Here is a 57979-nt window from a genome sequence, read left to right as displayed (position 1 = left end):
ACTAATACTTTGACCTAATCTGACATTTTCTTCCTTTCTAAACTTCCCACAAGTTGTAAATGTGCCTGCACAACACCTGTTGCGACTTCCTGCCATTGTGTCCCGAGTCATCTGACAAATTGAATACCCGACTTAATCTAATTCTTTACTCGGGGAGGGAAAGTGTTGGGATTTGCGGCTCAATCTGAACGAGTGGATTGGGATAATCCCCAATTGTTTGAGCGAGGGTTCAGCTCTTGGCCACCAAAATCTCACACCTGCTAAGACGTCAAAGGTGGTGAAAAAAACGGGTGAACGTATCTACAAGTGGATTGTAGAACTATATTGTATGATTCCGTGACAAGTCAGCCACTTGAATGAGTCAAACAGGACTTTTGGACAATTGTCGTTTCCAAACTCGTTCGGGGTCAGTTTTCGTACCCACCGATTCGGCCGGAACAATGTTAACCTGCTGCTCAACTGAAGAGAATCAAACTAATATCCTGCCTTTCCTAACCTTTTCTTGTCCCCGCAACCTGAGAGGGGAAGCTGTTAGCGGCTGACGAACAACAACTGGCCACCCAGAACTTGTTTATTCATGCCTTTCACAATGTCCCAGGTAGAAATGATGGCATTTCAAATAAGCTAAAATTTTGCTAAATTATGCTAAATGTTAGCAAAATGTTGATGAGACAAGACGAAACACTTTGAGAATAACACGAGAGGCCTAGTTTGATTTTGCTACCCTTCCTGCTTGTTCAGGGCCATTTATTTTTATTTATTTTTTATTTATTTTTTTACAGCCAACAGAGGGAGCTTCCACTTCTTCAATCAAAATGCTGTAACTCTTCTTCATGGTTAGCAGAAATTGCATCGTTCATTTGCTCCATTGCAGAGCAGTAAGCTATTAAAGTGGTACCTCGGAGTTTGAACATAATTCGTTCCTGCGAAGTGTTCAAAGTCCGAATTGTTCAACCTCAGAAACATTTTTTCCCATAGGAAATAATGTAAATGCAATTAATCCGGTCCCAAACTTCAAAAACAGAAAATTCTGATTTTAATGTCTGTTTGTAAATACTGTACAGTATTTAAACAATACAAAAAAAGAAACCTTATCATTTTTGTTGTGGTGTGATGACATCAGTGGATGATAAATGCTATTTTCAATTTTAGCTTTAGTTCAGTGCTGAGTTTGTGTATTTTACATTGGGCATATTGTTAGACTACTAAGCGGTCCTTGCGTGTGTTGTTTAAAGTCAGGCACGTTGTTGAACAGTTAAGGGTGGGGGGATGGGGGGGTTCCTCGTGCCAGTATTTACAGAAGTAGTCACGGTAGTTACAACGGCGCGATAATCTCCTTCCTAATTCCACTGTTTTTCTCAGTGAGTATTCACGATCTGACTGGAAAATGAGCAGTGCATCGTCTCAACTACCGCAACGTGAGCATTCGGCATTGCTCGGTTTCGCTCGGTTTCGCTCGGCTGCCCGTTTTCAAGGTACGTTCGGCTTAGCTTGCTTTGCTTGGGTGTTCGAACTCCGAAAAGGAGTTAAATCTCCGGGGCATTTTTTACTCCGATTTTTGGGGTTGAAGTCCCATTTGTACGAGTTCCGAGATGTTCAAACTCCGAGATTCCACTGTAATTTCAATACAGTAACATGAAATCGCTCCTCTGTTCAAAAGTTTATAATTACGTAATCTAATAGAATTATTATTTTTTTATATATATAAATCTGTCAAGAAAGAAACATTTCAACCAAATCATGTGATTTAGTGTGGTTACAAGGAATTTAAAGCAATTGTTTTCATGAGTTTAAATTGGTCAAAAGGGGCCACTATAGAGCCAAAAGGTTCAACAGTATATTATTCTAAGTATTTAAACCGCTGAAGTTGGAAATGACAAAATCATAATACTGTAATAATATGGTTTAAAAAAAAAAATAGGAACGAGGTGGACACTAAGGATGATTCGTGTTTCAGTTATCGGTAACATTGTTTACTGTTTTTGTACAAAGAAATCCTTCGCTCCCTCTGCAGTTGAGTAAATAAACATATCATCAACTACAGTAACTTAAATGACTGCAGTAACGTATGACATCACCCCTACGAATGTGCAACATTTAAAAACTTGGCAAGTGACCGTTCAGGAGGTTATCTGATCTCCATATTTCGAAGGGCTCATTATCAATTAAACAGGTCAGGTTGCTGTGGAAACAATCCACTAATTATTTATGTTAAGGAGGAGCAACTGCGACACATATCGTATATATATATTTTTATTTATTAAAAAAAAAAAGAAGCTGGATGACCCTAATATCGTTTGTACCGTCACCATATGTGAGGGTACGTCAAGCCCGTATGCGAGCAGCATAGCCTCACATACACACACACACACACACACACACACACACACACACACACACACACACACACACACACACACACACACACACACACACACACACACACACAAGACACACACAAGACACACACCTACCTTTCAGTTTTAATCCACTTAATTGAACCTGACTTTGAATGCCTAAACAAATGGGAGGAATTCACAGGGGGTATCTGATCCCTCCCAGGCTAATGGATTGCAGATTCCTTTCCCATAAGGGCAGTTGAGCGCAAACAAGTCCCAGTAATCTCCCAATTGATGAGCGGGCTCGCTCTCTGCGCCACATTTCCCCCCTGAAGGGGCGGTTAAAAGCACTCCATGCAGTGCCGGTTGTTAGGCTGGTACTCGATTGGTAAAACTGAAGCTAGTTTGGAAGAGTTCATCTCAAACACAATGTAAGGGAGGGGGGAAATATATCAACATCTAAATAAATATATATATATATTTATTTTTTATTTTTTTTATTTTATTTCATGAAAAAAAAAATATAAAAAATAATTAGTAAATGTTATATATATATATATATATATATATATATATATATATATATATATATATATATATATATATATAACATTTACTAATTATTTTATGTTAGTAATTAATTAAAAAATAATTATTAAATGTTATATATATATAACATTTACAAATAATTTTTTAATATATTTTTTTTCATAAAATAAAAAAATATATATATATAAGAAAAAAAAAATATATATATATATATTTAGATGTTGATATATTTCCCCCCTCCCTTACATTGTGTTTGAGATGAACTCTTCCAAACTAGCTGTACAACATGTGTGTATATATATATATATATATATATATGTGTGTGTATATATATATATATATATATATATATATATATATATATATATATATATATATATATATATATATATATATATATATTGTGACCTGTAATAAAATCATGCATTTTCAAAGTATGACATTTGAAATACTTGAGTAAAAAAATACTAGCAGTATTACATCATGTTGAGTTTTACGAGAAATAGGTGGAATTTGACAAGAATGAGGAAATTGAAAGACGTAGTTTTCGAATTGAGCATGCTGTAGATCAGTGTTAGGGAACCCCTGTTCCCCGAGAGCCGCTGTCCTGCCTGTTTTCCATGTCCCCCTCCATCAACACACCTGATTGATGTACACGATCGTTATCAGGCTTCTGCAGAGCTTGCTGATTAACCGATCAGTTGAGTCAGCTGTGTTTGAGGAGAGAGGCATGGAAAACAGGCAGGATCAGGGTTCCCTACCGCTGCTGTAGACGGTGCACATTTGTGGTCCTTATGTTTTATATCTATCTCACATGATGTACTAACTGCAAGAGAAATTCTGATCTTAAATCTGTCCAATCGCAGTACTTTGTTTTGTTTTTATCAACTACTAATATTTCTGATTCATATTGGATAAAAGACGATTATTCCTGTAAAAAGTTACCTTCAATCACAATAAATATTGAGAGGTATCATTGATGGTTCTTGGCGGGGTGAACACCCACCTCCCCCTCCCAATAATTTTAATTGTAATATATGATAAATATTAACCAAATATTTTACAGGGCCGATTTTTTTTTTTTTTTTTTTTTTTTGTAACTGCGATTCCTACTTTGTACAAATGTTAGCAAAACAAACAGATTCCAATAATAAAGTTGGCCCATGCCTCAAACAAAGCATCTAGGAATCCAATTGACCTCTCGTTATGGATATGAATCTGATCTTGCCAAAGACAGCCAAACATGTGACAAATGTATTCATTTATTAAAGTCCTGCATCATTCATCAGGAATCATCATTATAATCAACGTGTGGTCATAACCATTAAGGAATAAATTATACATAAAACATTTTTCCACATAAACAAACATATACATCACAGCCTCGGGTTGCTACAGCAAGCACCTCTTGGGGTTTTTTGTTTTGGAGTAGAACAAGACACACAAATGCATAGATGTAACCGGACCCCTAGGAAGCGTCGCTGCGACGACGTCCGGCCATATGGTTGAAGAATGTACAAAGTCCTCCCTCACTGGATTTTCCTTTTATGGTCCTCGTATAAAAATAAAGTCTCCACAATGATAAACCATTATGTATATATTTATATTTTATATATATATTGACATTTGGCAACAACCAGACATTTAAAGACTTCTGCACCTGAACACACCGTACGTGTAGACGACAAAAAAAAAAAACAGTAGGAGGAGTTGAGGGATGTTTCAATCTCAGTCTTCATATTGTCCCTAAGATGTCAATACCTCAAAATGAACATTACATACAATATTAGGCCAAGTGCTTTTTTATAAAGGCTTTTGTCCTCCGTCCAAACGCTACTAGTACCATTTCCAAGTTTCCACCAGTCTGCCATACAATCACCGTCTTATTTAGTCCATAGTCCAAACAGAAGACAACAAACAAGACTAAATCCTAACAATAAGTCCAGTTTCTGAGAATCAAGTAATCAGAACTGTCCGTGGTCCACTTCGTCCAACCAGGAGGCGGGACTTGCGGGGAAGTCCGGGTATCCGCCGCTGCTGCCGGTAGAGAGGTCCGAGCTTGGGCCGTTGGCAGCGCCGATGGAGACCCTCACAGCGGGGTTTAAACCCCCACCTTGGTTCATGATGGATAGACCCGATTCAGGGTAGACCAGACTGGTGATGAGCGGCTGGTGCCGAGGTAGCGCCGGGTGAGACCCCGGTGACTGGGGTAGGCCGTAGGGGCTGTTGGAGCGCATGTCGTGGAACTGGTCTTGCGAGGGCAAGGCGGCGTGCTCCAATGGGAAGGAGGCGTGGTTGTTACCCCCTTGGCGGGCCCCCATGGCCGGGGAGTTGCTGCTGTAGATGCCGTTGCTGTGGCCGAGCTCAGACATGGGAGGTTCATCTGTTTCAAGAAGCGAAAAGACAGATTAAGGTTTGGTTCTTGCGCCGTCTTCCTTGGCGTATACCTGAACACATGAGTCGTACCTGTAAAGGACACTTCGGCGTCGCTGTCCATGCCCTCCTCCTGGATGCTGTCTTTGTCTGACTTGGAGCTTCCACGGGACCTCTTCATGTTGCGGAAGTATTGGCCCCACCTCTGGCGCCCGGCGTCCTTTTTTAGCCTCTTTTCTTTGGCCCGTCGGTTCTGAAACCAAACCTGTAGAGGAAAAACATGACGCTTACGTTTCATTTCACGGGATGCATGGCCGTGGTCTAATCTTTGGGAGCACCTCTGAAATATGTGTCAGCCCTTGTTTACTGCGATGGCTTCGCTTTCAGGAAAGTTCCCAAAGTCAATCTAAAGTCTTCAAAAAATCTAACATGCATGTTTTTGGAATGTGGAGGAAGACGTAATACCAGAAGAAAATCCGCGCAAGCATGAGGAGAGCATGCAAACCCCACACGGGAATGCTGGAGTCTGCAGACCTCCGAATTGTGCTAAGCGCTCATCCAATGGACAACCTAAATCGAATTGAAGGATGATTGGACGTAATTACCAAAACGAGCACCGACGATGCAATTTTGCTGACCTATGAAGTTTTACATATGTGGTGCAAAGTTAAGTACTTCTTCTGTGCCTTTGTGACATCATTTTTGAGGACACTCTGACTGCAAAGTCCGCACACTCTAAGCTCCACATTTCCTGTTCCTGTTCTTAATTTTGTTGTTTATTCAAAATGACAAGTAAAGAAAAGTGCAAGGATATCACAATGTTATGTATTGCGTTTCTGTTACTGCTCCTGTTATCTTGAAATAGGATTCAGGATAGTCAGGACGTACACTTGAAAATAAAGGGAAGTCTGCCTCTGAAGGATTGACGGACCTTCCGTTATTGATGGAATGCCCACCTATGCCGTTACTGCTTATCCTCTCGTTACTGTTCCTGTTGTTACTATTGCTGCTGTTTTCATTACACAATCAAAAAGGCTCATTGCGATCTCAATTGGAAGTGCCTCTAAGAGTAAAAAAAAAACGAGGGTGAAATATCTCCATTTCTTAGCCATTTAATCTCCCACGCACACGTAAAACCCCTTTTTGAGTTTTACATGTGCCTTAATGAGATTCCGCCCCGCGTGAACCCTCCTCGACTCCTTTCCTTTCACATAATAATGAGGAGCATTTTAGTGGCTTCCGTCCCCCACGTTTGTCCTTGCAAATAAAACAATATATACGGCCGCCGGTGTGGGGGCTCGTCGGCCGGACGACAATACGAGAGTGGGGCCGGCTCCCGCCATTGTTAACGAGCTCCCACTTAAACCACGCTGACTTTGATGTGGACTTCATTTTGCTCCATCTTGCCGTAAATTCACCCTGCCGTTCGGGCGTATGGAGTGCTGCGGTGCCAGCTCGCCCGCCCATTGTCCCGCCGTAATGAACTCGGGACACTAATGGATCAGCTTCCTAATGGATCATAATAAACCTTACCTGCACGACCCGCATGTCCAGGCCCGTCTCGGAGGAGAGCTGCTCGCGGACGTGGCGGGCCGGCTTGGGAGAATTATTGTAGGCGTTCTTCAGGGTCTCCAGCTGCTTGGCCGTGATGGTCGTTCGAGGCCTTTTTGCAGTCGAGTCGGCTTCTGAAGGGCAGAGTAGGATACGGACAATGTGAGACAATGCAGGAGGAGGCCAGTAGTGACAAAGGTCATCAAACAGAGGATGTTCTGACAATGGAACAGGCATGAAAGACCCTAAAATTCTAACGCCTAACCTTAACCCTATCACATCCAAATCTCTGACCTAACCGCTAACACTATTCTTAAATTGGGTATAATTTTCTTTGCAAAAGAACTTTTGAATCGCTAATGCTAACATTGAATGTCATACATACCCCTAATGCCTAACCCCCTAACCCTTAAACACAAATTCATATCTCATATATCGAAACTCTAGTCCTAACCTCTATTCCTATTGTTAAAAAAAAAAAAACAAGGACAGTGTGATTTTCTGACAGTGTAACTGACATAAAAAAAAAAAATCCATATTTGACGCTGGTTGCTAAGGAACTGAACAGGTAGTAGCCTGATGTCTTTTTTTCTGCTTTTCTTATAATGACGAATAGGAGCCATTTCAGTCCCTAAAGGTCAACATCTACACCCACCTTTCCCAAACTACCATAGCCACGTACCCGCGACATTCAGACTGAATTGGCACCCCTCTGACCCCCGACCACCTATAATAATAATAATAATAATAAAAATCATAATTATATATATATATACATTAGGAGGTAATCGTGGTTAATTGCATGACTTCAATAATTAACTCAAGATTAATCACACATTTTACATCTCAATTTTAGGGTGGTCCTTCCAGTAGGGTAAATTTTCAAATTCATATTTTTGCTCCGGCCCCCTGAATTTGTTAAAAAAAATGGTTGGGAAAAACTCCTCTGGTAATATTTTTCCAAATTCCGACAAGATTTACCCCTGCCTCAATGACCTTAAAGTTTTGTCTCATCTTTTCGACATCATAATTATACATCTCTGCAGTTTTTTTTTTTTGGTTGTGTTAAATATTATTTGAAACTTCACAAATGATTCCCTGTGTTTTGTAAGTAGAACACTTTGGAACTCAACTCTCATCATGGATCGAATTGTGTTTCACGTTGGCGGTTTCTTTGTTCCTTTGAGGATATCACCCTGGCTGTAAGTTCTTGTACCCCTTAAACTATGCTGCTTCTACAAATGCAACCAATTAGATATAATTGATACAAAAACAAGTTGGCCCAAACTATGATGCTAAGATTAGGTTAACAGCTAAAATGACCCCAGAATGCTCATTAAGTAAAACCTGGCACCTTATTAATTGCATCACATCTGTTGGCAAAACATCCTCCAAATGGCCGACGCCCCCTTCTCCCCTAAGTAATTGCGCCCTTTCATCAGTAAAATAAACGTGTGTGTTTTTGGGGGCGAAAAGTTGAGTTGAGCACTTCGGTATATATTCAAACAAACAGATGAGGAGATAAAAAGGGGATTTGAAATTGAGTGCGCCACAAATTAATGTGGGCCTTAATTGTATTAAAAGGAGTAGTAAACACTGCGAAACACACACCTCTCTGTTTGGCGGTCTCGTAGTCGGCCTTGCACACCAGCCGGCTGTCCTCCATCAGGTAATACTCGTCGCCCGTGGCCAGCTGCCGCTTGCACACGATGCAGGCGAAGCAGTGCAGGTGGTAAACGAAGTCCTGGGCTCGCCTCACCACCTGCGTGGGCGGGATGCCCTGCTGACACGCCGCACATTTGGTGCCAAATCTCCTTTCGGGTCACAGGTGTGGACAAGGTGGAATCGTCAGTTCACGTCTTGTAGACACAATACTCAAACTTACAACGATTCGCTGCAACTGAATGAGAGCCGCTATGACAACTGTATCAAAAATGATCTATTATGAGCAGTTAAAGCGTCAATTGTTTTTAGAAACCGGCACTATTTGGTTCATGAGTCGGAGGTTGCCCGCCCTCTTAAGCAGGTTATGGCATATTCCATTCAGCAAATGATTTAATAGCAAAGCAAGTCTGCCTTGTACTCACTGTCTTGTGTAAGATTATATGGAAAAATACATAGAGCCCAGTAAAATAGGTTAATATTTGACCAATTTTTCTTACTACTCTACACTTTAAATTGTAAAATTTTAAAATTGTACTAAATTACTAAAAGTGAAAATATGTCTTATTTATTTTTTTTAATTTTCTTACCAAATTATAACAAGCAAGAACCCAAGAAAATTGTTGATCCACGGCTAAAAATCTTCATTTGTACAAAATCTTAATCTTTTAAATTCAGTCTCACCCAAAGTTATTACAATTAACAAAAATGGGAAAAAAATTGTAAACAAAAATCTACTAAAAAATTTGCATAAAAAAAAAGAACTGTCTGAAACTACATTTTACATTCACCAAATTAACTAAAACTATAATTATAGCAAATATCTACTTTTTCCCCCTCATCGTTAATTTCACACATCTGAACAATACAACCGTACGGAACAAAGATGGTCGTTTTGTAGTTCTTTGACTGTGTCGCTTTGAAATGACATCATTTGACAACAGCCAATAAAAAGGCGCTACCCGATGATGTCTTCTATAACTTACAAACTATTACCAAATTCTCTTAAGAACAAAACTTTTAGCCAATTTTCTATACAGTATATGACTATGTTGTATCACACTAAATAGTTTACATATAATCCAGTCAATTTAAGAATATGATCACCAAATTGTTAGTTTACGCTTTCATACAAAATCCTTCTAAATTCTCGTCACAGTTGTGATCATGACATTTTGCTTTCCTGTCATTTCAAAGTGATTACAACCCATCAAGAAGTTCAACTTTGTGCCAACAACAATGTGATGTTTTTTTTGTTCTCCAGCCTATTAAACTGTCACGACGACCGTGATCATGAAATTTGGCTGTCATTTTAAAGTCATTATTTTCCCGCATTCATTTTAGATCGAAACCAGCCCAACAAGAAATTCATCTTTCTGCCAACGAAAGTGTGATACTTTTGGTCCAAAATCACACACGGCTAATTTTAAATGATCAGCTCATCATCAAAACTTTAGACCACCACAAATATCAAATATCAAATATCGTTATAAGATGATCATGATAATATTTCGTTCCTTGAATTGAATTCCACATCGATTCAGAGAGAATGTTGTCATATTTATGAATGAAATATGCACCACACATGTCCATGGACCTCAGAAGCTATCTGCCTGCGCCTAGATCAAATCCACCAAAACCACGTTAAAAGCACCTGCGCCACAATTTAGACCTGCTTTAAGACGGTCTAAAATCTAGTCTACGGTACTTTTGGCCCCCCAAATTGATAGATGCCTGTACTGTGTGTGTGCGTGTGTGCACGCGTGTGCTCACTTGAAGAAGTCGTCCTTGCAGTAGACACTGTCGCCCCGGCTGAAACACTTGTCAGCCAGCTGAGTGTGGCAGTCGGCACATTTGAGGCACTTGCTGTGCCAGTGGCGCTCCAGCACTTTGAGGATGAAGCGGTCCACGATGTGCTGGTTGCAGCCTGCACACACCGGGATGTCTAGCCAGAGAGAAGGGAACAAAAACAAGTCAGTCAGGCACCCAGGTCACTTACAAAAGATACGCAACAACCTTCTTGATATACAGTCTCACAAGAAATTTTGTTTTTTTATATATATATATATTTAGCAAATTCTAATGTTTTATTTAATCAATTATGATCATTTAAATAATTATTTTGTATTTATTTTTTGTTTTTAAGTAGGACTATATTTTAGGGGGAAATATTTATTTATTTATTAAATTATTATTATATATATATATTTTTTTAAACATTACTACTGGCTGTTTTTTTCTTGCCGCTGTTGAGTGAGTGGCTCTATGACGATGATGGGAACATATACCATGACAATTAATATTTTTATTGTCATTATAATGTGTACAGTAAAAATGGAGTGCAGTTCACCATAGTGCAAAAAAAATAAAAAAATAAATAGGAAGTGGCTAAGGCTATGAAAGGCACAACCGTTGTCACCTTAGCATCTATTAAATCAAATGATTGATTGGGATACACCAAGGATTAGAAATGCAATACCAAAGACTATGTCTCAATAATTACCGTATTTTCATTTATAGTGTCTTTTCTTAGAATTGTCCTCCCTGATTGTATGAAAAATATGACAAAAATACGTGACACCACAAAAGTCATCGGTACAAAATGTGCTTAAAATGTATGGAACTTTGTTAGTTAAGTGTAGACTTGAATGGATCTGGCTTTAGAACAGTATATCATCACCTACAATTAAAAAAACAAAAAAATTCTCACATCATGCATGAATGTGACAAACTGAATTATTTATATATTTATAAATGTGTATAATATTTTTACGACGATTCCACTCCATGCACATTAGGCTGACAAAACTACTGTCATTAAAAAGCACACCGTATTTTTACAGTTCAAGAGATGTTTTTATCCCAACATAAACATAACAAATCTGGTAGTTGCCGTCTAATTAGCCTGAAAGTACTCATTTCTGAGCAATTGCAGACAGCAGAAAGGTCACTTTATGCAACCAAGCTCATTACTTATTAAAACAAACGCTGCAATGAATCTGATTATGGCCATTGTGAATGGTGCCCGAGGCCATGCAACATGCATGAAGCCTTTATGTAGTTTGAGAGCGCATGCGGGTGACGTCATCAGACAGGTGCTCGAACCGGCCATTCAAGCAATCAGACCTCCCAACAAGTCATTTGCTCGCTTTTGGAGCTCCGCTTTAAATATTAAAACAACAAGAGAGGCACTACTCGACCCTTTTACGTTGAAAGAAATCATTGTTGCACCAAGCCTATATATTAAACACAAAATTATTAAAAAAAAATAAATAAATGTAAACGTCAAATACTGTATGTGTTTTTGTGGCTATAGTCGATAAGTAAACAATATGTATAAATGAAAGTGTTTTTGTTGTTGTTGTCTATACTGTATATAAATGGGGGGGGGGGGGAAATGACACATATCTGTGTGAATTAAACCGTAAAATAAGAATTAAAAACAAAAGGGTAATAGTAGAAGAATCATGAGGAAGTATAACAGTCAAGAATGTGGAAATAAAAATTGTTAGCGATAACATACCCATAATTAACAATTTTGTCAACATGCAACCGAGTTTGGGGACTTTGCACTTTGCACCTGTTAAATCGTGATGAACAAATACCGGAACATCAAAAAATGTTGCCTTAAAATTCGCTTTCGCTGGTTCTTTGCGGTTTAAAAGCAACACATCCATATATCATCAACTCACAGGCACGCTTGAAAGTGTGAACTGTTAATATTTGGTTTACTTTTCACTTTTAAAATAATAATAATAATATAGGCTAATTGTAGTGGCCAATCTGCACTATGATGTTTCAGGATGTATTCTTATCATACCAATACATTTACAAATTACAATTACAATTAACTGCAAATAAAATGTTACAGCTCTGTGCATGTGTACCTTATATTTGGCCGTTTCTACCCGTTATAACAAATGTAAAATGTGTTCAAATTTATTTTTCTAAATAGGCCTAATGCTTTACAACTACCTTTTTTTTAATTGTGCTAAATAAATAAAAATGCTTGCTTGAAATTTTAACAAAATAAACCAGGCTTAACAGCTTTCATTGTATTTTTTTCTTTAAATAAGATAATGTATATTATATGAACATTGGATAATGAGCAGGCAATTTTTTTTTCCCTACAAACGGGAAGCATCAAGCCCTAAAGCGATAGTTGAAAATGTTGCAAAAATTATTTTCAGTCAATCAAAATAAACAAATAAGTAAATAAATCTGACGTCGTTTCAATACACTAGAGTTATGGGATTTCCCATCGGTTGTTGTGGAGTCTGGTGTTTATTTAGGGCCGATGCGTGCTGTTCAATAGCAAAGTTGATCGGGCCAGCACCCCAATGAATTTTATTGACGCTGATCTTTGGCGCAAAATGGCGTCTGGGGAAATCAGGCCGAGTGCAAGCACGCTTAGGAATCGAAAATCAATTGCGCCATTTGTCCACATTTCAGCAAGTGTATATGTGAAGGTTGACAAATATGTTTCATTTGCAGCTTTGGTCCCTTTTTTTTTTTTTTTTTTTTTTTTAATCGCTTGTGGCTTGTTCATTTTATTGTTTCGCTATACCTGCTGCCTAAAATCAAATAAAACAACCTACATAAACTGTTATAAAAAGCCCCCAAAATCTAAATCTTAAATGCTCATATAACAACAATTTCATTAATTTATTGATGGACTCTTTATAAAAATACAAATGGCGCTTGAATGGCTTGGTAGGCGCTGCCCTATATGTGACAAGAACGATATGAAATATTAACAATAAGGAAATATTTTTTCTCTCATTTTGAAAGTCTTCTTCTTTTCCTTTTTTTCTTCCCCCTTCAGGAGTTGCAAGTAACGTTGATTTTTTTTTAAAGGGAAAAAAGAAAAAGAAACGTGAAATGAAATTAAATGAATTAGAAATATTAATCGTTGAAATGAATATGTTTTGTTATAGCTATATATCAGATTTCATACACGTTAATATATAATTCACAAAATATCAGTGGTTGTGTGATATTTTTGACGAATTTTATTATTTTAAATGAATGTTATCGGTTGTGTGTGTTCTCTTACTGCATTAATATTTCGGTGCTTAAAACATCAAATTTTATGAATATCTATGAAATATTTTGTTGAACTTGAAATGCATGCTATTTTTTCCATTTAGGCCTAGTAAATAAATATATACATATATATATATATATATATATATATATATATATAAATCTACTGTATTTCCCCCCTGACATGCATGCAAGCGTGCAAACATTTAGTTATGGATTATGTTAAGAGTAAACCAAACTTCTTTTTTTTGTTTTCAAATATTGTGGTAGTATCAATATTTGTGTTTAAATGTGCACCCACAACCCAAAAATCATGTGTTATTTAATTAATCCTTTTTAGAATTTGACAAAATTGTTGTAGGCCTCTTTTTTTTTCTATAGATCTGAGTATGTTTCACTCATTTGAACTTGATCGTATTTTTTTGGGGCGTAAACATTTGGAGGATGGTATTTTTTTTTTAAGCTAATGTGTTCATGTGCCGACTCGATGTCGTGTTTTATGCAATATTGTAAACTGTGTGCTTAACTTGTTCGTTTGTCTGTGTGTTTTATTATTTTTTAACTTACTAATTTTGTCTGTAAAATGTCGTGAGTGCTGTGTGCATTTTTCCTAATCCATGTCCCTTTCGATCCTTTCAGGTGTCCCACCTGTCGTGCACGGTCGTGGGAAGGTGACACCTGTTGCAGTCTCCTTTGTGTCCCCTATGGTGAGCAGAGCACCCTTTTCTTATACTTTTCTTTCTTTTTTTTTGTACGGTGCAGTTTTGTGTGTAGGGGGGGGGGGGGTGAGTTGGGTGGAGGGCTTGTCCATCCATGCACCATATCCGTTATCGCGAGGGCAATATGGCGGTGGCGGTGTGAAATGACAGAACGCGCACAACATCTGTTCGGGCCATTTGTGCAACAATGGGGCCTCATTACGCATTCATAACGTCTCCCGCACGCATGCAACGCACTCAAAAGTGACAAAAGTGCGCATGTGCAGCGTAGAATTGTACCAGTGCACATCTAAAGGAGGTTTGTGCGTGTTTGAATTGAAGAAGAAGAAGAAGAAGAAGAAAAGGTTTTCGTCCTCCTTGTGATGCATTTAGGAGCTCCGGTGAAACGGAGTCTTGCAAATGTCAATAAAGGCCCAACATGCAGTCGGATGTGCATGGAATTGAACACCTCCTGTATCAATTGACATTCAAGAAATATTCGTTTCACAAATAAAAGGGTAATAAGCTATTCACAATTTAGGCTAACGAACAAAACCCAACAAAACCGTATCTCCATTGAAAAGCAAGCAAGTTCTTCTCTGACATTTTCCAAAAGAGACGTGGAAATGCGGAGTGGTTTTAAGTGAAAAGTTCGTCGCTAACTACGGCAATGAAGATGAAATATAATAGGCTATTGCTCAATTATTTGACTGCACGCTCTTAGAAGCAGCTGTCATCAGTTTTCTAATCACAAAATTAAATCAAACCAATTAAAAGCGAGCGCTGCGAAGATGAAAAAAAAACACATTCGACAGTAATAATGATAATCATAATGATGCCTTACCTTGGCCTGCACTGTAGCGGGAGAAATTGGCGTTATTCTGACAACTTGAACCCGGGTGTTCCAGCAACATTTCGTAGTTCTGTTGCCGTATCCTCCTCCCCCCAAAAAATCTGACGCACTTGCCTTGCTTGACAAGAAGAAGAAGAAGAAGAAGAAGAAAAACGACCCCAAAAAAGAGAGCAAAAATAAATAGAAGTGTGGTTTCTCCTTCCTGTGTTGTCACCCAGAAGAGCGAAAAGTCAGCAAATGTGCATGTGTTGCATCAGCGTGGCTGTATAGATGATGCTCACCAGGAAGGAGGAGAGAGGGGCGGGGGCGGGGGTTGGGGGGGGGGGGGTACTCGTGCGCGGTCAGCTGATCCGACTAACCTACGCGGGGTGGGAGGTAACTGTCCACGGTCCTGAATGTACTCCCCCCCCCCCCCCACACACACACGCGCGCACACACACACACACGTTTGTTTTACTATCTTTGTGGGGCCATCTCATTGGCATAATACATTTCCTAGCCCCTTCCCCTAACCCCAAACATCAAAAAGGATTGCCTATACCCCTATTCCTTACCCTAACCTTCAACCATAACCCAATTCAAACCTAAACTCTAAAACCAAGTCTAAACTTGCATGGTCCAGCAAAATTGCCCCACATGGACGGGTGGGCCCCACAACTCTGTGAAATCCCGAAATGTTGGCCCCACTATGTAACCAAAAACAAGACCAGACACACACACACACACACACACACACACACTTTTTAGAGGACATTGCATTGTATACATAGATTTATGTGCCGCCGCCCCATCCCGTCCTTATAGATGTGTTGCACGTGTCTATGTTTTCAGGCCCAACAATATGGGCCAATTGGGTGTCCACGCATGCAGTGTTGATATGGTGCTTTTGTTGACTTTACCACGCACTTATATCATTTAGAGAGTAGAGAATCACCACGTTTGAATTTATTGTGTTTGTATGTATTTCACTATATATTTTTTTAAAGGGACAGTATGTAGAATGTTTCCATTTTCAATGTTCATTCATAAAAAATAATAATTTCAATAATATGCAAAAAATGTATATGTTCTATCACATCAATGTTATTTTTTTTTTTAAATATAGGTATAGTAATTTCTTATTATGTTCTGTAGGTCGTGTCATGCCTTACAGGAGGTCAAAATGTTTTCCGGAAGGAGGAGAACTTTGCGAACGTAGTAATTAGTGGTAACCTTGCCAAGTGTGGTCTCTCTGAGGCACCATAGTGCGCTGCTTCAAAATGCATGGCGAACATAGGTATTTGCATTCTATTAGTTGACCACTAGGTGGCAATTTCATTCTACACATTGTCACTTTAAACTTAACATTTCTTTTTTTTGTGTTCACATTTGTGTGTGTTACTAATAATGTTTTTTCATAAATCCCAAATTATTTTGTATATGTTAATGTGTGAGATACATTTAACTTGTTTTTATAATATATTGCATCAAATTGCGTGTTACAGGCTATCTATTTTTTTATGTTCTGTTTGACTGTTATTTAGTACTGTCGTTTTTTTTTTTCAGTTCTAAGGTTCTGGATCTGAATACTGGCTCAGACCTGTCTTATGTGGAGTATATGCGACTTCTTTCCACACCCATTTTAATATTACATACAATAGGAGCATGCACTAACAGAATGTATGACAACAAAAATAACTAATCATAAAATATTGATAATACATTCCTCAATGCTTGTAAGAAAAATCTATGCATGCAAGAAAGGTCCACTATCCTAACCTAACAACGAAGAGTTTGAAGCAAACAACAAAACATAATATTATTATTATTTGGTCTATTGCAAAAAAAGAAAAAGAAAAAGAAAAGACCAATCAAGCACGTCATAAAACTGCTGAACAATAAACCAACATTAAATGTAATAACTAATTTATTTTCTCTCACAAAAATCAAATCACTCAGAATTTTAATAGGTACTTTGTTTGTCCTGCATATCATTAAAAAAAAGCATTAGGCCTACTCTACTCACATTGTCATATACGGCAGTACTGTATAGTGTAAGCGCAATTTAGTCATGTCTGCCATCTAGTGGTGAATGGTGATATTACAACTAAAATTACAGTTAATACATAATAGCAGTTTGGCAACCGGGAATTTGCCGATTGAAAAAAAAAAGTTTTGTCCTCAATATTTTTAATACTCCATTTTTTTTCCCTGTCCCTCAATCGCCTCCCTTGATTTTCATGGAAAACATATATTGAATGTTAATCTGTGTTTTATTTCTTGATATATTTTCGGGGGTGGGGGTGGTTGTAAAAGAAAATAAACACATTGTTACTTCAGTAATTTTATTTTTAATTCATCAAAGGGCCACTTAGAGTGAGGTCACATGCAGCCCGTGAGTTTATGAATCGTATATCGGCTGTTGACCAGCCCAGGATGAACCCCAAAGGAGAAGACAATAGAAAATGATGGTTGGCTGGAACAGACTAATTCAGTTTCTCTGTTATATCCTAAGGGAACACTTGTTTTTATGGTTCCCTGTAACTTCCTTGCTTTACACCGCATTCTAAATTATTATGCAAATAATAAAGATAATTGTCTTTCTTTTTTTTTTTTTATACTAGCAGTGATATCATAGTAATCCTTTGGCTGCACAAAGCCAGTTGAGTCGTGCACATGCGCAACTCAGCATCCCTCCATTTTGGCTGGGTGCCATGATGCCGTCCCCATTGACAATGTGCCAATTATCAGCGCGCTGGTCTATACATACAGCTTTGATTCAATTTGACTCCAATTAGACCTACCGCCTTCAGGGCTAATTAGCCGCCATCAATACAAGAAGTCATAATTCCTGTGATTTGAATCAGTGCAGGTTTAAAAAAAAAAAAAAATCTTCTAGTGTGTTTTTATTTTTTTGCGGTATTGGCGCTAATCTCCCGTCAACAAGTCAGTGTGCATCTCTACGCAGATTAAGGTTTGTAAATCTGCAAGGAGGCGCACACAGTAACGGGGAAGCTAAAGCCTGCTGCAGTGTCAAAGGAGCTTAGAAGGCACAACACAGCAAAGCACAACAACAGGGGAGGACGGTGAGGAGGGGGGGGGGGGGGCATCATCTTCTAAGCTTGCACCATCATGCAGGTCAAAAAAATATCTGTACTGCATGTTGAAAATGATCAGTCATTAGCATTTTTATCTGCTTTACTGATGTCCTTTCACAGGTTAGAGCATTTGAAGTTATATATGAGTTTTATCCTATTTTTTTTGTGATGTTGAGAAAAAGTGTGCCGTGTCAGCTTTGTTGAATAGGAAGAGACGCTCCTCCCAAGCACGCAATTTCATCTGCTGCTAATTTCAATTACCCTTGTACGACAGATTACAACCTCTCTGCCCCTTATTTTCAGGCTGCTCCTGCAATCTCACAAGATGAGTGTAGGGGGTAACCTTTACTTATGAGTTGATTTTGCTCTGTAACTTAACTCATTCACTCGCAGCCATTTTCACTGAAGCAACCCCCTTCGCTCACGGCTTCTTTTTTTTTTTACTGGATTTTGACTGATCTTGCAAGGCCCACAGAATATTTTGTTAAATTGCTATAAAAACATGGAACCAAAAGAAAGGTTAGAGTCTCTTCTTTCATCAGGGAAAAAATAAAATAAAATTCTATCTGTTTCCGTTTTGCAGCAATTGGCATTAGAATATAGATACGTTTCATCATTATTCACAAATATAATTAGAAATGTGAGTAAAATAGCTTTTTTCAACATGGCCCTGGTTCATTCCTTTTGCTCTGCTGCCACCTGCTGGCTGTTTGTGTAATAACTACCATTGCTTTATGCGTTCTCTTCCATTCAGAGGCTGCATCAAAGCCTTCTGTATGCTCTAGCATAACACCCCCCCCCCATAAAAACGTATAAATATGTTTTTGGGACCATGGCAATATTTAAAATAGAACGTTTTTATACGTTTTGGGGAACAAATTACTTAATACTGACAATTAGCACTGTAAAACATACATATGAAATCAATTATAACTGGTTCCATAAAATCACACACACTGCAGTATGCGTGTTGACTTGTGACTTTAGGGGCGTGGCCTAGTGAGTGATGGGAGGATCTCTGGTTGGCTGGTTATCCCATGGTAAGCTCATCTGCAGCATTCTCCTTGCGAGTATTCGTCTCTGTGCACAAAATAGTTTCCCTTTCTGATCAGTTTATATATTGTGCTTGATCTTTGTAGAAAAAAAAAAACCAATCACGTATGTCACATGTTGTTGAAGAGCTAGCTCAAAACATTTTCCCAAGTTTTGCTAACGTCGTGAACTGAGTAACAAAAAAATGCTCATAACGACTTGTATGTGTTGTGAAGGAGAATTTGTCAATACCAGAAGCTAGCATAAGAAATTAGTGCCATGTTGGTGTAATATCTTGCACTTGTAAATAAGTTGCTTTTGTCGCTTATACTCACTGGTTCACGATCCTCCATGTTGCTGGCACCTGTTTTTGTATGCCTTACAAGACCCCAAGATCTCAATGAATCAATCATCATCTCAATGCAGTTGACTATACCTCTCGATCTTTTTAACGTAGTAGTCATTCATGCAGGGAGGTTTAAAAAAGGGGTATTTTAACAAAGTATTGAGTAAAATTCCTCTCTTAAATGTATTGACTAAAAGTAATAAATATGTCATCAGGAAAATTTCACTTAAAAGCTTCAACCTGTCCAAAAAATGAGGGAGGGAGTCGGTAATCACATAAAAGCGCCCCAACATCTTAGATAAGAAGGGAAGACATAAGGCAAGGGTGCTCAAGTTCGGTCCTCGTTTCTCTCCACTAACACACCTGATTCATGATCAGGATTGTTATCAGGCTTCTGCAAAGCTTGCTGATTATCTGATCATTAGATTCAGCTGTGCTGCAGGAGGGGAAACGTGGAAAACAGGCAGGATAGGGGCTCTCGAGGACCGAACTTGAGCACCCCTGACATAAAGTAGGGGGCATGTCGAATCGGTAAAATTACCGAATGAACAATACGGAGCTCTCAAAAAAAAAAAAAAGGTAGGGAGCATGGGTGGACAAGGCTGAAGCCATCCTCCAAAGGGGGGCACAGTATAAGCCTGGAAAAAATGCACATGTAGCACATAGAGATGTTACAAACAAATCTCAAGACTTAAAGTAGCACAGGCAGCTGAAAGCAAAGTATTTTTACTTCATTACTTCTCACTACTGTGCGTGACTATGAGGGATGGTGTAATGTTGTGTCTTCTTCAACGTATTGCTTGTACATGTAATTCATTCTGATGGCAACTACAATAATTTTTTTGGTGGGAAAATGTGGCAAAAGCTGTACCAAAAGCTCTATATGCTATATTATGATTCACGCAAGCACTGCAGCTGCCTTCTTGTTTATAAACAAGCTTTTTCATGAATATTAGGATGCCCCCACCCCCCCCCCCCCCCATCGCTGCCCAATCCTGAAGCATCATCGCGCCTAATTGCTAAAGATGCCCACACAGCTGAGGTCCCACTCAAGAAAGCAGCTGCAAGCATCCTCCAACGAGGCTCTCATCCTGCCGCACGCTCTCGCCGCTTGCTTTTTGACCATCCGCCTCTTTCCTCAAGAGCTGCTTCAAAAGAACAAACAAAAACGACACGATTGGAGCCCCTCTGAGGTGCAACACAAATCCTCGCTGTGGTTTTTCGGAATGATCATGCCTTGAAAAAATTATGTCAGGGAGGTATTTATTTATTCAAGCTTGCTGTTTTCAGTGGCGAACTGCACTAAACTAGGGAGCAGGAAAAAAAAAAAAGGGCCTTCATGCATTAGAAAAATTGCCATTGCCATTTTTCGGAGTCATAATGGAAGCTGTATTGCTGAATGTTTTGTTTGGGTTTAAATGACATGGGTTTATCCCCCAAAAATATAATCAAATTCAAATAAATGTAAGAAATACAATTATTTTAAATTTAATTAAAAAAAATAATACAAAAATATATATAATTTTAGAAAAATAAATACATTAAAACTTTAATTACATTAAGACTTAAAACCAGTAAGTTATATTAATTCAAATTAATCGCTGAGGTAAAAAGGAGCATTAAATGATATTTGAAAATGTATTACATTACATAAAAAATAAATAAACGAAATCCAGGTGGAAAATTAAAGAAAAAATGATTAAATAACTATTAAATAAAAACAATTAAATTGAACACCATTGTTGGTGCGTTAATGCTAAAGTAATGTAGCACATTTAAAACTTTAAAGAAAACTTAAAAAAAAAGAAAAAATAATTCAATTTAGCAACATTGTTGCATTTTAGATAAACAAGCAAGCAAAATTATATATATATATATATGAGCAAAAGTAAACAAATATCTATGGATTATTGTATTAAAACATCACTGTAGTCACTGTAAACAAGAGAAGAACAAAAATCATAATAAGTGTAACGATAAATACAAAATAAAGAAGCCGACATGTATAAATATAATGTATATTGAGTGAACTGCAGAATGTGCCTTATGGGTGCAACACGTCTACAAGTGGCTTAAGAATGTGTGTGCGTAAAAAAATAACTAAAAAAATACTGCCTAAGGCCAGCTGAGCAGAGGCGAGGCAAGAGAGAGAGGGGGGGTTTAACCGCGGGGGGTACCCATGCCACCCTCCTGACACCAGGCCACTATTGTGCTGCTGTCACAATCCATTATGTCCCCCACCCCCGCAAAAAAGACGGGCCTTGTCCGTGAGGGAGGGGACCAATCACACGCCTCATTAGCCAGGCTTGGTAACTCCCAAGCAAAGTGGTCCCAAGACACCTCGGCCTGTTGCGCAAAGAGCAGACAGCTACTGTGTGCAAAGCCGCCATATAAATGATACAATTGTCTCAAAGATGGCGGCCAGGGTTTATTCCTGGAAATCCTTTGCAGTTCTGATCCAAGCAAACAAGCAACTAACGGCACGCGGTCATCTCCTGTCGATGAAGTGCCTCCCCGCTCTCATTGTTTGCAAAGCGGCTCCATCTGGCGAGGTTTCACTGACCGGCCCGGGCGGCGCTGCTTGCGCTCCCCCGGCAGCTGGCTAAACTGCCCAACCGCTTTCCCGCTTGGCCCTCGCAGCAACCGACACTCCCGCAATAACAACGCACGCACTCACGCACGCATACATACACGGCGGTAACTGCCGCCTGGCCTGGCCTGACTCGGCCCGGCACGGCCCGGCTTGGATGGTCATCTGGCGTGAGTCGAGTAAAGGCGCTCTCGGCGGGGTGGTGTCGGCATCTCGGGCCCTTTGTTTTTCACCAGAGGAGATTAAATGGGTCAGAAGTACAGTAGTGGGCACACGCTTTGTTATTTTAATGAAGCCTTTGCAGCACTCATTTGGACACACTTAAAAGTAAATAGTACATTGAAAATGTGTTTTTCTTGACCTTTTGCATCTTCTGCGACCAGCACCGCGCCGACCCGTGTCATGTAGCGTCAGTGCTAGCTGCCCGACAAGACATGATAGAATCAGAATCAGAATAGCTTTATTGTCGTTGTACCCAAGGGGAATAGAATAGACACAACTCATTCAAGAGACCAACATGTGGGATACAGAATGGGAGTCCGCCAGGTCGCCTTTTTACGGCGCCCCATTTTTGCAGATGAAAAGAAAAACATAAGGCGGGGGGGGGGGGGGGGGCAATCTCAACTGTAGGGGGAGCACAGTACAGATTTGGGGGAAAATGCCATCTAAAGTTGCGTCATACGGAAGTTTTCTTTCGTACTAAATCAAGGGTGTCATATTACTAAGTGGGCCGAACCAGTAAAATCATGGTATATAACTTAAAAACAATTGGTGTCAGTTAAACACAGAATTTCGCTATTTGCAGGCCAACCCTAAATAGTGGGACTTCCCGTTCCATAAAATAACACAACGCTTTGGCCGTATGAGTTTCAGGCGTGTTATATCTACCTGTTTTGCATATATATGTTGTTCCCGGAATGCACTGTGTGGCGCAGTTAACGAAGTTATAGGATGTTAATCCATGGCATTAGTGTGTCATATTCAGCATGTTTATTTGTGATTTATGTTGGTCTATGTTTTTATTTTTTTCAACAAACCGTAACTTTAGGTTGTGTGTCAAATAATGACATCCAGGTCAATTCAATGTACAAGTCGGAGGATTGCTTGTGAAATTACAAATGCATATGTTTTTAATTTTCCCGTCTGATTAATTTGGCCGACATTACTCCTTTTACTTCGCGGGTCGGATTAAACCCCTTTTTTCGGGCTTAATCCGGCCCGTGGCCCGTATGTTTGACACCACTGTACTAAATCAATGGCGAGAGTTTTTTGGGGCAAGGTAAAGTGTCACGACTCATTGAGCCATTTTCAGCAGTAAAAAGTTCATATTTTGTCCAGAATTAATTTGATAACGTAATTATTTTTGATGGATGAATTTTTTTCCATGTACAATTAATACCTTTAAAAACAAATTTTGTCACTTGCTGTCGACTGAAGAAGATGACATCACCTGTGCTGAGGAAATGGGTAACAACCAATCATGGCTCACCTGTTTTCTGGGTTTGATCAGCAAACTGAGCCATGTTTGCTCGTTACCTATTTCCTCAGCACACATGATGTCATCTTCAGTCGACAGAAAGTGGCAAAATTAGTTTTTGAAGGTATTCATTGTTCATGAAAAATAAGGAAGTTTCCACATTAATTACAGACAAAATATGATCTACTTACTGTTGAAAATGGCTCAGTGAGTCAAGCATCCCTTTAAATCAAATGAGCCTAGCTTGCAGGGGGTCTTCCAAAGGTTCAGGCCAAGACGAGACCTTTCCATGATGTCCAAATCTTGATGTTATCGTTTTCCTGCTTTTCCTTTTCTCCATTGGAGGCCTTTAAACCAGAAGAGGGGGACCTCACACCGAACCATGCCTGCTCGGGAGCATGCTGACCTAACAAGGAGGTTGGTGGACCCCTCAGTTCCAGGACCTTTTCCTTCTTGGGACCTAGTGACACCTGCTGTGCATTCCAATGGGGAAAGTATGACAATGAGAGCTGACGAGGTCAATCGTATCTTTGAATGTGATCGGTTGTCTTTGAGTGATGAGTGCTCTATGATTTGACAGTTGAGAGTGTAGAAAATGTACTTAGCTAAGCTAACGCTATGCTACTTTTAAGTCCGTTACTGTATGTCAAGTCTTTACCGGCTGCCGTCTTGAGTCACCAGCTGGGGTGCACTCGAGGCTAAAAAGGCTGCCACCTCTGCCCGCCGTCATCCCCCTTTGAATATTGAGATGCTAATGGCGAACAACATGGGAGACAAAAGACAAAACTCCTGGGAAGCTATACAAAGGCTCTTCAGTGGGGTTCTGACACTTTTACTAGGCAACATGTGTCCCCGCTTTCACGCTCGCACAATGAAAGGCCCAACAACTGCGCCCGCCCATTTAGTGCCAGGATGGTCCGACGCTCCCGTCTGGGGACCCCGGCTGCTCGTGTTGTCTTTTCCTGGCTTTTGTCGGCGGGTGGGAAATATCAGCTTCAGACGGCAATGGTGAGACGCCCCCAGAGGCTCGGCATAAAGCCGCCGAGGTCAGAGTTCAAAGCTTTCAGGCAGCGCTGAGGCTTGACCTCGCTTGTCATTACAGATGTTGCTGGCCTGCTGTGGGGTCTACTTAAGCGTGTACGGGGAGACCTTAGTGGTGGTCTGAACTGACCTTTATGTCTACTGAAGGTCGTTCTTAGGTGTATTTAGATTTTGTACAAAAACTGGGGCATTTAAGTAAATAACATTTTCCCACAATTAAGTTTCTGAAAGTAGTTAGTAAACAATTGCTATTGGTGAGTCGAATTTTGTTATACAGTAGTCAGGAGATTTTAATAAAATTTTCTCAGACCAAAAATTGTAAGAGAGCATTTGTCTTTTTTTTTTCTTCTTTTTTTTTTGAGGAACAAAAGGGATCTGGGATTTTTTTATGTAATTTAGTTTGGTCTCAGGAATGTTTAGTAGGACTTCATACAAAAAACTGACAGCATCTAGTTAAAAAAAAACAAAAAACTTTTATAAACAGAAACTGGTGTGGCTCAGAGTAAATATGTTGTCTTACAACATTTTTTTGTGCAAAAAATATTGGACAGCATCCATCCATTTTATGAATCGCTTATCCTCACTAATTAGTGACGAAAGACCATTTAGCAAACTACAATATATGATGTTGCTATGTCATTGTCAGCAGAGTTTTTTTGGGTTTTGCACAAATAATGGACAGTGTTTGATACACAATAGCATTTTTGTACAAAAAGTAATGGGTGAGTTATATATATTATATATATATATATTTCCTTTTAGCAAAGTAAGATTCTGTGGTTTAGAGTCAACAGTTTTTTGTGTCAGCAGTTAATTTAGTAGGATTTTGGACAAAAAGTGACAATTTGATTTATTTAATGCTTAGGGATTTTTGCAGAAGAAAAATTAAAAACAAAACATTTTGATGTTTAAATTTCTTTCAGATGTCAACTCTGATACCTTAATTTTGACTCTCATGAGTATTTTAGTAGGAATATCCACTAGTCAAATAAGACTTAGCTAACTACATAACTAAATTTTTGTGATGTTATTCTCCTGGTAATTTAGTTAATTTTTTTACAAAAAAATGACAAGTCTCCATTAGAAGAAAAGAGCATTTATTTTAGTAGAATACAAATTGTGTCGCTCTGTCAAACAGTTTTTGTTATATTATTTTTAGGAAAATTGAGTAGCCTATGACTTTGTAAAAATATCAGACTCTGGTTAATAGAAAGTGGTTAATTTGTGTGGCTCAATCAATTTTTCTTTTGTCACCCCTAAGCGAATTTGTAAGTAGGAAACTTACAAGAAAAAAAAAGGAAATTATGTAACAGCATTTTATAATGATTAATATGTTTTATGACAATGTAATCTCAGCCTCCCCTCAAATAATTTTTTTGCAAAATACCGAACAACAAACAACATTTTTTACTAAATTCTTGCAAGAATGGTGAAATTGTTGTGTATGACTACACAATGCATAACAATAATAATTCAAGGCCAAGTAAAAGTGAGAAAATGTCTGACAAGATAAGGTTATTATCACTTTAAAAAAAACATGAATTAATGAGTCTATTTATTATTATTGTTAATTTATTTAAATGATTAGTCATTTTGAATGTCAGTGAATATCGCAAAAACACTTTTGAAGCTAAATGTTTTTTCATCGCTTTTTCGTTATTGGTATTAAAATCTCCTTGCAAGATGTACAGCAGATGACACACTTTGGTGACATGAGGAGTATTCACCCCCACCACCCATACCCGCTCTTTTCTTTAGCATGAAGGGGTGGATGCGTCGCAACAGTACGGCTAAGTATGAGGTGGCCTGGCACACGCCTGTCCTCCTAATCCTTCAGTCTCAGACTCATGACCCATTTTTCTTAGAGGAGCGGCACGGAGGAGCCGCGGCCTCTAACCCAGGAGGAGCCTCCAGACGCAGGGTGGTGGGGTGGAGGAAGACCCCCGCCCACCCGCCACCGCCACCATAAACTTACTCAAGCAAGACAAAGGGAAAGACAACTTAAAGGCAAACAAGAGGTCAGGTGGCACTTAATGCCTCCAGTTGATGCCGTCATAGGATTTCCTGACTTCATCTTTTTTAGTACAGTATTTATGTTGCTAACTAAAACAGCAGCACTGACAAACTTGTAAACAGTCCCTCAGATCAAATGAAGCGCGCAGTCTTAACCATGATGTTGATGATTTCACATTATGTGGCGACGTGGACATGTTTTTCTTTTAATATATCGCTTGTGTCGCAATTGCTGTATATTGTGATGCTATTGTTAAAAAAATAATAATTATGTATTGTCATGTATTATTTTTTTCCTTCTAATTTTGTATCATGCTGCAAAATATTAAAGTTTTCATACGTATGTATTGTAGTTTTTCCTTCCAAAATATTGCATTACATTTTTCTAATGTGTTGTAGATTTTTTTTTTACTCATATCACCGTGCTTTTGGGGTGTTGGGGGGGGGGGGTAATTGTCATTGTACATGTTGTAGTTTTTTATTCTTGCAACATATTGTGCAATTTTGATATTAAATATTGTGAGTTTTTCAGAGCTATTGGAAGGTCTCATCCACCCCGCCCCCATCCCAATATGCAGTATATATTTTTTTAAATATTCATAAACTGGCCCTGTGCGGAAAAGTACTTCTTTTCTCTAACTGCCTTTGAATGCATCTCTGCGGAGACAACCTGGTCCACTCCTCCTTGCAGAATTGCTTTCATTCAATAACACTGGATACTGCCGTTATTAATGGCAATACAGTAGATAATTGTTTTTTTTAACAGATCGTCTTGTAATATATGTATTAAAATCCAATCCAACATATCAGTTATCACGCAGTCACTGTAACGTGATGCTGTTTTCACCTTTGACCTTAGTGAGGATAAGTGGTACAGAACATGCATATCATTGTAGATACATTGTAGATATCATCACATACTATCTCGCATATAATCATGAATTGTGCATTGCAGATTCCGTCATGCATTGTTTTTTGTTTTTTTGTTTTTTTTAATTGAGCAATCGCCTTGAGGAGTGCAACATTCCCAGCAATTTTCTAAATTGGAAACTTTCCATGGGAATTAACGGGAATTCATGGAAATACAGTAAGTGGGAATAAAGCAGGATTTCACCAAATTGGAACTTTCCATCTTGATAGGGAATTTAAGTTGGTGAAAATATATTTTAGCATAACGCTGACAGAGACAACCAGATTTCACACCAATACAATTGTAACTGACTTGCGAGCGCTTCAATTTATGAGACGGTTGATGTTTTTTGGATACATTGCAAGGTGTTCTGCTTGTGACCAAACAAAATGTTAATATTTATGCTTGGATGTGATACATTTCATTAAATTACACTCAATTACATTGCATAAATTCCAATTCATTCTCATGGAAATTTTCCAATTTTTAATATTTTCAAATTTACCAAAAGATTTTAAAGAAATTTACAGCTTTTTTCCCACCCCCTTTAAACCCAAATTGTCCTACTAATGTGAGAGAAAAACAAAATTTTTACAGACATCTTCATGTATCATAGCTATCATCACATATATCGTAGATATCGCAGCTTTCTTTTGTAACGTGCGGTCACTGTCTGGTGATACAATTCTACTGGTTCCACGTGCCAGCGTCATTCATACAACGAGGCCATCTTTGTTTGCCAAATAAGGAAGCTGTGAGGACCTGAGCCATTTCCTAATTAAAGCAACAAATTAAGCTGAGATGAGCCACTAATACAAACAAAATCAAAAGAACAGCTTCTCCATTATTGTGTCTTATCCCTTGAAAACATAATGACCGACTTCATGGCACGAGCCGACTCCAAATAGGTCATATCATCATCTTGTTGCTATTTTTTATCATTATTATTATTGTTAACCAGCCACCCCCCCTCCTCCTTGTTGTCGAAAACCACACACACACACACACTCACACACATCAGTCACAATGCACGACGCTCTTACTTCTCTGCATGTCTTAATCCCTGGCAGACTTTAAGTGTCTGGCATCGGGGCAAAATCCCAAACTGGAGAGGAGCATGTTTGGAGACCTAATCCCCTTACTCATAGACTCCACTTGCCCCCAATTCACCTCTGCCAAAGTAGGCCAAGAACAAGGAGCCATAACACACACACAGACACGCATGGACAGATGATGTATAAGCTGATATACAGTCAACTATAGGCCCAGCCAGATGCTGACCAACAGGCTCCGATACTGTACATATAGTGTTCAAGTATCGTGTCCTTATTTGTTCATAACTTTGAGTCTGTTTTGCATGTGACGAGTGCTGAATGAAGATGTCGGCTACCATATTAGCGTCTTGTGTACCTAAGCTAGGTTGGTTTCATTTTCTACTTGGGGGACATGAGTTCGATGTCATTTATTAGACGTCCTCATTAGCTATTCAAGTTTTTTTTTTTTTTTTTAAGTTTATCAGAATTGTTAACATCTCCTTTCACTTAATCACTTGTTCCAATTTTCTTTAGGTTCACCTTTTTTTTTGGGGGGGGGGGGGTTCATTTTTTGCACCTGAAAAAAATGAACGTGTTTCTTGAAAAGTGCAGTTTTCTGAAAATATTTTTTTAAAATTTTTTAAATCAGTGAAATAATATATATATATATTTTTTTAATATTCGATTTTTTATTTAAAAATATTATTTTATCTTTTATTATGACACTTTTCTTAACTAAAAACATAAAAGTAACTTTAAAAAAAATTAAATAAAATTCCATATTGAACTGTCATTGACCAGTCTGAGGCCCCCGTCCACACGAAAGTCAGTTTCAATGTATCCTCACAAGTTTCTTACCGTTTAGGCCGTTCATCCACACGATGTTGCGGTTTCGGAGCTTGAAACCGATCACTTTTGAAACCGAGTGGAAAGATTTCAAAACGCGCCCCGTACGCGTCCGTCTGGACACCTTGTGCAGGATACTCCTCCAGCGAACCGTCAGTCTGTCAACAACAATGGCGGATAGCCGTGCCGTAGTCGTTTTGAGCAGCTTGCTTATGCCATTGTCATTCTCCTGTGTTCGTCTTTTTCATGTTGTTTTGATAAACGCAAAGAAGTTAGAAAAAAAAAAGGGATTCTTCTTCTACGCTTTCCGGTAACTCCCTTTGGCTGCTCTACAGCGCCACTCCAGACTTGGCATATACATTACAGCCGTTAAACGTCCTCAGTATCTTCTTTTTGGACTCACGCATGTCTTGAAACGCTTCTGTGTTAGAGATTTGTTTGAGGAACGAAGCCGGCTTTGCTTCCGTCTGCACGGGGCCTGAAAGCTGCCATACCAAATTTAACACACCTGCTCCCTATTCACTCCTAAAACCTTGTAACTCTAATGAATTTTTGACACTGGATAGGCAAAATGACAAACTGCGCTCAATTTGGACATTTTCACTTGGGGGTGTACTCACTTTTGTTGCAGGGGTTTAGATATTAATGGCTGTATTATGAGTTATTTTGAAGAAACACAGTCATTTTCATAGAGTAAATTTTACTCTAAAAAAGACTATATATATATATATATTTTTTTTTTTTTATCACTCAAGGGTTGCGGCACATTCGCAGAACGTACAGGTTGGGAGATGACCCACCTATCCCCTGAGCCATGCCGCTAAAGAGTGTCAGGTGGAATCCTCGAACCTCCGAGACCAGTTTTGGACACAACAGCAATATGTTAGCAAACAGTAGGCGTGGCATACCTCAAGTGGTAGAGTGACTGCCTTCCATGCTGAATGTTGTGGGATTGTTCCTCAACCCTTGAGTTATTTATTTATTTATTTATGTATTTATTTTACTCTCTTTCAAGTGTAAAGTTTACTCTCTTTAGACTGGGACCGAATACAGTCTTTTTCAGAGGAAATGAAATGTAACTGTGAACAATACATTTGCATCGTTATATAAGCTGTAGCACTTATTGCTTTTAATTGTGTGAAAGTGAGGGAGGGAACGAGAGACAGAGAGAGAAAATTATTGGAAAAATCAATAGAAATATAACTTTTTATAGAAAAAAAAACCCCTTCTACTTCTTTTAAACACAATTTCACATATTTTTCTTTTTCAGTGTAGCCCAGCCTGATACACTCTGCTGTTGAGTGACTAAAAGACCCAGGCCACTCACCCCCCCCCCCCCCCCACCTTCATCGCAGAAAAAAGGCTTGAGAGTTGCGCAAAAGATTACATTTGCCTTTGGCATTATGCAAATGATTTTGTCATTGCTGCGCCCCCATCACTCCCTTGTGGTCAATTAGTTTTATTGAGCATTAGCTTCAGCCTTTAAAGAACAAAAGCCCAAAAGCAAACAGTCTGCTTTTGATCATGCACTTCACACTAATAAACTGCCCTTGTGTCCTACTTGCACAGATCGCAATGACTAAACCCGGCTCACTTTATGTAGCAACGCGGTCGGTGACTTTTGATGCCGCCTGAGCGCCGCCTCGACGACGAGGGAAGATGCTCAACAGCGCAGATTAATATGCATATATTTTACATCCATCCATCCACTGTCGATAGCTATGCGTATATATTAGGGTTGCAGGTGAGCTGGATCCTATCCCAGTTAGCTGACAATGTCAATGGCTGCATGTGCACTATTTCAATTTCATATTTTTAGAATTCTAGTAACTATTTTCAACTAAAGCGTATAAACTGCACTTTAATGCGTTGCATTCATGATTTTGTTAATAGTGAAAAAGTCTTCTTTTTTTTTTTAACACACACACACAAGGAGGCAGATGGTTCTGTTTTTGTCAAACAGTGAGAGGCAAATTTAAGTTGCTCAGTTTAAATCTGAAATCAGCTTATACCTCCAATCTCATTTTGCTTTTGCTGCTCCTCGCTCCGCTCCGTAATAAGCTGGTGCCGCTGATACCCCCCTCCCTTCCTGAGGATTATTATTACTATTATGACAAAAATATGAAAATGGCAGGAGACTTGAAGAAGCGTATTACTCACAAGTGCAATTCATTAAATTAAGAGGCTTCTCTGAAAATAATGCACCATAACCTTAAAGTGATGTTTGTGAGGCAGGATTATTTAGTTGCTGTATCTTTACCAGGGTACTTTTGCTCGCTTAATATTATTTTAAAGCAGGAGTGGCACATGGGCCCTATCAAGCCTGATTATTATTATTTATTTATTTTAATTCCAGCGTTCTACCTCATTCCACAAACCTGCATGTTATGGTCATTAAATGAATAGTCTTAATTGTTTGTAGTTGTGAATGTGAGTGTGAACGGTACAATATGTGGTGACCAGTCCAAGGGTTTAAGTCCCCCTCTGGCCCACAGTTAGCTGGGATAGGCTCCTACTCACCAGTTACCTAAATGAGGATAAGCAGTTCTAAAATGGGGTGGATTTATCCCAAAAATGCTCACAATATACAGTAAAATCGTAAACACAGATAATACAATGTAGTGCAACATAAATGAGTGAGGTCAGTATGTGTGGCTCTTACAGTATATGCAGAATTCACTTATTTACACTATCAATAATATTAATTCAGGGGTGATTTTCTTCAGAAAAAGCAATTGTAGCACATCACGTATTTGACTTCATAAAGGATGGAAAATAGTTTTTGTACACGCTTGGCTGTGAAAATATTTTCAGCGTTTTCCCAGTACTCTGCTGACCTCTAGGGTTTTTTCTGAAGTATTGCACATCTGAGGGGGGGGGGGGGCTTCACGTGACACGTCACGAGATAAATTATGACTATTCTCTATTAAGATTTGTTTTCCCGGTAGGGGGGAAAAAAATATTCTTTTAACATTATGGGCGTATGTGATGCCTTTTGTGAGGCAATTTCAACACTTGCTCGTTAAAATTACGACTTTAAATAATTTTCTGACTTAATGTTCTCATGCTAGGCTTTGCCACCATGTTCATGCATAAAATACATGTAAATGGTATCCATCCGTTCGATGGTACATTTTCAAGAGTAAACATGAAGTTAGGGAGTGAAAAAAAATATTAGTCCTCGCGCTCGACTTCCTGTTATGGGACGTAACTTGTGGGTGGGGCTACGCGACGTTGTAAGCTTTCTTCGCTGCTGCCATACCGTGGTCAATATACGGGGAGGGGGAAAGGGGGTGAAAGAGGGGCAAGAAGAGCAAGAAGACGAGTAAGAAAACGAGTGGTTTTAGGGGAGGGGGGCCAATTCGCCGTGTAGGGGCCTCTTTTTAGGGGGGGGCGTGCGGAGCAGGTACGAGGCGGCTAGATGGATCAGTCGCTAGCTGACGGTGTGGAGCAGCAGCTGGCTAGCAAGCGGCTACATTCAAGGTAAGCCCTTTTCATTTAATAAATTGTCAAACCCTCAAAATGATCGAAAATGGCCGCTTGAGCGGTGGTTTGTGACTCCCGAGCAAGGTTGGCAACCAGATCCCGGTTCCGATTTTCTGGCTCGACTTGAATGTAGACTGAGAAGCCCGCGAGCACTTTTGTAGCGTGTAGATTTTGTCCATATAAGACAATAAAAGTACATTTTTACATCGAAAGTTATCGCCACTCCAATGCCCTCACTGAACACTGTATTAGGTACATTTGTATCATTTGAGATTCAGTACATTAAGGGTTTTCATACCGATCAACCATATCATATTTACAGAGCTCTGCAAAAAAATGAGTTTTAATTGGGACTTGCATTACGCATAAGACAGTTCGCAGGTATCCTAATAACATGTCATGCTTTTGTCAAACCACACCAATGATCAAGACGTAGAAAAAGCGATTGTAAAGAAATACACCTGTTAGCAAACTGTTATTCCTGTACATTGGAACAAGTCAAAGATGACAACATTTGTAGTGTTGCGTGTGTGCCTCTAATGGGCGTGGCCTAGTCAGTGTGATCAGGACTCTGGCAATTAGTCCAGGTGCAAGTTGTGACTTGGGTTGGGTGGGCAGAGAGTCTCGAGTTAGTTTAGTGACTAACATTAGATTCCCTTGAAATCGTTCACATTGTAAAATTTCTCTTCTCTGTATTGGTGGCTTGCCCGCAGAAGAACCTGCAGAGACCAATTTAGACGTGTGCAGGTTACATCGTGCGATGAAGATTGTATGATGTGCAGACGTTTATTGAATGCCGCGTGTGATGAGCTTGGTGCTTTCTCGCACTCTGGCTTCAGCTGACAGTGTGCTAACTTCACTGAAGTCGTAATGATGAGTTTATAAGTCTATTACCAAAACTGAGGCAATTGCCAACTGTGTCAACTCAAATGTAAATAACCAATTACCATCAGCATACTGTGTATATAGATGAAGCAAGTATTAGTGGTGAGCTGTGGCTCATTTGAAAGAGACAGGACTGACCCCAATTTCCAGTCAGGTTCGAATGAGAGGGTAAAAAGTAGGGGTGGGAATCTTTGAATGTCTCACGATTCGATTCCGATTTTTGGGTCTGCGATTCAGTTCAGAATCGAATTTTCGATTAAGAGCGATTTTTTTCCCTCCAAAATGGTTTAATTGACAATGATTTTTGCTTCAATCTATAGATGTGCAAGGAATTGTAATGATCTACTCCAGTCTGACTCGCTAATGCTAATTAGCGCGCTACTCGCGGCACTTTTATCACTCAAAAGAACGGCTCCACACTGCAAAAAAACTGTGTATTAGACCGCGTGGAACCACACACACATGAACAGCGCTACAAATAAAGGCACACCCAGACAAAGGCAAGACAGTATAAAATAATTTAAATAAAATCCATTTGGGGACATTTAAAATCGATTTTGAATCGTACTAAATAAGAATCGCGATTATTATGAGAATCAATTTTTTTTGGGCACACCCCTAGTAAAAAGTGTTCTTGATTCTTGGCAATTGTTGACAAATTGTGAGGAAAAAAAGCCATACAGGGGAGGGGATTATATTTGGGCTAATAATACCATATATGTCCCTGCGCTAGTGACATAACCCGAATTTGTGGTCTGTCGTTTGTCCAAAATAGCACTATTGTCACGGCATCTCAGTTTCAAACTTGTCTCAATAACGCCGTGGGAAGTCACGGTTATTTGCAGATATTTAAAGGGGGAAAAATGCCGTGATAGTGATTTTCAACGTCTGCACGATTGTTTGACACTCATAAGGTAAAGACTGTAGAAAGACTCACTGTTCTGACATCTGCCCTCTGTGAGCCGTTGCTCTTTCTTTTCAAACAACACGCGAGCTTCCTGCAATGTGTTGTTTGTTTTGTTCTTTGGGGCAAACAGAACTAACTTGAGAAGAGTTTTACCGTGAGACAAAAGGAATCAAGAACCTTTAAGTGCACATTGTAGGAAGGGAAGGGGAAAAACATTCCAAGAGTTTCTCTCTGGTTTTCCTGGACAACCAGCCGGTACAATCTGTAATTATAGCTGCATTACTGCAAATGTCCTGAACTAAGCAGAGTGAACAAGGTCATCGAATGATGACACGCTGTAGATCACATTTTAGACAACCAACAAACAGAGACTGCTAAACTTTGGTAAGTTTAAAATGTGTGAGCGTGTTTACGTTCATTCTACACCTTGCCCAATCTTTTTTTTTTTTGGAAAGCCATTTTGCCTTGTATTTTCTCCATAATTTTGGATAAACAGATTGTCATAATATGTGACATTAGCATATCATGTGAGTCGTCAGTGCACCTTGTTTGACCTCATTTGCTTTATTGATGTGGCGTAAAGATTTTTGTGGCGTGCTGTTCCATAAAGTACTTTTTGAATTTGTCTGGATGTGTCCTGTGATAGGCTGGCGACTCCCCCCCCCAAAGTAAGCTGGTATAATCTTCAGCTCATTCGGACCGCAATGACCACAAGTTCTATAGAAAATGGATGGGGTGAATGACCTTATGGCATGCCATTTAACTTAATAGGTTCCAAAGTGTTTCAGCAACGTCTGAATTCTGCAGTCCCTGTGTCAGACCACAGGCAAGCCACTGAAGGAATGACACTTTCCCCCAAGCTGACCAATTTGAACGATAATAGTGGGCTGTATTACACAGCTTCATTCTTCAGTAAACCACAAAGATGTCAAGAATGAAAGCCACTGTGTGAAATGGAAATTTAATCAGTTTTTCTTGTGCGGTTGGCTTTTTTTCCCCCCTCTATCTTTTGTTTTCTTAGAATTCTTTCCATAGGTTCGATTCTTTAAAGCCAATAATTTGTTGTTTATTGAGGCAGTATATTATAAATTAGGGGCGTGAATTGCCTCGTACCTGGCGATTCGATCCGTATCACGATTCATAGGTCATGATTCTATTAGATACCGATTAATCATGATACAAATCTATAAATCGACTATTGCGATATATATTTTTTTTAATTCAAAATTGTGAAAATACTCATCAGTAGTGATAGACAAATGAAGCTTCATGAAACACTTGTGATATTGTTTGACTCCTCTAGATGGCACTCTTGGTTTGAATGGGCCAGCTAGCTAGCTAGCAAAACAGCTAACCAGACAGACAGACAGGCAAATGAAGCTTTATGAAGCACCTGTGATATTTTTTTACTCCTCCAGATGGCACTCTTGGTTGAAAAGCTAACCTCAAGTTAGATGTTTTGTTGAATATTTCCATCAAAAGTTGATGTTTAAAAATCGATTTGGCCGCATATTGAATCGATACGAGAATTGTGCACGGTAATAAAATTGGTCGATAATTATCGACCACCGATATTATCGTGCATCCCTAATATATATTCCAATTAACATCTGACTTTAGGTCTCTATGTTCATTTTGGACACCACAACTTGTGCAGCCACTACCATCTTTTTGGTAGCTATCGTCATGACCTACTTCCTGTTTGCCTTGGCTCATAATCAACAAGTTGGTTGGTCTTCTGTTTAGACAAGGACTGATGACATGGATTAACTAGTAACTTGAATACAGAAGACTTAAAAGTCCTAAAATACACTTTAATAGTTTCCTTAATTAAACAGGTATTGACTGGGCTAAACCCGCTAACCATGTCGAATCTTCATATGACCAGAACATTTTGTACAGTTTGAGGCTTCCAACTCAATTGGCAAGAATTCCTAAAGACACGCACTGCACAATCTTGAACGTCTTCCCAGACTCTCAGTCATCCAAGTCATGGGGTCCATAGCTGTGCAATGTACGTCAATTGTAGGCTGATAAAAATGTATATCCTTCGATTATATCCCTATTGTTTATATCATTATTTTACATTTCCGTTTCAGCGATTGAGGGGGATTATGTAGTTTATTTTCCTCCGCTTAGTGCTAGTATAATATTCCTGAGTCTTTGGGATGGCCGATGGTCTAATAAGGTTTCTGCTGTAGTAATCAAATAGTTGGATTAGTCTGGGCCACTTACTGCGCTGCTTGGACGCTATTAAGAAGATATATTAGCTGTGCCATCTCTCAGCCTTTCTCGGGCTTACGGTCACAGTGAAAAGTGCTCTTGCTTTGTGCCAAAGCTTTTGTGTTGTTCTCTCCATGTCTGTTGTGGAATTGTAACTGGTTGTCCAGGGCGGAGGACGAACAAGAGAATAGCGTGTGGATAGTAAAAAAAGAGATGCATCACAACAGCTGCTAGTCTGGATTACTTCAACATGTTTTTTTCATTTTTGCCGAGCGGCTTGGATTCATCTAGATTCGAGACGGTCTGTTTTTACAACCTGAGAAGCAGATGTGATTCTGAGGGCTTGAATTTCAACTTGGAATTCGGTCATTGTTTTCTTCTGGACATTTTGGATTCCACTGTAGTAACACTGAAGGACAACTGTCCTCCATGACTACGCCACGACAAATTGCTAACTCCTCCAACGAGTCATCCTAATGGCATCGGAATCATGCCCTCTCACTGGGGCAGAGCAGGCAGTGTGCAGGCTGGTGCACCGTGGCCCTCGACCTCGGGCCACGCTCAAGCCCTTGCATTTGGAGTTACAGGTTTTTGTGGACAAGACACTTGGCAAGCAAAAGCACAGGTAATGAAACCGGATGGCTAGCACTGTGCTCACCCCTTCCCTTAATGAGCGAGCCAATGAAAATCAGCAGAGCGACAGACTGTAGAAGGGGGGACAGTGGCTTCAGGTTTCAGAAAGTAGCATTTATGTTGGAAGTTTTGACATTTCTCAGAAATAAGTAACTTTATTCTCTTAGCGTGACGTCTTTTTCCCTTTTTCTGTATCCCTTCCATAAATTCTAAAGTCAGGTATTCAGACAAACGGTGAAGAAAACTTGATGTGCAGTAGCCATCAGGTGAAGTGATTCAGGAATACAGTCAAATGGCCCTTGACGTTTCCCCCCACTAAACCTATTACTGAATAACATATGGTACGCGTATCTTTCTTGCCTACGGCAGCATATGTACATTAGAGTAGATTGAGGGGGGTAATCCTTGATTAACTCATTACATTCTATCCGGAATTTGGCATAGCCACCAAATATGCCGCCCTTTAGTTCATCCTGGACTATACCATCAATGTACTCGTACACTTTGCTGATGACGCTTTGGCGCGTCTGTGCTTCCATTCACAAACTTTTCACGGAATTCTGCGCTCCGTTTACAATCAAGCACTTGTCAATGAACACAAAGATGCCATTGTACGCGGCCTCAAACAGTGCATGTGAGGCAGTGGTTGCCACGGTAACCATAGCGTTGCGTTTGAGAAGCCTCCTGTTGAGAGGCATCTTATTATTTATTACATCTTTGTGCCACACGGGTTATGCAGTGGAAAGGTGTCATTGCTAAGGCAACAATAAGACTGTCCTGTTGTCATGGAGATGATGCCAGTTGTGAAAAAGTGTAACAAATATCCAAAATCCAGGATGGAGGCGTCCTGCTTGGAGTTGGCCTTGGAAGGGGAGCGCCTGTGCAAGGCAGGGGACTTCAAAGGTGGGACGGCGTTCTTCGAGGCGGCTGTGCAGGTTGGCACGGAGGACCTGAAGACCCTCAGCGCCATCTACAGCCAGCTGGGAAATGCTTACTTCTACTTGAAGGAGTATGGGAAAGCCCTGGAGTACCACAAGCATGACCTGACTCTGGCTAGGTGAGATAATTACATGCCCTAATTTTTTTTCTCCCCCATCATGTTAGTTTTTCGGGTTAAAGCTAAAAAAAAATAGCCCAAAAAATATCTTTACAATAATTATTAGACTATTTATGACTCAAACGTCTTCTAATTAGCACCTTCACAATGCTTCCGCCTGCAAGCATCTGGCCAATAGTTATCAGACTGGATTCAGGTTCGAATTTCCCGCCCTCTGTCTACGGATGTGATAACATCCGTGTAAGGGTGTGAATTGCCTAGTAGCTTGCGATTCGATGTGTATCTCGATTCATGGGTCACGATTCAATTCAATATCGATTAATCCCGATACGAAGTCAATTATTGTGATTTTTTTTTTTTTTTTTTTTTTACTCAAATTTAGAAAATACTAATCAATAAACTTGTACATGTACACTGTAAGATTTGTATGAAAATGTACTTCGGGCTTATAAACTGTGGTCCACCGTATTTAACAAACACACAAATCAAATATTAAGGCTTAATGTTCCATTAATATAACATTCTTCTATGCTTAAAGTGTAAACCCTAACTCTACCTAAGACATTTTGTTGAATATTTCCATCAAAAATGTATCTATAAAAATTAATTTGGCTGCATATTGAATTGATACGAGAATTGTGCGCTGTAATATCGCAATGTTTTGCCGAATTGATTTTTTTAACATCCGTGCATTGTGTATGTGAAATAGGGAGTGTGCATTTTCATTTTTGGGCCACACGTGGCAGTAGCAATTCGAAATTCGATTTCCTGCATTGAGCAGCTTTAAAAAATTAAAATAAATGTTAATCCACGTTTTCATTGGACAGTGATGCATCGACCTTAATTTTTGATTGGCAGTTCCTTTTTAGATGTATATTTTTAAAAACACATTGACCATGACGTGTTTTTCCAGCTTGTCCCAGGTTTAAAAAAAAAAAAAAGTGCTTGCATAATTTGTTTGGCAGTTTTTATGCAGAATGCCCTTTCAGACACAACAATTTCTTATTCTACCTTGGTACGGCCTGTGGCTGGATAGTGGGGCACTGGCTTGCTTTATTTTCAAAATAGAATTGCATTTTTTCAATCTAATTGCATGACCTATTTTTCTGTTGCAAAGTATTTTTGATAAATTTTTAATAGTTTTTGGCTTACTGCCCCATTCCCCCCCCCCCCAAATGAAATAGCCTTATTAATAAGATAAGGCAACATACATTTTCCTAGTGCTGCGATTAATTGCATGATTGTTTAAAAAAAAAATTTAACAAATACATGGCACAATAATCTGTATGTATTAAAATATATAATTTTTCTGAGTGCTGTTTAATGTAGAGTTACTAAACTTCTTCTTTTTTTTTTTGCGTGCATGTAGGGGATGAGGTGTAGCGTTTTACACACACACACACAATGTGATGCAAAAAACGTGAGTGGACTTTCAATTTGGCAACAGCTATGATTGAGGAGCTCTGAGAAATCTGGCACCCCACTGTGAATGCAGGTGGTATATTTGTGGCAGGGGAGTGATTAAAGACCCCCCGCGGGGAGGATTTACCTCGTTACATTACAGACCTGGCAAGGCCGCGGGGAGCTGGTCCCTGTGAATCTGCTCATTAAAAGGCACTTTACTGCCTCTTCAAATTAAATCAAGTCTAAGCGCTGCACTTTACAATTTAAAGCAGGGCCATTTAATTTTATAGAGAATTGCTGTATTAACACAAGCACTAACACACGCACATTTTGCTCTCCCAGGACTATCGCCGATCGAATTGGCGAGGGAAAAGCCAGCGGTAACCTCGGCAACACGCTGAAAGTGCTGTGTCGCTTTGACGAAGCCGCCGTCTGCTGCCAGAGACATTTGGATATTTCTCAAGAGCAAAGCGACAAGGTCCGAAAAAGCTATGGATGTCGTAACTACGCCTATGCTTCCTTTTTGACTTGATTGTGCTTTAGGTTGGTGAGGCCCGGGCGCTTTACAATGTTGGCAACGTGTTCCATGCCAAAGGCAAGCAGCAATTGTGGGGCTGCACCCAGGAGCCCGGAGACCTTCCCCCTGACGTCAGAGACACGCTACAACGGGCGACGAGCTTTTACGAGTTTGTATTCTTCTTCCCATTGAATGCCAGTCTATTACAATATTGTAGAAATGTAACTTAAGTAGTTCATTTCAAAAAGTGAAACTTTTCCAAAAGTATAGTACAAAAGGCAAATTCCTACGTAATGTCTTAATTAAAAATATGTTGATTTTTTTTAATGCAATGTTGGCTCCACTTCTGCGACCACACCAGGAACAGAAACTGCTACAATGCGAGACAGTAACTTATTTTACTCCATACATTTGTAACATTAGATATCATATTGGAATGAAAATACGTCTTTTTTGTCTTTCTTTTTACAACCCCTTGGTACACCTGTATACAATGTGAAAACATTTCATTGCACCCCTGTGAAATAACATTTTGGATTTTTGTTGTTGTAAAAAACTAACAAAAGCATGTTATATGTTATTAACAGGAAAATGGGTACTGCTATAATGAGTGGAGGGCACCTATTTATTAGGTACACCTGCATGTTGTTGATAGCATAGTTGCCTGCACAACAAGTAAAACCAAAGCAAAAAAAAAAAGTTACTCGATCGCACCCTGGTCAAGCCAATGATGGTAATGTTAGGAATTTGAAGGAAAACTTCTCAGTGTTCAGAATGCTACATTGTGTGTTAGCAATATTTACATAATAATTTGTCTGCTGTCTCTTCAGGATGAACTTGTGTTTGGTGAAAGAACTGGGCGATCGTGCCGCTCAGGGCAGAGCGTACGGCAACCTGGGCAACACGCATTACCTCTTGGGAAACTTTGTTGAAGCCATCAAGTTCCACAGGCAGGTCAGACTTCCCGAGCGTTTCCATTGTCTCTCTACTATGTTCACTTACTATGGAAAGCTAGAATAGGAAGACTCCGAAGATCACAGCTTGAGTCAGTAACTTGGCTGATCATTCAGTCTCATTGATTTATAGCAATTTTGTCAGCTCGCCATATTGGCGTGATCATCTCTCACATTTTGCTTAGTTGTTTTTCCACTAGCAATGGCCTGTGCAGTGCTTCGGTGGGTTGAGTGTTATGCTATGCGGTTTTAGGGTCCTGGCCAACTTTCTTTGATCTGCTGTTATGAACACATCAGGCAAAAATGTGTGCTTTGCACAAACTCTGAGATGGAGACAATTCACACCATTTTACACTTTCAGTAAAAGGCATAATTTTTCTCATGTCACTGTTCTGCATAGACAGCACAGACGAGTGGTTGGAAAAAGTCAACCCAGCAATTTTCAGACAGGTGGATCCGAGTCTTAACAGAGGGTAAAAGATGCCCCTTTTAAACTGCTTATGTCATTTTTCCAACCTCTTTTTATTTTTATTTTACTGTTCTATATAAAAGCACCGACACATGGACGCAAGGGGAAAAGTTGACCTGGCAATTTTCTGCCTTTTGAAGTATCATCAGAGCTGCACCAGTCGCGGAACAGTGCCTGTGTGTAAATCCCCTTTCATATTGCATGTAAAAGCATGATTCTGCTTTTAGCAGTGGCCCTGGACCACCCAAAGTTTACTGACGCTGGCTGGACAGGGCCAGTACAAATTTCATGAATAAATATATTGTAATCGACATGTTCTTGCTTCTTACGTTGTTTTTTTTTCATCCATATATCTATTTAAAAATATAGATATTTCATATTAATATTGAAATGAATGTTTTAAGTTGTATTCATTTAAATTGATCAAGTTTTTGCGTATCAGGTTAAATCCTTTAATAAGCAATGGCTTGAACGAGATGTAAAGCCCAGAAATTTTCTAATTATAAATACTGTAATTTCTGAACTATAAACCGCTACTTTTTTTCACTTGCATTTGACTCTGCGGCTAAAGGTGCGCCTTATCCATCACATCACAAGGGGGCGCACTATAAAGGAAGCGCAAGAGCGTTGGGCAGAGCAAAACTAACCAAGTGAGCCCAAATACAGTAGGAGAGACAGAACGAGACAATGGAAGGGAAAAAAAGTAGCGGGAACCCGGTGCGGTAACATTAAAACACCTGCGGCTTATATGTGTAACAAACTCAAGTATTCCCCAAATTTAGCTAGCGCGGCTTAGTCGGGTGCGCCTTATAGTCCCGAAATTACTGTAGTCAGTTATATTTTACACTGCAAAAAAAATAAGGGACACTAAATATTAGTTAATCATTTAAATGTATTCGTATTACATCACTGAATCCAGCCAGTGCCAGTTCTGGAAGAGATGCCACAACCTGTCCTTGGGCCTCCACCCAAAAGGGGACCTGCTGTAAAAGCTGTCATTTTCTCATCTTTTTTTCCCTGCATTGCTGTCTTGTGTACATGCCACAAAAACGTAATTAGTGGGAAGACAGTCGACCCAAAAAATGTTGCCTCCCTGACATGACAGCAGTTGTCCCTTTCACTAGTCACATATTTTATGTCATACCAGACAGTAAAAGGTAAAAGCAGATACGAAAGAATTTTGTGGGATCTCATTCTCTATATAAAACGGACTTCTGAAAATAAATGTGACCAATGTAAACATTTTCTATTGCTTCATGTTATTAACTCAAGCTTGCATTTTGTTACAGAGATTATCCATTGCGAAGGAGTTTGGTGACAAGGCAGCAGAGCGACGAGCCTACAGCAATTTGGGGAACGCTCTGATATTCCTGGGCCAGTTCAACACAGCCACGGACTACTACAAGTAAGGGGAAAGACAGCCTGACACCTAGTGGTGGTTGGAGGAAGTCCTCAAACATTTTAGTGCTATGTTTTTTCAGACTCTGATGATCAATAATTAAATAATTTTTGTTAACCCCTCTGTGACATGTACTGCGACCATATTTAGGGACTGTTGATAAACAAAATCACAATTTCTCTTGCAGGAAAACTTTGCAGCTGTCACGGCAACTGAGGGACCAGGTGATGGAGGCTCAGGCCTGTTACAGCCTTGGAAACACCTACACACTTTTGCAGCAATATGACAGAGCCATTGAGTATCACCTTAAGCACCTGTATATTGCTCAGGATCTCACAGACAGGTAAGCAGTGGTCGTTGACGTCACATTTTACGCAAGCGCGGAAGTTAAAAAATATTGGAAGAACTGTGCGTGTTCCGTCAGGGTTGGCGAAGGCCGAGCCTGCTGGAGTCTGGGGAACGCCTACGTGTCTTTAGCCAATCACAAACAAGCGCTCCACTACGCCCGGCAACATCTGGAGATCTCGAAAGAAGTGAGGCTTTTTCCATGAAAACAAAACACTTTTGGATTCCGACATGAATTTTGACCTCTGTGTTTCTATATGACAGATTGGGGACAGGAATGGCGAACTGACAGCCAGGATGAATGTGGAGCAGCTGATGGAGGCTTTGGGTGTTAGCGATGCTGACCTTTCACCGTCTAGTTCAGAGTTTGAGATGCAAGGTGACATGAAAACTTCAGTTGGTTTGACTTTTGTTCTCTTCATCTGATTTTGAGGCCCGATTCGGATATAAAGCTATCCGATTTATTGCTTTTCCTCGAATGGCAGCCTTGCCAATTGGAGTAAGAAAAAGAATAGTGGAATTGTGTCACATGCGCACACAACCGTGTTATGATGTGACGCTCCTGTCAGCTGAAAATTCACATTTACAGCTCCACGGCATCCAAGTAGTCAAATAGACTCTTATTCATTTGTATCATAAAAACTGTGACCGCTGGCAATCTGCTCCGCGTTGTCTCATGATGTCGTCTTTACGGTTTCTCAAGGAGCGAGGCCCAAATTCACTAAGAGGAACAGCATGGACAGCGTGGAGCTGTGGAAGTTGTCTTCATATAAGGTAAAACTGCTTGAAGACAACGTCGGAAGTCATCGCACTTGGCATCTGACCGACTCGTTTTCCGTAGGATGGCGAGGGCCACGACGAGGCTGAAAGCATACCCAGAAGGTCGAAGAGTCAGACCTCACAGACGGGAAAAAGGAACGGCTATCCTGACAGCCGGTCGTCGGACGAAAGGCCATGGTTGGACTCTCCCGTGGATGCCGATGACATCAATCTGCAAGTTTCGCCTCCGGTGCCGGTGAGTGGACGAGATGACTCGGTTCCTCGGGTGGAGGCTTCCTCTTAAGATAATAAACAAGCAATTTTCTGGAGCATACTTCTGCCAAGGAGATTACATTTGCATTGCGTTTGCATTTGTCTTTAAATTATACATCCATCCATTTTCTTAACTGCTTGTCCTCACAAGGGTCGCGGGGGTGCTGGAGCCTATCCCAGCTGGATTCGAGCAGTAGGCGGGGTACACCCTGAACTGGTTGCCAGCCAATCGCAGTCTTTAAATTATACGTTAAATTTTAGTGCCTGTTTAGAGTGTCCTCAGGTCTCTTTTCATTATATGAGAGACACAATTAGCCAGGTTCAATTGGGGATTCCTTTAATTTCCCATGAGCTTGCTCAGCATTATATAATAGGTCACCCACGGTGGACAAGCACTCATCCCTCATCTGCTTATTCCTTTGAGCTGATTGATTGGTGTGATGTAAAAAATAATCGCTAGACCGCAACACTTGCTTTTAACTCAACTGGTTAGTAGAAATGAGTGTCCATTGTCAATAAACATGGAAGTGTTTATAGATTATAGACAGGTGACAGTTGATGCATTAACTTGCTAGGCTGGGGCATTTAGTATCCATTTTGATTTTTCACCATTTTATTAGGCAGCATATTAATTGGTCTGTTTTGATTGCTGCCAAATCCCCCCTCCGTTATGCGTCTGTCACTACCTCCAAAGACAAAAGTTGGAAAAACCCCAGCGATTTGGATGTCAGAAAAAAAAAAAAAGCTCTATAAAAATGGCTTTAGACATAGGCGCAAAAACTAATTTCTTTTTTTACTTTCTGCTTTGACTTCAATGGCAGCCCATTAAGGCGGCAAATGAGTTGGATGTGAATAGGGCTGGGCGATATGACAATCTTAAATCGTGTGAGGATTGGCAGAGGGCTGACGATCTGTCATTTATGTGGAATCGTCTGATGGCGACGCAAAGCATTTCAGTACTAGTATTGGATCGTCGGCTCATTTTCTGCCACTGACTGAAGGACGGCCCCTGTTTGACAGCCAATCAGTGTTAACACACATACATACTTTGCTGCTTTATAATTTTTAATTTATATTTCTCTTTACAAAAGGTGTTTATTACCGTGTTAATTTTCACAAACTGATAAGTGTAGCCTATTTATTCAATGCTATAATTCACGGCGATTGCAATTTTTTTAATCATAATTAATCGGATGACTTCTCTAGTTAACTCACGATTAATTACAAACTTTATATCTGTTTTAAATGTACTATAAAACAGCTTTTTCTAGGTTTTCATACTTTTGTATGAAATAAAGGGAATTTTTTACATCTATGGCAGTGAATGAGTTCATATAAAATCATGATATTCTATTTTTTGCAAGATCACCCACCTCTCGGTCTGAAGTAATTCTAAGTGTCAATATTGATTACACTTTATTCATTGTATTACCGTTGGCATGGAAACAATGCTCGCTTGACATTGTTGCCTCTTGTTGCCAACGTTGGCATGCAATCTACTCATAACTGCGCCCCTCGCACCCGCCGTCGTCCCTCCCCCACCAGCACTCTGATAATGTGACCTTGATCACAGAAGCGCTTCCCACCCCTCTCCCCACCGCCAACCCTTCCTATAATGACTTGTTTTCCCACAGTGGCTGAATGGCACAAAAACGGCTCGCAGAAGAGAGTGAGGGAGTGCGAGCGAGAGAGGGAGAGAAGGAGGGAGGGAGTGTGTGCATGAAAGCAGAGTTGGCTGCAATAGAAAGGCACAATTGGGGAGGAGAGGGGCTTTGAGGGATGTAAGGTGGTTGGGGCGGACGTAAGGGGAGAGGAATGACAGAGGGCGAGTTGCGAAGAGGAAGCGCAGCAGCCGGTGAGTTGTTTCATTCATGTTTTTTTATGAAGTTAGCCTTCACACTCACGCATATCTTTACGTGTTGTTGTTTCTAACTTCTTTGTTACAAAGTTCAAATGTAAATGAAGCACAGTGTGTCGTTTTGTCGACCGCGCCAAGGCCGAAGTGGACTTCTGCTGACCTACTTCACATTATGCCATGAGGCGTAGAGACCTCAACTTTTATTTTAAGCCTAAATGCTGAAAACGGTAATATTTCCTGAGAAGTTAGCTGCAGTGATCTTTTACAACTTTTATTGGCCGTCTATGTGTTTTTAATGAGAAACCTAATTGTCTAGAATGGTGCTGACTGCTGCCAAAAGCAAACAATCCCGCACTTTCATAGATATCTTCGACATCTTGCTTGTGCCTGAAATTTGTCACAAGTTCAACTGTAAAAAAAATCATTTATGTAATTGAAGTGTGGAAAAAAATCATCACAGATTCACAACCTTATCTGGCTCAATCTAGTACAGGGATGGGCAACTGGCCCACGCCCACACTCGGAGTGGCTCTTGATTAATTTTTGAAAATAGACATTAACCGCAGCTGAAGAGTTGTAAGTTGTAATAACAGTTTTCACCACTAGATGGCAGGCATTGCTTATCTCATTCACTCAGCCATTTGACTGGATTTTGACAGATTTTCCATTTTGTAGCAATTAGCATTATAATTTATCAACGTTTCATCATTATTATTTACAAATCAAAACACTGGGGGGGGCTTTTTGCAATATGACCCTGGTTGATCTGTTATACTCAGCTGCCACCTGCTGGCCGTTTTTGTAATAACTACCATTGCTTTAAGGCTTTCTCTTCAGTTCAGAGGCTGCATCAAAGCCTTCTGTATGCTCTAGCATAAAAAAAAAACATAAAACGTATAGATACGTTTTTGGGACCATGGTAATATTTAAAATAGAACGTATTTATGCGTTTTGGGGAGCAAATGAGCTAAGAGCACCTCCAAACCCAAGACTGTACTGCTGCATCAGAGAAGTATAAAGTGGGTAGATCAAGAAAATGGTCTTTCAGGCAAAAGCCGTCAATGACGAATTAAACACAAACTTATCTGCCTGGTTTGCCTGGAAGAGAGTAGAGACGTTATCAGCCGTGAAAAACTTCAGCACTGACCTCATAAGTACGTAGACAGCGATTGTGTTTGTTTGGTTTTTATAAGGACCGTTGACAGTTGTGTGATGTGCATGAGGAGTTTGTTAATGTGCCCCCCCCCCCAAAAAAAAAGGATTTGCATGCTTTTGTTGACGAGGTATCAACCACCAGGGTTGCTTCGAGCGGAGGAGACGAGGGGCTCCTATTTTTTGTTTGCTTAGAAGTCTTTGTAGTTGAGAAATTGATCTTTTCTCTATGCATTTGAGTAGTCAAATATATACTTTTATGTACATTGGCTCAGTAAAAATAAAAACAAAAACACACATACATGTATACACATTCTTTTTCCCTATTCTAAATGGAATTTTTGCCCTATGTCTGTTTAGTAAGGGTACGGTCCGATATGCCGATGTATACATATTTTCCATGTGCTAGGTTAAAAAATTGTTTTTAATAATAATGATATATATATATTAACGATATGTCAGTGTCTTATGGCGTACCACAGGAACTTTACCCTGGAGCTTGGAACTTTGGCGGTCCATGAGAAATGAGAAATTTTGGTCTAAGTTTTGCTCTAGGGTAGTTTATCAGTGCCAAAAAAAGAAGACTGCTATCTGATTGTTACATTTTAGTACAAAAACTGTCTGCAAACGTTGGTAGAAATGCAGCCATATAGACCCATGAAAGGAAACAGTCACGTTGCACTAATGGAGGTCTCTTGTGATTCCATCAAATTACTTCCCCATATTACTCAATGGGAAAATACTCATTATGCGTAATTATAATGGACACCCTGTTCAGTTGTCTCATGGGCAGCTTAGGTGCTTCCTAAAATGGCTGACCTTGCTTGTGTGTGTGTGTGTGTGCGTGTTAGAAACTTGGCCGTGACCCTTCCGATGAGGACTGCTTTTTCGACCTGCTCAGCAAGTTCCAAAGCAGCCGCATGGACGATCAGCGCTGCCGCCTCGATGAACCACACAACGGCGACGGCCAAGGTGCCGCCCTGAGTGACACGATTGGTCGGTTGCTTGTTACTCCCTCAATAAGTCATTTTTGAATTTGACACGCCCCATCCCTCTTCCCCCAAAATCCCGCAGTGACCACCTCCCCCCAGACGGAGGAGCTATTTGATTTGATCGCCAGCTCTCAAAGTCGCCGCCTGGATGACCAGCGCGTCAATGTGGGGAACCTTCCCGGTCTCAGGATCACACAGAACAACTTGGGACACTTGGTGGGGGAGGGCGAGCAGGAGCCCAGCGACGACTTTTTCAACATGCTCATCAAGTGCCAGGTAGAATACTCACTTAAGTTTTGAGACATTTCGTTGAATGAACTCAATGGACAAACGTTTTGGGATTGGCTGCCATACCAGTGAGTGAGAGGCTGTGTTTGGAATCACACACTTACTCGCTGCTCCCTAAACACTATATGAAATACTATAGGGTTTCTTATATAGTGGGCTATATGGTGCCCAATTGATTCAAATGATAAACAGTTTTCTTTACACGAAATTAGAATGTCTTTAAAACTTATCAATCTTGAATTTCTTTAAAACTATAAATATCAGCTTGATCGAATCAGCTGATATTTTGCATTTTTTTTTGAACATTTTGTGATCTGCTGTAATGTCATCATTCAATAAAAAATAATTCAATCAATAATTATGACGTTACAGCCAACAGTTTCGTTTACACCGGAGATGTTCCACGCTGCCACCGTGAATGTTTGAGTAAAATCTAGCTTATTTTTAGTCTTGTTGTGTGTCTTATGAACGGAACCACCTCCACAAGGTAATAGTGTCTGAATTGTGATTGACGGAGTATAAGTCCAAAATATAATTTCAAGATATATTGAGGCACTACATAGGGGATAGCTTTCTCACTAGACATTTGAACAGCACTACAAAATGGTGAACTCGTTACTTTATAGTTAGCACCATATTGGATAAGAAGTAATTTCAACTAAAGCACTATAAGAGTGAAAGCACACAATATTATTTAACACAATAATTGTGTGATGTTTTTTTTAAATCTTGCGCACAATAAATACACAAAAAACTAAAACTAATAAAAACTACACTAAAATGAAGCATTTAAAAAAACTAAAACTAATACAAACTAACAAACTTGCTCTGAAACTAATTAAAATGAACTAATTGAAGAAGAAAAAAACTATAATGGCAATTCCAAAACCTCTTCCGTACAAAACTTTTATAACCCTGATCTGTATACAAATATATGTTGAATATTTAATATTTTTGTGTGACTGCAGTCCTCTCGGATCGACGACCAGCGGTGTTCCCCGCCCGAAGCGGGCCCCCATGCCCCCACGGTGCCGGACGAGGACTTTTTCAGTTTAATCCAGCGGGTGCAGGCCAAGCGCATGGACGAGCAGCGCGTCCACCTGTCCACCGACGAGCAGGACAGCCCGGGAGACGAGTCGCCCGATCCCGAACCGCCCGGCGGGTTCCCCAGCTAGGGATGCGGGTGAAACGGGGTCTCCCCCCGTGTCCCCAAGACGATGATAAACGCACGTCAAGACAGGCCGCTCGCTAGCAAAAATGTCCACGTGCAACAGGTGGTGTCATTTGATTCATATGTTTAAACGTAATGGGGAAACTTTCGCAGTTTTGCACCATCATGGAATTTCTCAATATTTGACCGCCATCACTCTTAATAACATAACGTGTGAACTCAGATATGATGCCTTAATCAGCAATTTATTTTCCCAGACTCAAGATTGTACTTGTAGAAGCACACCAACTCTTTAGGAGTCAATTGAATTCTATCGCTCAATGATTTTGCACTGAAATGTAAAAGCAGATTTATGGACATTAGTAACACATTTGATCAGTGATGTACTGTACATTCCCCCCCCCCCCCCATTTTTTTTTTGTGGGCAACATCGTGGTAGTAGTGAGTGGTTTGCACATCTGCTTCACAGTTCCGAGGTTTGCGATCTCTGGACTTCCTGTGTGAGGTTTGCATGTTTTCCCACTTCCACATTCCAAAAACATGCATGTTTGGTTCATTGAAGACTCTAAATTGTGTGATTGTAAGTGTGAAGGCTGGTTTGTCTATGAGCCCCGCGACTGGCATTTGTTTTGTGAAAAACAAGTTTATGTGCTAAGATACATGCCAAATCTTGTTTTGATCATTTTTAAGCAAAAAAAAAAAGAAAAAGAAAAAAAGCTTGTATTATTGCTGCTTTAGTAAGCATTCATACAAGACTGGTGTCACTGATGTTCAGTGATGGTATTACTGTAGTTAATACTATGCCGTGGTAAAATGTGAAAACATGTGATGCTTAATATTCATAACACACCAACCAGTAAGTGGGATTACGGACAAAAAGTACAGTATAGTATTATGAAAGGTGTTATCCGGGCCACAGCAATGCGGATGAAATACTGCACCCATGTGGTCAAAGCCTTGTATTACCTCTGCAATTCAATGTATTGGGAGTATTGCTGTTTCCCTCTGCCCACAGTAAGAGTAATACTGTATTGTAGTGATATTGCACTTGACCCATGTTGAAACTCTGCATTTTTGTTAGATAATTACGCAAAGAAGGGCTGCGAGAAGTTTGGAGAAGAAAACTCATGGGCGTGCAGACTTGTCAGCTAAAGATGTTTTAAAGCGGTGAGTGTTGTGATAAGTGTAATGGTACGAAAATGTTTAATATGATTTGCTAGGCTTTTGCTTTCTTTTTATATGTGTGTATAATATATATAATATATACAAATGTGGTGCATACCTCGCTTTTGTACCTCAAAATATGACTCTGAAGAGAGAGAAACAAAACTGGGAGCTGCAGTTTCTGTGATTTTTAACTTACCAGGTACGCTTCCATTTGTCACTGCCATAATTTGTATATATACAGCATATAAATATATTTTGTATTTATGTTCCGTTTGGGGGGGTGCGAGTAAGTCTACCGTGCTTTTAATAAAAATGTTCCAGAAGTTTACTGTGGATTTGCGCTTGTTATACGCTTATTGCGTTTTCTGCTTAACTCGACTGCCGACAGCTAATATGATTGCAAAATGATATCGATATAGATACTGCAATGAGTAGATGACATTCCACAATGTTTGCTAGAACGAAGCACAAAAGGCCTCTTAACAAAAACCTGCTTCCTTGTGATGGAATGTGAACGGTTCACGCAAACAAAGATTTTAATTCAGTCCCATGGTTTTTGTTTACTAAGCCCCCCCCCCCCCCTACACACACACACACACACACACACACACACACACACACACATTAGGCAAAAGCCTCCAAAATACCTTAACACCCACCATTGTGTTGTCTTGGGTTGCATCTATTCACTTTGAATAGAACACTAAATATTTATATATATATATATACACACACACACGCACACAAACTTGCTGTGTCCGCATTTATCTGCCTTTCTTTGCCTTTTATACAGATCCGGGCAGAAGAAGGGGATATTTGCGCAACTTTGTACACTCTTACACAGTCATGCAGCATCTCGCAATCAGAAAGTTTGACGGCCATCTGGCGCAACAAAATACTCGTCTGACAGCAACAACAGGGCATGAGAAGTGAGTGTAAGTCGAAAAACCTCACACCCTGTCCTGGCATTGTGGAATACACTCTCACAAGTACTCTCTCTTAACTCTCCTACCTCCACTCAAGGTGGAAAATTATTGAATTGACTTTGTGATGTCCCTTGCCTCAATTCTGTGTCAGTGCTGGGTGTTGGTGTCATTTTTTTTTTCTCTCCAACATCAACAAGGCGTTACATATGCAGTCAGGTGCGTAAATATTGGGACATTGACACAATTATCTTTTTGATTCTGAACACCCCCACATTAGAGTTGTAATGAAGTGAACAATATGTGTTTTAACAGCACTTTCATATTTAGGGTCTTTATATCCAAGTCAGGCGAATGGTGTAGGAATTAGGGGTGTCTGGCGATTAATTTTTTAAAATCATAATTAATCGCATGACTTCAGTAGTTAACTCATGCTTAATCCCAAATTTTATATCCCTTCTAAATGTACAATAAGAAAAAAAAAAGTTTTCATACTATTGTAAACATAAAAGTGGAAAAAAATTTAAACTAATAGAAATATGGCTGCATCTTTTAGTCATTGATACAGTAATTTCATAATGAGTTAAAATTAAAAAGATGTGATATTGATTTGTGTTTAGGTCATTTCTCTGCCACTAGATGGCATAATTGCATTTGTTAGACATTGGCGACAGCACAGTGCGGTGTTTTTTTTTTTTCATATTAAGAGCTATCTAATCTTACCATGAAGTAACTTGTGAAATTCTGCACAAATTAATGCACTCATTTTGACACCTCTAGTAGGAATTACTACAGTATGGATAAGTCCTGCCCACTAGAAGTAATGAGCCAGTTAGCTGTTCCATGGCCAGGTGTGTGTGATTCCCTCGTTATCCCATTCGCAAGGAGCGGATAAAGGGTATCAAGTTAATTTCAAGTGTGCTAATTGCATTTGGAACCTTTTGCTGTCAACTAGAGGTATCAAAAGTAATTGATTATCAAATTAATCAACAATCATTTGAACTAATAATTGTTAAAGTGTTTGTTTGTTTTTTTGATTCTCCAAATCCTCTCATTTGAGCCTCTCAACAGTAATTATTGGTTTCTGAAGTCATTCACGAAAGCAATTTATATTTTGTATTTAATTCAAATAAGACATCTGCTAAGTTGTACTACAATGACCAAAAGGTTGGTGAGTACATAAATTCCTCATGTGACCTTGCTTAAATTTTGTTTAGTTGTATTTTCATCCCTAAATATACAATAATTGGTAAATAAACAGTAATCGGGGAAAACAAGTTTTGTAATTTTTCAAACCATTGGGGAACCTCAAAAACAGGAAGTACACATAGAATCTTCTAAACGTCTAAAAACAAATAAAAAAGCTCTGGAACAGCATCATATGGACAGATGAGCCAAAAATAAACTTGTACCAGAGTATGGAGAAGGAACTGCTCATAAGTCCAAATATACAGTCCCGCCTCATCTGTGAATACTGGTGTTGGTCGTGTCATGGCACGGGCAGGTATGCCGCCAATGTAACCGGTCTCCTTGTATTTATTAAGGATGGTGACTGCTGGCAAAAGCAGCGGGATGAGTTCTGAAGTTTTTGGGCAATATCTGCTCATATTCAGCCAAACGCTTCAGAACTTAATTGGACGGCGCTTCACAGTGCAAATGGACGATGACCCCAAGTATACTGTGAAGGAGTTTTTCAAGGCAAAGAAGTGGAATGAAGACAACCAAGTATTAAAAACTAAAAAGTTTGAAGTTGAAAGCCTGCAGTTAAAGCACATTGTTCACTTCATTTCAAATCCACAATTGTTTCCATGTCCCAATTATTTATGGACCTGACAGTAGAGCCCACCCCACCTCTGATACTACCATGGAAGGCTACAAAGTCTTTTGTAGATATCATCTTATTCCGTGTCAATGACATAAATGCAGAACAGTAATTCTGGGAAAGAACAAAAATGCCAGTTTTTCCAGGAAATGTAAAAGGCACACTTTTGGATGCAGGTTCTGTTATAGCTCTGATAATCCAGCCGAAGGCGGAAAATCAATTTTCAGACTTTGTTCCCATTTTGTGTCCGTGTTGATTTTCACAGAACACGTGTAGGGAGATGTATTTTTTTTCTTCTTTTTTTTTTTTTACTAGTACAGTGACATCTTAACTTATAAGTTGACTTAGGAGTGTAGAAATCCAAGCTGCCGTTTGTCTGATTTTTATTTTATTTTTTGCTTTAAAATGCAAGCAAAAAAGAAGAAGAGAGAAACACGCACTAGATAATGCTAATGGCCTCCATTCAATTTATTTCACAAGCATCAGTTTCTCAAAAAAAGAAAAAAAAGAAGAGGTTTTAAAGAGGAAGTCAACCCAAAAATGTACTTTACAAAAATATGTTGTATGCAGCCCCACTAGTCTAAAAACATTACTGAGTTTATGGACTATAAGTAAGGCAGCAAAAATCCCTCTGTTTTTATCCATCACAAGGGGGCCATTTTGCCACTTGCTGTCAACCAACCAATCATCACGGCTTAGCTTCAGATACCAGGTGAGCCGTGATTGGTCGATACCAGAGCAACAGTGATGTCATTGTCAGTCAACAGCACAAAATCATCTCTTTTCTGGAGACCCGGGGAAAAAATTGTCACGTTTGTTCAACCACTGCATCATCAAAGAAAAAAAGTTTTCTTTATTTTATTTTTTTAAACCAAATTGTGACATAGGAGATTTTGGCGTGAGAAAGAGAAAGAGAAAGAGCAAAGTCATACAATTACCATCTTTCCAGGTGGTGTAAAAGGCTCTTCCACCTTCAGCCTTCCCCTCTGTAATTTCATCCCTGCCTCCTTGCGACCATCAACTCACTCCCCCTCCCCTCCTAATCTGCTCCGTTGCCATTTTACCCAGAATGCAGTGCAGGCAGACGGCGCAGGCTCAGCCGTGCTATAAAAAGGCGTCGCGTGGGGGGGGGGAGGGCTGCCGTTCAACAGGAACCGTGCACACTTGCTCGCTCGCTCGCTCGCTCGCTCGCTGGTGGGGAGATCTACAGGGTCGGTGGCCAGCCCCTCGCACCGGGAGATCTACAGACACAGAACAGGTTAGTACTGAGGATGCACACAACGAGAAGACGGAGGGGGTGACGTCATCGCTGTTAAAACGACAAGGGGAGGGTTGATTTGATGTGAATGTCACACTGAGGTGGTGCAGCCAGTTTGACATAATCTCACTCGGAGGAGATGTATGCAAGATAAACGAGAAGGCAGAGTTGACTTCGCTCACAGAGGCGGCGTAGGCAAGATAAATTAAATGACAATTGAAGTTCAAGTGCAGGCGGACGAAATAAAGCACAGTTGATTTCAAGTTCCATCACAGAGGAGGGACAGGCGGGAGAAACCATTAGACAGGGTTGATGACATCACAGCGAGAAGGTGCATTGGGAGGGGAAAAAAATGCTTGACTTCAACTTGGGGCTTAGGTTCGGTAAGAAAACCTCTGTCATAGAGGAGGAACAGGAAGGACCAACGTGAAGGCAGGGTTGACTTCATCCTAATTTCACAGAAAAAATTGATAGAAAGCAAGAAAATGATGGCAAAGTTCACACCATCTTTTCTCACAGTGGCCGTCAACTTGTGTCAGTCGAGACTAATAAAGGACAAAGTGAAGGCATGATTGACTTCAACTTTGTAACACAATATTTACAGGTAGGAAGAAGGCTGCATTGACTACAAGCAGGTGAAGTTAGACTCGAATTTGACATCTCGCCATAGTTGGGATTTATAGGAAGGCCCAAAGTAAAGGCTGAGTTGACTTCAAATTTATGTCAGCGGGCAAACAGGCAGGGTGAATTTCAACACATCACAAGCATGTTCTTCAAGAAAGAAAGGCAGGGGTGACTTCTAGTTTGATCACAAGGGGGCGAAGAAGAGCACATCAATGGCTGTCATTAATGATGAGATCGAGGAAGGAAAAACGTGAAGGCAGGAAATACTTTGACTTGTATCAGTGTAGGGGAAAAAGTCAATGGTGACTTCAACTTCTGCTTAGGTGAAACAAGGTTGGGGACTCCGTAAATGTTTCTCATTGATGATGATGTCCAGGAGGAACAAAAGTGAAGGCAACGAAATTAAGTGTAGGAAGGGGAAACATGGCTCATCTTGTGTCATTCAAAATAGCATCCCACAAGGACAAAAGTGAAGGCACGGTTAACTTCAGCTTTGTGTCATAAGGGGGAGGTGCAGGCAAGAAAGAGGCAGGTTGGAATTCAACTTCTAATCAGGAGGTACGGACAAGGGAGAAGGCTAATGAGTACCAAGACATCTGTCATTAAAAACCAAGACCTGGAAGGACAAACGTGAAGGCAGGGTGACTTAAATTTTATGTTATAGGCAAGGTGGAGCTTCAACTTCTGCTCACAAAGTGCAGACATGAGAAAGAAGTAAATACTTGGACATCTGTCTGTAAAACCAGGTCGAGGAAGGACAAAAGTGAAGGCAAGGTTGACTTTGTCATAGGGGATGCAAGAAGAACGCATGGTTGACTTCAAAAAGAGGTGTAGGCTGGGAAAAAAAAATCTGTGAATCAAATGAAATCCCAGAAAAGACTGCAGTGAAGGCAGGATCGACTTCAAGTTGATGTTTGTATGTTCAGTACCAATGTCAGTAAATGTCATTCTGAAACATGTTTCCCATCTGCGTCCATTAGCATCCATTTCGCAGCAATCTGTTGTATAATTAAACATGGCGGTAATGGCAATTTGACCGCAGCCTATTGATTTCCGCGAGTGAGTTTTGTGGAAGCCATGCTGCGTGCACTGACATGATCTCCACCAGCGGACAGCATCACCCACTGCACTGACGTCAAACGGTCCTCCGCGCCGCCTGCCTGCCTGCCCGCCTGCCTTAAAGGGCCAGCAAGCGCTCGGCCCCATTGAATCACAAAAGCGCCTCTCCACAGCAACCAAAGGGTGGAATGCGCCACTTGCCTTTTACACGCCTTGGGAGTCAATGAAGGCCTTCGCCGCCTGACACACTATCCCTTCACCAAACAGCTGCGACGTGCTCTTTTTTTAGAGAGTTAAAAAATAGGATTAGGACATTATTGAGATGACAGGATGACTTTAAAGTGCAAATTATTAAATTATTATGCAAATATTTAGTCAAAGATGCACTTTGATTATAATGTAAGAATTATTATTTTTTTAATTATTGTTTTGCAGTCAGAATCAGCCGTGAACATGTCCGACGTGCTATTAAAGGTCCCGTTCCCAAATAGGCGAGGCGCTGACTCAGACGCAGGCCTTTGAGTGACCTTTACCGCGCCATGGGGGTCAACGGGCACAGACATAAAACTGGATACCCGAGTCAACTGACGAGTACAGCTAGCGACAAGCTAACCTTTGCAATTTTTCAACTGTAGTTTGCAGTGGTCACATTTATAATTTGATCATTTTCAAAACTTTTGATGTTTTAGAACATGACATCCTTCATATTTTCGTATTTGCATAATGTTCAATGTCATTGCCATTTGTCATAGCAAATAACAGGTTCTTGTTGCAGTGTTTTGGAGGTAGATCAAGTTTTCTAAAATAAAAGCAATAGTATTTTTTTTTAATGAGGGGGGGAAGGGGGTAGAAGACCAATCTGGACAAAATTAAATACAGTTTTGACACTCCCCCTTTAATTTATGTTATGTTTAATTT

General features: G+C 39.8%; 3 protein-coding genes across 5 annotated transcripts in view; 2 read left to right on the top strand and 1 right to left on the bottom strand.

The window, feature by feature from the left end:
* Positions 1 to 4157: 4157 nt before the first annotated feature.
* On the bottom strand, positions 4158 to 15300 carry lhx3 (LIM homeobox 3). Its single transcript, XM_086097657.1, has 6 exons — positions 15063 to 15300; positions 10248 to 10419; positions 8424 to 8626; positions 6795 to 6946; positions 5355 to 5526; positions 4158 to 5271 (listed from the first exon to the last, which is right to left on the bottom strand). The coding sequence occupies exons 1-6, from the start codon at positions 15130 to 15132 to the stop codon at positions 4853 to 4855; spliced, it is 1188 nt and encodes a 395-aa protein (XP_085953783.1). The 5' UTR covers positions 15133 to 15300; the 3' UTR covers positions 4158 to 4852.
* Positions 15301 to 32774: 17474 nt separating this feature from the next.
* On the top strand, positions 32775 to 51710 carry gpsm1b (G protein signaling modulator 1b). 3 transcript variants are annotated; one of them, XM_086097204.1, is made up of 14 exons: positions 32775 to 32920; positions 38407 to 38628; positions 40375 to 40510; positions 40576 to 40718; positions 41380 to 41503; positions 43261 to 43376; positions 43558 to 43713; positions 43795 to 43903; positions 43980 to 44094; positions 44419 to 44489; positions 44557 to 44730; positions 48609 to 48753; positions 48832 to 49025; positions 50006 to 51710. In XM_086097204.1, exons 1-14 carry the CDS (start codon positions 32859 to 32861, stop codon positions 50210 to 50212), a joined length of 1974 nt encoding a protein of 657 aa, XP_085953330.1. In that variant the 5' UTR covers positions 32775 to 32858; the 3' UTR covers positions 50213 to 51710. The 3 variants fall into 3 exon arrangements, with proteins under 3 accessions (XP_085953330.1, XP_085953329.1, XP_085953327.1); XM_086097203.1 differs by lacking the exon at positions 32775 to 32920 and adding an exon at positions 37010 to 37563 and having other exon boundaries at positions 48609 to 48729; XM_086097201.1 differs by lacking the exon at positions 32775 to 32920 and adding an exon at positions 37010 to 37563.
* Positions 51711 to 55223: 3513 nt separating this feature from the next.
* Positions 55224 to 57979, top strand: part of ak1 (adenylate kinase 1) — a 6037-nt gene continuing 3281 nt past the window's right edge. Inside the window, exon 1 of the mRNA XM_086097692.1 lies at positions 55224 to 55378. The gene's annotated coding sequence lies outside the window, so the exon portion shown is untranslated. The remainder of the gene's footprint in view (positions 55379 to 57979) is intronic.

This window comes from Leptonotus elevatus, chromosome 15 (assembly GCF_054856555.1).
Source record: "Leptonotus elevatus isolate MCC_2025b chromosome 15, RoL_Lele_1.0, whole genome shotgun sequence".
NCBI lineage: Eukaryota > Metazoa > Chordata > Actinopteri > Syngnathiformes > Syngnathidae > Leptonotus > Leptonotus elevatus.
Note: the sequence above shows the minus strand (reverse complement) of the source record. Positions and strands in the feature narration are given on the sequence as shown.

Coding starts and splice junctions, on each gene's coding strand:
- lhx3 (XM_086097657.1), bottom strand. CDS start 15,132: ATGTTGCTGGAACACCCGGGTTCAAGTTGTCAGAATAACGCCAATTTC. Junction 10,420..15,062: donor CCGCTACAGTGCAGGCCAAG/GTAAGGCATCAT, acceptor CTCTCTGGCTAG/ACATCCCGGTGTGTGCAGGC. Junction 5,527..6,794: donor TGGACATGCGGGTCGTGCAG/GTAAGGTTTATT, acceptor TTTCCTCTACAG/GTTTGGTTTCAGAACCGACG.
- gpsm1b (XM_086097201.1), top strand. CDS start 37,415: ATGGCATCGGAATCATGCCCTCTCACTGGGGCAGAGCAGGCAGTGTGC. Junction 44,731..48,608: donor AAGTTTCGCCTCCGGTGCCG/GTGAGTGGACGA, acceptor TGTGCGTGTTAG/AAACTTGGCCGTGACCCTTC. Junction 48,754..48,831: donor CGCCCTGAGTGACACGATTG/GTCGGTTGCTTG, acceptor AAAATCCCGCAG/TGACCACCTCCCCCCAGACG.